At 38.8% G+C, this 72089-nt stretch overlaps 1 long non-coding RNA gene across 1 annotated transcript; it reads right to left on the reverse strand.

Moving 5' to 3' along the window:
* Window positions 1-13864: 13864 nt before the first annotated feature.
* Window positions 13865-49600, reverse strand: LOC114213041 (uncharacterized). The gene is made up of 3 exons (XR_003610108.1): window positions 49549-49600; window positions 42458-42718; window positions 13865-14509 (listed from the first exon to the last, which is right to left on the reverse strand). It is a non-coding gene; the product is annotated as an uncharacterized LOC114213041 (long non-coding RNA).
* Between the last annotated feature and the right edge of the window lie 22489 nt (window positions 49601-72089).

The following is a 72089-nucleotide window of genomic DNA, read 5'->3' on the forward strand; positions in this document are numbered from 1 at the left end:
GGCACAAGGTCTGTAATGGATGAGTGCTGTAGATAAGAAACCATTTTATAGGTTTAGCTCTTAAGCGAAAGACTGATTTGTCTTTATTGGAGGAATAGACCATTACCATCTAATAAATGAACTGTAAGTATTGGAAAAGATCGTGCAAATGTAACTGTGACTTGGGCACATAAACACTGTTCTGATATTGCCACGGAGAAAACAAAAGCTGATGCACGCAGTCCATCAGACGCTACCATGATGTGGAAAATCCAGGGGCCTGTCATAAAGCCTCAGCTTGTTGTCTTGAGTTATGAATTACTCTTAAATTAATATCCCTGCTGCTGCTATTGGAAGCGCCTGATTTCATAACATTTTTGAGCCCAGTAGTCGATCAAGGCACTCAAACTGTTATTTCCATCAGAGATGAGGGCTTAAAATGTCCCCGGTGGCATGTCTCTTGGTTTCCCAGTGAATCTCAAGTTGAATGCACAATCCATTTCACCCTCTCATTGTTAGGTACCACGGTAGCCAGCAGTGCATTTTTCACCATTTGCTTTGCAGTATTCTGTTGATTTTCACTAATAGAGCTTGTTTACCCACTGAAGCGTTTGAATGTTATTTATATCAGGTAATAAAATAGTTCTGCTCAACTGTGCTCTGATTTGTCTTAGTCGAGGCTCTTTAGAATCTAAAGAAAACAAATCCACTTAAGGTAGCCCAAGTAAAGAGGGGGCTCTTACACAGAAACGCAAATCACTTAATGTCTATGTATGGATTCAGGGACTGAAGTGAGGAACCAACGCTTTCCCAATATCTCAGGACCATACAATTTCTCTTCTCTCTGGCTCTCTCTGCTTTCCTCTCATCTGTCCACTCTTGCTCTTTTGGTTAGTTTCTTCTCTTACTCATCTTGTCCGTGACCTATTAAGGCCATGGTTCCAACGCTGTCATCATGGCCTCTGCCTCACTACAGTCTGGTCTCTATCACCAAGTTCAAACTCTTCTCCCGAGAAGCTGATTGGCCTGCATTATCCATGGACAAGTTACCTTTGAAACAGTCCTTCAAAGGCCAGTGGATAGGGCAGGTTCTCTAGAAGGGGCCCTAAGAAGCACAAGCCATAACACCTGACATGTCATGAGCTTTCCATCATGCCTGCCTTTCTTTACTCTACTGTCTTGCAGTTAACTTCTTCAAGCTGCTTTGGCAAAAAGAGCAATTGTATCCCATGCCTGTACTTTTGCATAGACACACAGTTACATTTGAGTTACAGCTTTTCTGTTCTGCGGCATTATAAAATTGAAGCAATTTCTGGAAGTTTTTAAATCAGAGGTTATCAATCTAAACGTTCTCCCTGTCAAAAAACCAGTATCCGAATTCTCCTTCTTGGCTGCATTTGGGGACCAAATATTCTAACCATCAATGACTGTGCCGTGTAGTGTTGGACCTGGCAAATCGACCACAAATGGGACTCTACACGCCCTGATGTAAATTTAGTAAAGCCTCTTACTCAAATATTGGTGGTTAAGATGATTTCTTTTGTCTTCAGCAGATGCATCCTGAGTCAAATTAAACCCATGGCCCCTGGATGGGAGAATATAAGTCAGATACAAAGACTGGAAACTGGTCCCTTAAAGAGCCTAGTGAAGAGATGGGAGAGATCCCTGTGCTGTGGCACACTCAGGAAGGGATTTAGTTGCCAATGGACTTGCTTCTATTGTGCTATAACTAGCACGTGTACAAACCCGTCCTCCTGAAAAGAACTTCAGAGCCTTGAGGGCATAAATGATGCCCTGGTCGTCTGTGGTTCCAGGATCCACCATAGCACCTGAGCACATAGTAAGTACTCAATAATGTTTGCTAATCAAATGAATGGATGGACTGTATAAGGAAACTTCTTTGCTGACATCAGCCCGGGCAACCTCAAGAAGAAGCCTGCTTTTCTTTTTGTACCTTCCTATGTGTGTGTGTGGAATATTGAGCCGATTAATCATCCTAATTAAAATTTAAATGTATTTTCTAATCTTAGGCAATTTCAGGAAGTGTTTTTTTTTCATTGTCAGCCTTCAAAAGAACTGCTTTCATTTTACATCTTCCAGTTCTAGTATTTTATTGAGTTAAAAGAATACATCCCCTAAATTCTTAGACCTATAGCATTTAGAAACCATTCTCTGCCATGTTTGTCTACTTGAACTTTTCCACAGCATTTTCTCCCGTAAGTCGTTTTATCATTTTTTCTGCTCCTTCTGACCAAAGGTGACTGTCTGAACTGTGGAATCTACAGCAAAGCTCTGACCTGAAGTTTCTGTGTAGACCCCACCTGGCCCAGTCCTCAAAATGCTGGATGTCGTTGCCTTAAAGAAACTTATTGCCATTTTTTTTTTACAAAATAAAAAATAGGCTTATTTTATAAATTTCAGGGCAAAAAGATAAGCAAAAATGAAATACCTAATAAATCATAGTCCCCATCTCCCAGAGATAACCAACATTTTTTTCTATGCCTATAGGATTATTTTAAACAAAAACAGGAGGGGCGCCTGGGTGGCTCAGTCAGTTGAGTGGCTGCCTTTGCCTCAGGTCATGATCCTGGAGTCCCAGGATCGAGCCCCGCAAAGGGCTCCCTGCTCAGTGGGGAGTCTTCTTCCTCTGCTCCTCACTCCACTTTTGACCTCTCTCTCTCACTCTCTCTCTCAAATAAATAAAAAATCTTAAAAAAACAAAACAAAACAAAACCAGGATGACATTTTTCTTTTCTTTCCTTTTTTTTTTTAAGATTTTATTTATTTATTTGACACAGAGAGAGTACAAGCAGGGGGAGGGGCAGGCAGAGGGGAAAGCAGGCAGAGGGAGAAGCAGGGTCCCCACTGGGCAGGGCTGGGCTCCATCGCAGGACCCTGGGATGATGACCTGAGCGGAAGACAGACTCCCAACCGACTGAGCCACCTAGGTGTCCCAGGATGGCATTTCTTTACAGCTCTCCCTATTCAGACTCTTCATAGCAGTCCACCTGCTGAGTTTGGTGGGCAGGATGCCCTGCTAGGCACACAACGTTTCTTGATTGCTGGCTACATGATTCACCTTCATTGTACTCATATATTTGTCACATTTTGCCACATTAAATATTATGGTGTTTTTAACCTGTTTGGTTTATTTTTTGGATTCATTTCTGGATTCATTCATGCATGAATTGAAAAGCTAACTGACAGCCCTCTGACTCCTCGGGTTTGGACAAAAATAAAGATGTTTATACGATCTGAAGAGAAACCAGAGTATCAAAAATAAAGATGTTTAAAAAAGGAGTGGCGACTTCTGTTTCCAGCAGTGTAGGCTGAGGAGATGCCCTGAACAGCCCTCTTGATGGACACAAGTTAAATATTACATAATTAAAAGGAATTTTTTTTTTAATACATTGCTGAGCTGGCATGAAAGTATGGCTTTCTCAGAGGTGAGAACGGAAGTAAATGCAAGTGTGGGTGAACAGGAGCGCTGGGCCTGGCTTCCCTCAGGGTCTCCTGCTTCTGCTTTGGCAGAGGCATGGATGTAGGGCATGTGAGCTGTGGCTAGGGAAGTCTTAGAGGTGATCTCCAAATAAGCCGGGACTTTGAAAAGCTACACTTTCAGTGCAGTGGAAATTGAGAAATGAAGCTCACTGTATAGAAGAGAGCAGCAAGGCAATTTGCCTGACTCAAATTTGGTGTTAAGAATGAGAAAAACAATGTCTGGTATCTCCCTTGATAATTCCACACACCAGCCCACGTTTGGGCTTGGTGGCAAGAAAAAAGCGGGAAGGGAGGAGAACAGAGAATAGGGTTACAGTGGAAAAAGGAGTAAGATTGTAAAACTAGATTAAAATCCAAGCCTACATTGCATAATTTTCCTCAGTTAATATCTTTTCAGTAGAATACCTCTTGACTTTTAATAACCAAGCATCATAGAACTTACATATCTGTGAATGCGTTTTTTTTTTTTATCAGTCATTGGTTATATAGGAGCAGTGTCTAATTATATTCCAAATACTCGATGCATTTTTAACAAAATGATGTGCTGAAGAGGTATCAGGTTACATTCTAAATACAATGGATAAATCATCAGAATCACATGAAGATTTTTTGAAAAGCCTGTAGAGTTCTGACAAAGGGGATATTGGCCCTGAGCAAAACATCATAGCATTATGCTCCATGGGAACCATCCTTTGCCACTGCGTGCTTGTCCCCAGCACATTTCCAAAGGGCCTTTCATATTTAGCCCTCTGTTTGAGTAGAATGAAGAAGTCTCTCTCTCCCTACCCCCCTCCCACGCACAATCTAAGAAAGCTTTGAAGGAAAATGTGGAGAATAGAGAAAACCAATATAAATAATGGGAGTTTAAACAAAGCTCCATTTTACAAATGTTTTCATCCATAAATGTTGGTGATCTCCTTTGAAAATGTCTCAAAGCTTTCTTGTTCGGGAGCCTCTTCAGCAGTGCCGGACGATAGAGAATTTCTATCAGCTTCTGAATTGGATAGTTTGCTTGAAATTTCCTGTTACCAACTCGTTCGCGCACACCAGCACTTTCTACAACCAGTGACAATTACTGCTTTGGTTCTGCTTCCTTCTCTGTTTTCTTCAAGTAAGAAGTTTTCACCTCACTTGGTGATTTACAGTTTATTGCAGGTAATTGTCTTGTTTTTATTGGAAATTTTTCACTGCATTTTTTCTCACAAATTTATTTATTGCTTGTATTTGCTCTGCCATGTTGTCAACATCATGTTCATGACATGCATGCAGACTTTCATTTTTGGTAACCATTAAATGTGTTTTAAGCATTTTACATCCTAATATGATAGTTTGCTATTTATATTTAAGTGTTTTACTTATGAAAATCAGTTGGGAGTTGGGTTAAAGTATAACACATTTATACATTCTTCTCATTCAAAATAACAGGAAATAAACTCTCAGTGTTTTCATGCAAAATATCTGATGTTTTAGGAATGTATTATTGATATTAGAAGGTGTGATGGTTAATTTTATGTTTCAACTTGACCAGATTATAGGGTCCTAGGGATTTGGTTAAACATAATTTCTGGGTGTGTCTGTGAGTGCTTCTGTATGGGATTAGCATTTGAATTGGCAGTCTGAGTAAAGCAGATTGCCCTCTCCTATGAAGGTGGCCGTCCCAAAATCAGTGGAAGGTCTGAATAGAACAACAAGCTGGTGGAGGGCAGATTTTGCCTTTTCAGCCTGACTATTGGAGCTGGACATTGTCTTCTGCCATTGGGCTGAGACTCATTCTCATTCCCAGGCCTTTGGATTTGGATTGAATTACACCACCTGCTTTACTGTGTCTCCAGCTTGCAGACAGCAAACTGTGGGATTTCTCAGACTCCATAATTGTGTGAGTCAATTCCTCATAATAAATTTCTTTAGATAGATAGATGATAGATTATATTATCAATCACAATACATGTAAGTGGACTGAACACTATAGGTAAAATATAATATAAAAACTCCAGTCATAAACTATTTAAAATAAACCACATGCATCACAAAAATATCTATATATTAGAACCAAAGGATGGAAAAATGACATACTAGATAAATAATCAAAGGAAACCTGGGGCAGTTATCTTAATATTAGATAAAACAACTATAAGAGAATAAGAGATAAAAAGAACCATAAGGTAACATTAAAAAATTTAGTTCACCCTATAGATATACTAAATCTAAGCCTTATGCATAAAATAAGAGTTCCAAAATATATAAATCAAAAGTTGACAGAACTACAAAGAAAAATCGACAAATGTACTACTACAGTACTCTCTAAAATATGAATAGATCTATTCAGGCAGACAAACATTAGTAAAAATATAGACGATATTAACTGAACAATTAAGCTTAATCTAATGGACATTTAAAAACAGATAATTTAATACACATTTGAAAATACACATCCTACATACTAAAGTATAGCCCATATAAAACATTTATAAAAACTGAATTCTTTTTAGGATAAAAGCCAGCCCAACTCATTTGTAATCATTCTCTGATCGTGATGTAATTGAGTTACTTAGAGAAAAAGGTAACACCACGGGGGGAAAATTGGTAAATATCGGCTATATTAATATTAAGGATGGCTATTCACTGATATATACCAAAAAGTGAAGAAGGAGATCAAAAACTAGAAGATATTTGCAAGATGTATAACTCAAAGGATTATACAAAGAGCTCCTAGAAATCAACAGGAAAAAAGAGTGAGCAGCCTAATACAAAAGTGAGAAGAGTTACTCTCAGGAAAGCCATTACAGCTGACCCCTAAACACATGAAAAAATACACAAACTCAGTAACTGGGAAAGGTAAGTTAAAACCACAATGAGGTGTAATTTCTGGTCACACCCACCAGAAGGATGAAAATCTAAAAGTTGCTCAATACCAGTGCCAGATGTAGGTCAAACAGGATCCCTCACCTGCTGCTGGTACAAACCAGTATCCTGTTTGGGAATGCCTATAGCGGTGGAAACACTATGCAGAAGGGCACAGGAATGAGTAACAGAAAATTCAGGATGGCAGGTATCCCTGAGGGAAAGCAAAGGGAAGATGAGGATTATCACATAATAAACTATACATGTGTGTTTTACACATGTTTTTGTAGGGATGCTACACTTCACGATTTAAAAAAATGTTAATGACGTTCAAGGCTGGTATCAGCCAATACAGAAAATTATTTTGATACTTGGTAGATATTGTGTTGTGGTTAACAGGAAGGCACTATGCTGTTGATTTGTCTTTCATCTTGTTTGTGCTTTTTCTAATGGTTTCCAGTATATCAGTTTCAAGACGTGTTGCGTATTTACCACGAATCCAAAGTACCTTCTTTACTGCAGACCTTTCTAAGAGGGGCCATGAGCAAGGAAAAAAAATAATGTTTAAATTAATATCCCTAATGCTGAATAGTAGGGTCTAATATTTTTTAAATCTCTCAAATGTTTACTTTAGTCAGGTTGTGATTTTTTAAAAGAGATTTTACTTTTATCTGGCTTGATTTTTTCCTATAAAATCATGCTGTTAAGATATTCTGATGTATTTATGAACTCTCCAAATTATTATCAAGTATTGGTTTTAAATTTCTTTTAAGATGATTTCAAGTTTTTTAGGAACCTTCAAGAAAACGAAGATCAAACTATTTCTCCTTTTCTTGTGGTAATTACCAAACTTATTAAATCCGTGTCTGGTCAAGCCTAAGGTTCTGTAAAGATCCTGTAGTAATTCATTAAGTCAACAACCAAAAGCTTCCTTTACTTGGCTCTAATGAATCACCTAAAATACTATCTATGCCTACAAACTTCTAGGATCATCTGTCTCCTATTCAAGTTGAATTTATACTGTCTGACTTAGATATATTTTAGGGGGTTGGCTATGTAGAAGCAAGCTCTGAGAACAGGCATGAATGGCTACAAGGTTTATTCTCGTATCTTTCCTTAGGGTCCCTGGTGGCAAAAAAGACATTTCTTCCTTTTCCCTAATCTGATATCTTGAATTCTCTCTTCGATTTTATTTTTTTCTTCTTTTTGAAGGGATTTTCCTTCTACAATGATTCCCATTTCATGATGGTAGGGGGATGGGTGAAACAGGTGATGGGGATTAAAGAGTACACTTAGCGTGATGGGTGCGTACTAAGTACAGAATTATTGAATTACTATATTATACACCTGAAACTAATACAACACTGTATGCTAACTGTACTGGAATTAAAATAAAAAACTTAATATAATTTAAAAATTTCCTGTTTCACAGCTCCCTCTATGTCTTCCTCTCCTCCTTCCCCCAAATATTTATATGTCATTTAAAAAAAAAAAACAAACAATCCTATGACACCAATGAGACATTCAAGGCTAGTTCCTTTCATCTCTCCCTTCTTTCATTAGCAAACTCTTTGAATTATTGTAAACTTCATATCTTTCCCTTCTTGATCCTCAGTGCCACAGCCAATCTGGCCACTTCTCAGAGGTTATCTCTGTCTTTTCTCAAACTGTGTTTCAAGCACACTGGCCCCCTGACTGCTCCTCAAAGTTAAGTGCACTCCAGTTTCAGGCCTTAGCATTTGCTCTTCCTGCTGCCCCATGCTGTTCCCCCACAAAGTCACAGGACTTCCTTCACGTCTCTGTTCAGATGACTTCTTCGTCATTCTATTTTAAAAAACCAAAATTTCTATTGTTTACTTTCATTCATAGTACTTACCCCTAGCTGGAAAATATTTATTGGTTGTTTGCAAACACAGTGAAAAGAAAAACTTTTGAACAATGCCTGGTGCATAGTTAGAACTTAATAAATACCTGTGGATTGGATCAATTAATGAATGTTGAAAGTGCCTCATCTCAGGTCTATAATGATTCTTCTGTTTCCTTGATGTCCTGTTCATCTGCTTGTAGCATTTGGTTCTTATAACACATCCCTTCTCTCAGTTTCTCTAATGTAAAACCTTTATTTAACCTCTCCCTGCTCTTCTGACTTCTTCAAGAGTTTCTTTCAAATTATTGCTTCCTCCAAGGTTTAGTTCTGGGCCCTGGATATTTCTTTTTCAGTGCTCACATCCTCAGAGATTTCTTCTATTCTTCCTCTTCTTTTTATTGTGATAAAAAACATATTAACATAAATTTATCATTTTAACCATTTTTAAGAGCATGGTTCAGTAGTGTTAACTGTATGTACCTTCTTGGGCAACAAATCTCCAGCACTTTTTCATCTTGCAAAACTGACTCTCTATACTCATTGAACGATGACTTCCCTCTACCCCTTCCCCCAGCTTCTGGTAACCACTGTTGTACTTTCTGTTTCTATGAGTCCGACTACTTTAGATACCTCATAGAAGTGGAATCATGCAGTATTTGGATTTTTGTAACTGGCTTATTTCACTTATATCACTTAGCATAATATCCTGAAGTTTCATCCATGTTGTAGCATCTGAAAGGATTTCCTTCTTTTTTTTAAGGCTAAATAATATTCCATTGTATATATGCACCACATTTTCTTTATCCATTCATCTGTCAATGAGCATGTAAGTAGCTTCCACCTCCTGGCTATTGTGGATATTGTGGATAATTCTGCAATGATCACAGGTGTGTAAATATCTTGTTGAGATCTCGTTTTCAATTCTTTTGGATATATGTCCAGAAGTGAGATTGCTAGATCATATGGTAATTTTTCAAGGAATGTCCGTACTGTTTTCCATACAGCTGCATTATTTTATATTCCCACCAACAAATGCACAAGGGTTCCAATTTCTCCACATCTTCATCAAATACTTGTTATTTTCTAATTTATTTGTTTTTTTAATAGTGGCCATCCTGGGGCGCCTGGGTGGCTCAGTCAGTTAAGCAGCTGACTTTAGCTCAGGTCAGGATCTCAGGGTCCTGGGAAAAAAAAAATCCTGGTGGGCTCCCTGCTCAGCGGGAGTCTGCTTGTCCCTCTCCCTCCCCTTCTGCTCTTCCCCCTGCTGATGCTCTCTCTGTCTCTCTCTCATATAAATAAGTAAAATGTTTAAAAAAATAGTGGCCATCCCAATGAGCATGAGGTACTATCTCATTGTGGTTCTGTTTATATTCTCCTGATGGTTAGTGATGTCAAGCATCTTCTGATATGCTTATTGGTCATTGGTATGTCTTCTTTGGAGACATATCTATTCAAGTCCCTTGTCCATTTTTAAATTGAGTTATTTGTGCTTTTGTTGTTGTTGAGTTGTAAAAGTTCTTTGTGTATTTTGGGTATTAATTTCTTATCAAATATATGGCTTACAAATATTTTCTCCCTTTCTGTAGAATGCCTTTTCATTCTGTTGGTTGTTTCCTTTGCTACCCAGAGATTTCTTCTATCTAAGACTTTTTTATACTTCACTTGGCTGCTGATTTGTATCTATGCTCCTCACTCTTGTTTGCACAGCTCTTTGTACTTAAGCCTCATCATGTCTTTCCTTTCTTCTTTACCTTCTGTACAGTCTAGCATAGTATTATAAAGTGGAAACTCAGTAATTGAGTTGCCAAATTGAATGACTTAAAACTGTCATATTGTCTCTTCCAGCTTTGATTTATCAAGCGCCCAGGCCGAAGTCTCCAAATGCTTTCTGAATATCTCAGAACTGTCTCATTGCCAACACTTGAGGCCTTATAGTTAACTTCCGTCCACTTTCTTCTTATATAAGAAATCATTACGTCCTCTCTATTTCTTTTGGACAATGAGCCTTAAATTGAACACTTCTTTTCCATTCCCAGGGTCACTGTGAACCAATCCTAATGAACATAGCCCCTCTCAATGCCATCTCCCATTTTGCTCTCAGCTTTGTTTTCGAACAACAAAAAGGCCAGCCCATTATTACCTGATTAGGATCCTATGGTGATGTCCAATCACTCCCAGAGTAAAACTAAAAGTTTCCCTTGGCTTTCATTTTGCCCTATGAAGGTAAAAAATACAATTTACACTCACAATGAACAAAATGGTGCCTCCACTTTAGCCAGATGATGTCCTTCCTTTGTCTCCAAAATACCTTCTTCATTCCTGCTTCTGTATGTTCACTGGCTCCTGGAAGACTTTCCCACTTGACTTAAATAATTCAAGTCCTACCCTTCTCCCGAATACTAACGCTCAAGTATGCCCTTCAGCCTCTCCTGATAACTAACTAAAATAATCTTTAGCCTAACTTGGAATGTTCTAAGCATCTCTGTATCTTTTAACACACCAGGTTAATGCTTTCATTAATATTATAGAATTTTCTTTTGGAATATCCCTACTTTGTATTTTTCTTTGAGCAGTGGGGACCAGCAAAATTATAGTAATTTTCTTAACTCTGAATTACAGATTTTGGGAAAGTCAAGACACAATGACATTTTATTCCACTATAACTGTTCCAAAGAAACCCCCAACTCCCCCCCCCAAAAAAATCAAAAAGCCCCAAACAATTAACTTTGTAATAACCTTTGGCCAGTTCTCCATAGACATAAAACTCATAAATCTAAAAGCCATGGACTATTGCTCTTTGAATTTTTTTAAAGTAATTAATACCCCAAATAGTCATGACCCAAGTGCAAGTGGAGTGTAGGACCAATAAACATTGTGCTAGGTGAGGAAGCAAAGGCTTATTATGGACCCTTGTTATTGTCTCAGTCTGTGATCGTGGGTGGTTCATTTAACTTCTTGATATTCACCTCTCTATTTGCAAATGGGGATAAGATTGGGGTACAAGAGTTACTGCTTTTAAAAGCTTTTAGCCCATTATAGGTGAGATATGAATTATGACATTAGGCTAAGCCAAATTTTTTGTTCCTCTTAGTAAATAGGAGCTTGTCTGTTTATTTATAGATAATCCATCTTATTCTGAAAAAAAAAAGAGTTTTAGGTCAGTGTTCAAAATATATGCTATAAGACTTTAGTTTTTTAAGTAAAAAATGTCAGGGTAAATGGACAATAAGTAGTAGGAAAAATAAGAGAAGAATAGAAAAAATGAGATGATGAAAAATAAGACTGGAATCAATAAACAGAAAGTGTGTCTTGAGATGCAATCCACTTGCTACAGATGGACTGCAAATCTGACTCTGAGATTTCTAGCAGCCAGCTCAGATAGAAGAGCATGATCAGTTCAATGATTCATGAAGTCCATACATAAAAACAAACCAACTGCTCAAAGGCATAACTATTCCTGGTACTAAGATCAGAGGGAAATTTCCTGTTCTAAACAATGACACTCAAGTGATGAAGAGAAGCATGCACAACAGTTGAGTACGTGATGCAAAATTCTCCCTTTTGATGTTTTTGAGGTTTGTTTTTTATTTTAAGTATTTCTTTCTCCGTGTTATTTTTCAGTAACAAGAAGTTGATAGTAAGGCTATATTGGTCAAAAATAGGTAGGTGAAAAATAATTTTTAGGGGGCATTTTAAAGGAACAACTAAGGAGTAGCAATTCCACATCTAGAAAGAACAGGCCAAGAGTACAGAAATGACAAGTTGTCAGGTCAAACCAAGGGCAAAATAGGAAATCAGAAACCATCTGGACAGATTGAGTGTAGTGCCAAAGCCCTGAAGTAGCAGAGTCTTAATTTTAAGCAAAAGATAAAGAAAATGAACCTGTAGTTGGGACAAGGTCATAATATAATTATAACGAATAAAATTATTTTAACATTTTATGGCCTCCCTTCTGTGATTTCATTTCATTTATACTATTTCTCGAAAAAAGTGATATATTTAACTATGCTATATTTGTCCTGAAAGAACTTCTACATTTAGGCTATGATTAGCTTTGACCATTAGTCCATTAGGAAGGAAGTAAAGGCAACAGAAAAATGATCGAATGGCATGAACAGGCAATTCCAAAAAGAAGAAATTTGTATTTTTATGGTCATTGGTATAGTCAGTCTGCATTAAATATTTTCAGTTTTACCAATAAATAGAAATTATAAATCACAAATGCACATTAAAACATCAGTGATATACTAGTATTGTCTATCAACTAAAATGACACAGCAGTTTTTAGTTTAATGATAATACATAGCACTGTCTCTCTCCTACACTCTTGGTGGCAGCTGCAAATGGACACAGCTTTATATGGTAGTTTGGTGATATATGTGAAAATCCCTAAAAATCAACACATGCTTAAATTGAGCAATTCCACTTCTAGGAATTTATTCTTAGGAAATAATTTAGAACAAGACTAAAGATGTTCACTGAAGAATTTTCAAGTGATTCTTAAAAATATGAATACTAAAAAGAATCTAACAATAGGTAATTTGTTTAATGAATTAAAATTCATCCATAGACTAGAATACTATGCATTCATAAAAGTTGAAGGTGTCATAGTGGAATTGTTGTCCAGGGAAGATGTTCATAACCTATTGTTTTGTGTTAAAAGCAGGTTACAGTATGAGTTCTATCATGTTACAGTATTCAAGAGAGTGTGGTAGTGCTATAAATTTAGATAAATAGATTGGCGGAATGAAATAGAGAGACCAGAAATAAGGGCAAATATACGCACAGTCAATGGATTTTTCAATAAAGGCACAACACATTTGAAAGGGAAAAGAAAAGCCTTGCAACAAATAATGTTAGAAGAACTAGATGTCCATCTGAAAAAAGAAATGTACCTCACCCTGCTACCTCACACCACACACCAGAAAAACAAAATAAACAAAACAAAAGACAAAAAACAAGATGGGTTTCTAGAAGAAAACATAGGACAATACTTTTGCAATTTCTGGAGAGGCAAAAATTACTTAGTTAACTCACGAAAAGCACTAATCATACAACACAAAATCAATAAATTGGCTTTATCAAAATGTCATCATAAAAATACACCATTAAGACAATGAAAAAATGCACCACAGACTGGGATTAAATATTTACAATTGACATATCTGACAAAATACTTGTATCCAGAGTCATAAATAATGCCAAGTCAATATTTTTTTTAAAACCCAATTTAAAAAAAATGAGCAAAAGGTTTGAGCAGCTAATTCACAAAAGATATATAAATGGCCAATAAATCCATGGAAAGGTGCTCAATAACATTAGACATGCAAATTAAACCACAATGCAAATTGATGCAAATTAAATGCAAATCAAAACCACAATGAGATACCAATCTATACCAACCATATTGCTAAAATTTAAAAACGGAAAGTTAAATGTTGGTGAGTATATGTAGCAACTGGAACTCTCATAAATTGTTAGTGGAAGTGTAAAATGGTACTATCGCTTTGGAAAACTGTTTGGCAATTTTGAAAATAAAATTAAACATATATCTACCTTGTGACCCTGAAACTCCTTAGTTTTTACCCAAGAGAAATGAAAGCATATGTCCACAAAAAGACTTGCATTAGAATATTCATAATAGCTTTATTTATATTAGCTCCAAACTGGACACAACCCAATGTCTGTCAACAGGTAAATGAATGAACTATTTGTGGTCTATTCATACAATAGGACACTAGTCAGCAATAGGAGAGGATGAACTACTGATACATTTAACAACATTGATGAAGCCAGGAGCTACTACTGAGTGAAAGAAGCCAGACAGAAAAGGGTACACACTGTTTGACTCCATTTCTATGAACTATATAAACAAACAAAACAATTCTATGGTAAAAAAAATATCAAAACAGTAGTTGCTTTTGGTGAAATAGGTAGGGCTTGTCTGGAAAGGGGCATGAGAAAATTTGTTGGATGAACAAGAATATTTCTTGATCAGTAATCCTTACATAAGTGTGTACATTTGTCAAAACTCATCCAATGTGCACTTAAAATCTGTGCATTTTATTTGTGGAAGCCAGTTTCCAAGAAGACCCCTGATAATCCCCATGTCTTGGCACTCATACCTTATCACATGGTAACTGGGTTGGTCTGTGTGACTGTTAGAATACAGTGGAAGTGATATATATCACTTCTGAGACTGGGTTATAAAAGACGCTAGAAAAGATGCTTCTATCTTGATCTTCCTTTCATGCTTTTTCTCTTTTGGATCATTTGCTCTGGGGAAGCCAGCTGCCATGTCTTGAGGATACTCAGGTAGCCCTGTGAAGAAGAATGGCAACGCTTAGTTCAATAACCACTTCCTAGCCAGAGCCTGCCAGCGTCCAGAGAGGGAGTTTGGAATGGTGGGTCCTGTCTTCAGATGGCTGTAGCTTGGCTGGCATCTTCACTGCAACCTCATGGGAGACTCAGCCAGAATCACCCACCTAAGCCACTCAGATTCCTGACCCACAGGAACTGTGTGAGAATAATGAATGTTTATTATTTTTTTAAGCTGCTAAAATTTGAGGATACTTTTTAATGCAGCAGCAAACAACTGATGTGCTCTGCATACACATTTTACCTGAATTTTCAAATATTAGAAAAGTATAGTAATTAACATAACAGTATTGGTCTATTTCCTTCTAAAATAGTATTGTACATCAAAATACTGAAAATAGCCATCTGGGTGGTTGAGATTAAGGGTGGTTTTCTTCTTTATGCTTATCAGTATTTTTATTTCCTCCAAGTATTATTATTATTTTTTACGATTTTATTTATTCATTTGAGAGAGAAAGAGAGAGAGAGAAAGAGCACAAGCAGGGGGAAAGGGAGAAGCAGGCTCCCTGGTGAACAGGGAGCCTGATGTGGGACTCGATCCGAGGACCCTGGGATCATGACCTGAGCCAAAGGCAGACACTTAACCGACTGAGCCACCCAGGCGTCCTCCTCCAAGTATTATAAAAATATTATAGCTTGTGAAATAAAAAGTTTTAATACAAGCAGAAGATGGAAGTAACTCTTTTCTTCCCCTGTGTTCACCCATCTGTAGATCAAGGGTTGCTGGGGGTCCTAATGAAATCCACCCTCTTCAAGTGATTACAGGAAAGGGAGCCATGAGTCTGGCACCCTGAGTTTTTGTCTTACTCTTTCATTAGTATGTGAGAATCTACTTACATCTTATTTTTAAAAGGAAAGAAAAGCTATTCACAAAGCCAAAAGGGAGCCAAGAAATATAACAAACAGTGCCCCCTTTCCCTTGCTTACCTACTGAATATTTGAAAGAGTAGTGAAAATCTATGTTATAACCTTTCCCTAGTAATGGAGAAAAGGGGAAAGGTGATAATAACCTTGATTTTTTTTTTTTAACAGTACCACCTGACTTGAATTTAAAGAAGTCAGTAGCCACTGGGCCCTTTGCTTCCTACTCTAAAACGTCTTCCATTTCTGTCCACCCAGGAAGTCTGGCGCTATATGGGGAGCCAGAGCAGAGGCAAGATTTGGGTGGGGGCCAAAAGCCAGTTTCAGGCCCTGATACTGACACAAATTAGGGTCAAAACAGATACCAAGTACAAGACTATGGGAACTTGTCAGGTGTCCTTGTGATGTCCTTGTGACTCTCTGCTTCCAAGGAGTTCTTGTAGCCCTGTTTGGACCTCTTTTTCTGCCTAATCACCCCCAGCAGTATTCTCAGACACACCAGGAAAAACAGCCACACAGCTTAAACTGAGGTCCCATGCTCTTTGCTCACATGGGCTTGGGACACATTCCTCGTGTGGTGCACATACCTTTCACTAGATACAAGCATGATCCACCAACTGCTGACAAGGACAAGTGGAATCATACAGTTTTGGCCTTTGGTGACTGGCTGACTTCACTTAGCATAATATCTGCAAGTTTCATCCATGTTATAATGTGTGTCAGAATTTCCTCACTGTTCAAGGCTGAATAACATTTCATTGTGTATACATATCACATTTTGTTTATCCATTCATTTGTTGTTGGGCACTTGGGTTGCTTCCACCTTTTGGCTACTGTAAATGATGCTGCTATGAACATGGGTGTGTCTTTTCTACCAGTTTATCATGAGCCAAGGACCAACCTGGGTATTTAAGACATTTTCTTTATTTTTTTTAAGGTTTTATTTATTTATTTGAGAGAGCACAGGCAGAGGAGAGGAGCAGAAAGAGAGGGAGAGGGAGAAGCAGACTTCCCGCTGTGCAGGGAGCCCCATGCTGGGCTCATCCCAGGACCCCGAGATCATGACCTGAGCTGAAGGCAGATGCTTAACCAAATGAGCCACCCAGGCAACCAACATTTTCTTTATTTAATTTTCTGTCTTTTAAATTTTTCGAGGGTCTAGAGTATTGTCTGAGTAAGAAAGAATTGGCAATAAGAATGAATCAGAGGTAGGAGAATATAAAGACAATTGACCTACAATATATTGCTAAATTTGGGTTCAAATCTTAGACACTATAGGTAAAAAAAAATCATTTGTCAACGATCTTTTGATAATTCCTAAAATAAATTCCCTTCAATGAAATAAATTTAAGTATTATTTGGCTTGGACTGAGTTCTCTTTAGAAAACAGTTTTTAAAAGGTGACATTGAAGTTGCAAGAATGAGCGAAAATTGCTTTCATGGCAACATTTAGAATTTCTTATAAGAAACAACTTTATTTTCAAACATATAAGTATGTTTGGAAATTTTAATCAAATATTATCAACTTGCAATTTGTCCACAAATCACTGGTGCCCTTGGGAGTGCTCATCCGATTCAAGAGTGTGCAGCAATGCCCAAGAGAACTCTCTAAGGCTTGCGGTCCAGCACAGTAATCACTAGCCATGTGGGCTACTGAGCACTTGATAGGTCACTCATCTGAACATTTGAGATGTAGCACATCTAAAATACACTTAGGACCCAAAAAAGAATGTAATTTATTAATAATTGTTTTATATTGGGTACATGCTGAAATAATAATATTTAGGCTATATTGGGTTAAATAATGGCTAATGATTTGTTAAATAAAATATTATCATTACAATTCATTTTACCTGTTTCTTTTTACCTTTTTAAAAGGTGGCCACTAGAAAATGTAAAATCATGCATGGTTTACATTATATTTCAAGCAGCCTTAAAGATGAGATTATCTGTCATAAATTTTGTAGAGGACTCAGAGGGCCAGAACAATGCCTATGCCCTTCTATGCCGTCAGCATGAGCTCTTCTCACCTGGAGTGGGGAGAACCTGAGACCCACACCGTCTCGGGCTAGGGATCTTACCTTGCTCCCTCACCAGGTCTTCAGAAATACCAGACCAGCATGAAAATATGCTTGCTGTCTTGTGTTCTCCATGAGTCTGTGTCTTAACATAAAGGTACGTTCTTGTAGAGAGAATCTGCTTTTACTCGAGAAATTGAGTTCAAGAGTTTATAAGAGTTAGGTAGCGACCTTGCAAGCGGTAAGTTCTTGACGCCAGGAGTGATGAGGTGAAAATGGCAGTTGAGGAAGGTTTGGTGGTTTGATGGGGGGGAAATCACAGCTGGCGGCTGGAGCACAGAGAGACTGGGCTTGTGAAAACGAGTTCCAGTATAGGAGCAAGAGGTGGGCTTGAGGGGACAGAAAGATGGTCCAGTGTGAAGGTGAGGGAAGAATGAGAACTGAGTCCGACTCTGTCTACTGAGGGCGGTGGAGTTGCTGACGAGACAAGGAAGCCTGCAATGATTGAGTTGTCTTCATTTTCATCCTTTGTTGGAGGTTCATTTGTTTTCCACTTATTTTGGCTTCTTGTGGGTCCTTTAGCCTGTTAGCGCCTTGTTTCACACTAATCACAAGTGGCTGCTATTGCCAAAATGTGACATATCCAATTTAGGATTCTGCCTGTTAGTTCCCTCAAGCTCTGCTGGATCATTTGCTGTAAACCACCCCCCCCTTTCTTCTTATTAGTGTGTCATTTTACAGAGTGTTGCTCAAACTGCAGGGTTCCATGCAGTCTTCAGGCTCTGCAAAGATCTGTGTTTGTGTAAAAAGTTTATCTGGTTAAGGTTAATTAGTGTGTGTGTGTGTGTGTGTGTGTGTGTATGCACACGTGCACATGTGTGTTTAATTTGTTGTCAAACTGTAGTATTATAATGGTCCAGAAATGCATTTTAGGATTGGTGGCATGTCTGCTAGTATGAATAAAAATGGTCTACTCCATCTAAATTCAAGATATTGGCCTATTTCTCTATTAGGCATGAGAAACAAATCAGACAATTTGCAATTAACAGTAATTCAACCAGTCAGTCATAGGGCTTTGTTTTTAAGACCAAGAGCCGTGCTATTAGAAGTATATATATTTGCTTAGATATTGGTGGTGTTTGATATTTATGTTGTTAGGAGTACTCTACAGAGATCTTATCAGAGTAAGGGCATGCACACAGAACTGATGACCAATTCACTTTTTTTAAACAAAAAAAGGTTTTATTTGTTCATGACAGAGAGAGAGAGAATGAAAGAGCAGGATGAGGGGGAGGGGCAGAAGGAGAGGCACAAGCAGACTCCCTGCGAGCCAGAGCCTGATACGGGGCTCCACAGGGGTCTCGATCCCAGGACCCTGGCATCATGACCTGAGCCGAAGTCAGACACTTAACTGACTAAGCCACCCAGGCGCCCCAGACGAATTCACTTTTGAGAGAGATCAAGTGGCCTGTGGGCACACAGTTGACACTGCCTTTGTGCAGTAACTTCACCCACTTCTGTCATCAGATAAAAGGCATGGGAGTCCCAGTTCCCAGAGGTAGAAACCACAGAGAATGTTGTCATAGGGCTGCTTTAAAAGAGATCCTTCACAGAGAGTGACCTGCCAGGGGTCAGTATTCCGAAGTCGTGGGGTGTACCAGTGGGAGCAGAGGCAGAGAGGAGACTGGGCTGGCCAACCAATGAAGAGGCCCTGCCTTTACTCAGGGAGTCATGGTCTGAAGACCCAACAGGGCAGTCTCTGAAGAACTCTTGAAAGTGCTGATGGGCTAGCACCCACTTCCAAATGCAATCAGACTACAGCAGAACACAGAGCTGTTCTAACACCATGAAGAGCACTTGTGTGCTACACCTTTGTAGTCAAACCCAATCCTTAACCCACCCTTGTTTCCTGGAAATCACTAATCCATTCTCCATCTCTGTGGTTTTATCATTTCGAGGATATTACATAAATGAAATCATATAGTATGTTACTTTTCAAAACTGCCTTTTCCCCCTACTAAGCATAATGTCCTTAAGATCCACCCAAGTTGTTGGATATATTAATGGTTTGTTCCTTTTTATTACTGAGTAGTTTTCCATTGTATGATTGTTCCAGAGATTATTTAACCACTCACCTGTTGAAAGATACTTGGGTTATTCCCTGCATTGGGCTATTATAAATAAAGATTCATGTGTGCATTAAACATTGTATATAAGTTATTGTATGAACAGAAGTTTCTATTTCTCTGGGATAAATGCCCAAAAGTTGCTGGCTTTATGATAAGTGAATATTTAGTGTTTTTTTTAAAAAAGATTCTATTTATGAAAGAGAGGGAGAGAGAGCGCACACAAGCCGGGGAAGGGCAGAGGGAGAGGGAGAAGCAGACTCCACGCAGAGCAGGGACTCCAAATTGAGCTGGATCCCAGGACCCTGAAGTCATGATCTGAGCCAAAGTCAGACGCTTAACTGACTGAGCCACCCAGGTGTTCCGTGAATATTTAGTTTTATAAGAAAGTGGCAAACTGTTTTCTAGAGTGGCTGTACCACTTCATATTCCTACCAGCTTTGTATAGGAGATCCAGTTTCTCTGCAACTTTGTCAGCATTTGGTGTTAATGCTTTTCGATTTAGCTATTCTAACTGGTGTGTAGTAGTATCTTGTGCTTTTACTTGCGTTCCCTTAATGGCTAATGATTTGGAACATCTTTTTATGTACTTCTTTGTCATCAATATATCCTTGGTCTGAAATGTCTGTTCATGACTTTTGTCCATATTCTAATTAGATTGTTTTTGTACTGTTGAGTTTTGAGATATCTTTATATATTCCAGATACAAGTTTTGTTAAATAAGTAGTTAGCAAATATTTTCTCCCAGTCTGTAATTTGTCTTTACATCCCTTTAAAAAAGTATTTCATAAAGCAAAAGACCTTAATTTCTGTGAAGTCCAACTTACCTTTTTTTTCTCTTGGATACTATGTTTTTGGATTCATGTCTGATGCTCTTACCCTGGTTCTATGTCCAGAAGATTTTCTCTCAAGTTAGGATACTTAAATATTTATTTAATACAAAAGTCAGCAAAGGAAGGGCAAAGGAACAAAAACAACCCAGACAAATACAAACCAAATAGCAAAATATCCTACTTAATCCAATGATATCAAAAATTACATAAATATGGGCGAACTAAACACCCTACTCAAAAGGCAGAGATTGTCAGGCTACAAAAAAATAAGATCTGACTATATGTTTTACAAGCGACACACCTTGGATTCAAAGGCACAAATAGTTTGGAGGTTAAAAGATGGAAAATGATAGATATGTCATGAAACAGTGAGTATAAGAGGGTTGGAGTGGCCATAATAATATCAAACAAAATAGACTTTAAGATAAGAAATATCACCGAGGAAAAAGGGATGTCTCATAATAATAAAAGGATCAATATATCAAGAAGATATAACAATTACAAATGTATGTAAAACCTCACAACAGAGCCACAGAATACACGATATAAGAATTGACTGGATTGAAAGGAGAAATAGACCATTTAACAGTAATAGTTGGAGATTTCAGTGTACCACTTTCAATAAATGATAGAACAACTAGACAGAAAATCAACAGGGATATATGTCTTCAACAACACTATCAACCAACTTGATCTAACTGACATTTATGGGACACTCCATCCAAAGACTTCAGAATACAAATTCTTTTCAAGTGCACATGCAACAGTCTCTAGCTTAGACCATATGCTGATTCAGAACAGAATTAAATTAGAGATTCACAACATAAAGATATCTGGTAAAATCCAATTTCTTTGGAAATTAAATAACACACTTCTGGATAATCTATGGGTCAAAGAAGAAATCAAAAGGAAAAGTAAAGATATTTTGAACTCAATGAAACAAAAAGACAACCTATAGCTATGTAGGGAAAGAACCTAAAATAGTGCTGAGTGGAAAACTGATAACTTTAAACACCTACCTTAAAAAAAGAAGAGCAATCTAAACTAAAAGCAAGCAAAAGGAAGCAATAACAGAGTGTAGTGGAAATTATTGAAACAGAAAACAAAACAAAAAAGAGTAGAAAAAGAATGAATGAGACCAAAAATTTAGTTCCTTAGAAAGATAAACAAAACTGACAAATCCTTAGCTAGAGTGACAGGGAAAATAGGAGACAAGATAAAGATGGCCAGAATCAGGAATGAGAGAGGGGACATCAGTACTGGTGCTATATAAATTAAAATGATTATGGGAAAATATTGTGAATATTTTGTTCCAATAAACAACTTAGATGAAATGGACAAGTCTCTAGAAAGACACAAATTACCAAAACTGATACAAGAAGTGAAAAATCTGATTGGACTTACGACAAGTAAAGAAACTAGAATTAGTAATTAAAGATCTTCCCATGTGGAAAACTGTAAAATATTGTTAAGATAAATTTATAAAGACAGAAATAAATGGAGAGACATTTCATGTTTTAGTTTGGTAGACTCAACATTTTTAAGATGGACATCCTTTACAAACTGATCTATAGAACAAGCACAATCCCTTTCAAAATCACAGTAGGCTTTTATTGTAGAAATTGACAACCTGATTGTAATTTTTTTTGATGTGTCAATTCCTCTAATCTATAGTCTCCAGCTATTCAAGAAAACACCAACCGAGGTGTTGCTCTGAAGTAAGTTTACAGATGCCATTAATAGCTTACTCATTTGACTTTCAGTGAGAAAGATTATGGTGGATAATCTTGATGGGCTTGATTCAGTTGGTTGGAAGACCTTCAAATCAGGGCTGAGGCTTCCCTGAGGAAAAAAAAAAAGTTCTCTCTACAGATAGTAGCTTGTTCCCATGCCTTTCAGTTCCAGACTGACCTTCCTGCCTGTCTGCCTATGGGTTTCAGATATGCTTAGTCAGCCCCTTCGATATCATAAGTCAATTTCTTATAATAAATTTCATATGTATCTCTTCTACTGGTTCTGCTTCTCTGCTTGAACTTTGGCACACTTAATAATTTCATGGATACATGAAGGTCTAGATTAGACAAAACAATTTTTGCACAGAACACAATTGAAGGACTTAACATTACCCAATTTCAAAACTTAATGTAGAGAGACAGTAATCATGAAAATTTGGTATCGATGTAAGGATAGGTATATATCTATCAATGATAACATAATTGAGAGTCCCCAAACTAACCTTTATATTTATGGTCAGTTGGTGCAAATCCATGTACACACAAAGACTTGTCCATGAATATTCATTACATCATTATTCATGATAGATCCAAACGGAAGCCACCTAAATGTCCATTGGTGGGCAAATGGATAAACCATACTGTGGCATATCCATAGAATAGAATATTATTTAGTAATAAGAAGGCATGAAATATGGATACATGTTACAACATGGATGAAGTTCACAAGCATTGTGGCAAGTGAAACAAGACAGATACAAAAGACAATAGATTGTACAATTCCACTTATGTGAAGTGTCCAAAAAAGGCAAATTTATAGACAGAAAGTAGATCAGTGGTTCCTGGGGCTGGGAGGGAGCAAAGATTCAGTTCAAGTAGGCTTGTAGAAATGTTCTAAAACTGGATTGTCATGGGGCGCCTGGGTGGCTCAGTTGGTTAAGCGACTGCCTTCGGCTCAGGTCATGATCCTGGAGTCCCAGGATCGAGTCCCGCATCGGGCTCCCTGCTCAGCAGGGAGTCTGCTTCTCTCTCTGACTCTCTTCCCTCTCGTGCTCTCTGTCTCTCATTCTCTCTCTCTCAAATAAACAAATAAAATCTTAAAAAAAAATAAAATAAAATAAAACTGGATTGTCATGATGGAAGTACAACTCACTAAAACTTACTAACGATTATCATTGAACTGTATATTCACAATGGGCCTTTTTATAGTGTGTAAATTATACTTCAATAAAGCTGTTAAAAAATAAGTAAACAGAAAAATCACAGGGCCTGTTTCCATGGTCATCAAGGGAAAAGGAAAGGAAAATTCGCTACGAAGCAAATTCGAAGTGACAGTGGAAGACAAAAATAAAGTTGTTTTGCAAATACACTCCAGGAGTCCAGCACTTTTCACACATAAGTTACAGAGGTCAAAATGGTGGGAACTAGATAGTGTGGCCATCTCTGAAAACTCCATCTTTTTCATGACATAAATATATTTTCTCTCAATACCATGAGAATATATGAAGATATGTTAAAAATTTGATTCAGCCATAGTTACCTTACCTTGAAATATAATTTTATAATTTTCAGCTTAATGAGCTTTAAATCACCTTGTATGGGATTCCAAGTATAATGGGAAAAGCGAGGAAAAGAATTACAAGTTGGAAGACAACGGTAGAAATCCATGGACTCAGAGTCTTCATTCAGGTCCCACACCAGCCAGTTGACTTTCCTTGGAGGGAAAACAGCTCCCAAATCAAACTCAACCTCCTGACTCCAGCCAATCACCTAAAAAATGTGAGCCTTTGGTACCGGTGGGCTCAGAAAAATAATGGGGTAGCTCGGAACACTTACCTTCAAGGGAGATGAGGGATAGCACCATTCACAATTTGTATTAACTAGAGAAGGCAAGGGCAGAAAGGATAGGAAAATCCAGGGCACAATGTCACACTATTGACCAATGACAAATTATATATTTAATGAATAAGTGGGGAGAGTTTGTTAAGAAGTGAGAGCATTTGGCAGGAAGCCAGGTTTTGTTTTTAAGCAGCACCAGGTGATCAACAAGGCTGGAAAGGACAGGTTAAATGTTTGGACAGGAAAGTAGGGGTGCTGCAAACACCTGCTCTTCACTTTCTTCCCCAGCGAAGGGGCACTGATATCCAGTCACACATTAATATTTGGAGATGCTTTACAGACTGTAGTTTCGTAATCACCGTCCTTACCATCTGTCTTTGTTAAGTTTCCAAGGGAATTTGGTCATTACCCTGTTTTTGTTTCTGACTTTTAACCCAGGGTTTCCAAGGCGGGTCACATTTTAAGGGACATGGCTTAGATTCTTTTCTACTCTACAGAGCTCTCGGTCATACCAGCAAATAATGCTGAGCTGTCCCTTGAAGAGAAACAAAAGTAGATGCTGGCAGGTTTTTGGATTCAGGGTCCCACTTGCTGTGATCACTATGGAAATGGGACCGAGTGACCTGCATTTGATAGACTTTAAGCTAGCATGGAGATATGAGATATTCCGGAAGCAGAAGCATTTTCGCGTTCCAAATTGTATGGAGGAAATTTGGCTCTGACTGATATTGAGATTATTGCCTTCAGTGGAGTGTAAAAGAGTCCCTCAGCTTCAGATTTCTTAACTCCTCTTTTGAAATGGAGCGGATGAAACTTGCTTATCATTGTACTGAGGGACTTTCATTACAAGACGGTTCTATCTGTCAACGGGTGGCCACACACCACAGCTGACTTCCCCAGTTATCAGAGCTGTCCAGCTGGATGTGCCATCTTTCCTCTCGGCCCTACGAGCATTATCACTGCCTGGCCAGAGCCGGACCCCACAGCCCACTGCAGACCTGCTAGTCAGGTTCATCGGGCACCCACGGCATTAAACTTGCTAGACAGTACTTCCCTTCTCCAGTCCTACCTGCCATCACCCTGGCAATGTCTTCCACGAACATCATTTCTAGAAAGGCAGGCGTCACTCTCAAGTTTCCTAGGTGGCTAAGAGACCCATGTAAGGAGCCGAGGGCGGTGTTATTAGGGACGGTAATTCCAGTCATTGGGTACAAACTCTGTGCAGGGTCATCTCTAGCACCTGCTTTATGGCCCAGCTACAAAAGTGCGGTTGGTTCTTCAGGTCAGTTGCTGGTCCAGAGACTCAGAGAGAATATAGTCTCATTTTTCAGTTTTTATTAGGGACAATTAGATGATTGAATTTAAATCTCATCAACTAAGAGAACCTAGAAAGGAAGATTTAAAAGAAAAGGATAAAGAAAATAGAGAAAAAATTCTTTGATTTTTCAAATACTAGGTATGACTCCTGTTCCCATTTCCAAAATTCTAAAAGGTAATCTTTTCAATTTTACTATTTTAAAAAGAGGCTGTGATTTTAATTTTGATATCCTTATTAACCTAGTACTTATTTAGGACAGAATTAAAAAAAAATATTCAAGTTTGAGATTTTTGGCTTAAGCATTTTTTACTGGCTGTTGACATATTGCCCTGCCGGACTTCCCAAATATGTGGGTCACAGAATGCCTACTTTTAATTCACAAGTTGTATTTATAATCAGTTTTTGCAAATGATCCATAGGCAATTCAAAAGAAGGCATAGTGCCTGTAGGGAACAAATATTGTAAATCTATTAATTAATTAATAGTAATCTAGTAATTAGTAATCTAGAAATTAATCTAGCAATTTCGATACTAACCCTAAACTAATTCGGGTTAGTATCAAAATTATTTAAAGCTTCACGTCCTTATTATCTACTTGAACCTGTCAGAGCCTGAGAGCGCTGATTAAACCTTTCACTACGATTGCCTTTCTGACAATCTCTTTTTTCAAAAAGGTCTTATATATTTCTTCATTCATTTTATGTACTTTTTAGTTGCTGTATATTCATTATGGAGAACTTCATTATAAAATAATTCTTTTTTATCATATTCAGTGTTTTTGGTTTGAAATCTACTTTGTCTGATATTAATATTTTTTTCCCTTACCTTTTCTTTCTTTTTGCCTGATCCAAACCCATTTAAAATTTTTTTTAGGGGTGCTTGTGTGGCTCAGTCGATTGAGCCTCCAACTCTTGATTTCCGCTCAGGTCATGATCTCAGGGTTGTGAGATTGAGCCCCAAGTTGGGCTCCACGCTGGGCATGGAGGCTGCTTGAGATCCTCTCTCTTCCTCTCCCTCTGCCCCCCTCGCCCCCTCACCCCTCCCTCACTCGTGCGCGCTCTCTATCTCTGTCAAATAAACAAATAGATCTTTAAAAAAATTTTTTAAAAAGTTTCAGCATCATTTTGAGTGTTTTTTGTAAGAATCATCCAGTTACAATTTATTTGCTAATCTAGTCTTATAGTTTTTGCATTTTAGTATAAAATTTAAGTCGTTTCCATTGATCTAAATGAGCCACTAGTTCTTATGCCTGTCGTCTTATTTGATGTTTAGTTGTTGTGCATTTTGCATTTGCTTTTCTTCTCTATCTTTTATTCTATAGAGGATATAATAATGGGGACATCTTGTTTCAAGTTTGAAAGTTTAAAAAAAATACCTCAAGCATATCTTTAAATTCCAGAGTTTAAGAAAAAAGAAATAAATTTTGACTTCCTAATATGTCAAATACATGCCAATATTAACTGTATTAATAGCTGTAGACTTGGACTCTAGTATACTTAGAAATATAAGACAAATATAATATTTGTTATATTTATTTATGTTTAACCCCATTAGTTTATTTAGTTTTAATGTTGATGCATTAAAAGTCTTAGTTACTATTTACTGCTTTTTAAATGATTATGTACTGCTTTTTTTGTCTAGAATTGGTTTTTGAGTAATTTGGGGGGATGGTGACTTGAGGGACCCATTTTGGGTATCTTTGAATATTTAAAAGTATCTATTGCTATTTTTCATAAAAGACAAACTAATTGGGACAAGAATTTCTAGGTCATTATTATTTTCACTCAAATAGTCACTCACCAAGTTCTAGGTTTTCGCATGTTACTCTGTCTCTCTAGGACTCAGTTTTTATTCATAAATTGAGGATAATAGCCCTCGTCCCAGTTACCTCACTGAACTTTGTGAGGCTAAAATCAGAAAATGGACAGCAAAGTACTTTGAAACTATAAAGGACCACTGATGTTATCATTTCTCACTGAGTTTAACATGAAGTGCCAAGTTTTATATTTGTCTTGGACTGTTTCATTTTTTGTTTGCTCATCAGTCACTCCTGCTCAGCTCAGCAAGCTCTTTAAGAAGGACCTTCTTTTCCAGATTCATTTGTTAACTACAGCCTTCCTGGTCAAGCCATCTGATGGGTCATGCCTGAAGAGGCTTTCCTATATCTAAAATACTTTTTATTTTTCTTTTAAAATAGAAAAGTGATTCTTCGTCACTGAGAAAAAATCGAAAATGGAGAATAACACACACAAAAAAAGAAAAAATAGTAATATTCAAATAAATTCTAAAGCAGTTAATTCTGAGGTATTTAATTCTTAAGTATTTCTAATACACAAGCATAACCACATTTTGACTTTTTTTCTTATACACACATTACCCTTTTCTCCTTAAAATTGAAGTCATATTGGGGGCGCCTGGGTGGCTCAGTCAGTTAAGCGGCCAACTCTTGATGTCAGCTCAGGTCATGATCTAAGGGTCCTGAGACTGAGCCCTGCAATGGGTTCCATGCTGGGTGTGGAACCTGCCTAAGATTTTCTCTTTCTCCCTCTCAGTCTGCCCCCCCCCGCCCCGCCCACCCCAGCTGTGTTTACTCTCTCTCTAAAAAAAATTTGATATCATATTATAATGTTATTAAGCTGATTTTAAGTAATTTTTAATTGATGTATGTAGCAACATAAACCAATAGTAAGTATACAATTTGATTAATTTTTCATGAGGTGAATCCACCTGGGTAAGCACCCCGCAGAGCAGAAAGATTATCACCAGCCCTCTGGAGACCTCCCAGGTAGCTTCTCCCTGAACTACCAGTTCTCTCCCCTAATTAACCACCATCCTGACTTCTATACTACTCACTAGTTTTGACTTCTGTTGAACTTTATGTGAAACTAAAATTCCTTGGCGTTTGTTCCTCATAGATGGTCTGATTTCCTTTCCCATGCTTCTTTTGTGTCAGCTTCTTTAGTGCAGCATTGTTTGTGAGGATCATCCATCTTTTTGTTAACAGTTTATTCATTTTTTATTGTTGTACACAGTATTCCATTTTATGACTGGACCACCATTTATTTTTCTTTTCTACTATTAATGACCATTTGGCTTATTGCCAGCTGAGGCTATTACAAATTACGTTGCCACGAATATTTTTGTACATGTCTTTGAAGTAAATAATATGTATTTTGGTTGGCTATATACCGGATAGTGGAATTGCTGGGTCATGGGGTATGTATATGTTCAGCTTTAGGAGATAATGCCAAGAAAGTTCTCCTCCCCAGAAACAGTGTGTGAATTTTTCAGTTGCTCCACATAACTTGTCAACTCTTGGTAATTTTAACCATTATATTGGATGTATATTAGTATCTCATTGTGGTTATTTGTATTTCCATGAAAATGAAAAGGCAGAGCACTTAAAATTTTTTTTACATGTTTATGACTATTTAAATATTTTCTTTCATGAGTTCTTGTTCAAGCATTTTGCTCATTTTTCTATTGAGTCATATTTTTTAAAGTTATTGTTAGGAATTTTTATATACTTCGGGTAGGAGTCACTTTCCAGATACATGCACATTAATGTTTTCTTCTATGCCTTGGCTTGCTTTCCACCTTTTATGCTATCTCTGGATTAATAGAAGTCCTTAATTTTAATATATACAATTATCATTTTCTTTATTGTTATGGCTTTTTGTGTCATTAAAAAAAGCTTTGCATATTCCAAGTCGTAAAGTCATACTCCAGTACAATAATCTGGAGGCTTTATTTAAGTTTCACATTTAGACCTAACTTTTACCTGGGGTTAATATTTAATTGATTTTTAAGTATGGTGTAATGTCATGGTTCATTTATTTTTCTCCACATTGAAAGGGGCATTCTTTTATGCAGCATCACTTTTCTCATAAATGAAGTGACCATATAACTGTGGATCTATTTCTGTAGTCTTTATTCTGTTTCTTAGCTTTCATTTGCATATCCTTGTATCATGACTCAGCTTTATAATAAACCTTGATATGTGATATATGTAAGTCTTCCAGACAAGTTCTTTGAGAATGCCTTTACTATTCTTGGATCTCTAAGTGTCCATGTTCTGTTTAGAATTGTGTTGTCAATTAGAAACAGCAACAACAAAAACCTGGTTGGGATTTTTATTTGTATCGAATTGAATATATTGTTTAATTTGGAGAAAAACGATAGCTTTACGATATAGAATCTTCCAACTCGTGGACATTATGTAACTGTCTATTTATTTAGATTTTTTTCATTTTGTCTCTATAAAGTTTTTTAGTTTTCTGATAGAAATCTTGCATAACTTTTTCAAAATATATTATTAGGTACTTAATTTTTTATTTGATGTTATTATAAATGTTATTATTCTCCAAATATCATTATTAAATTTTTATGTTGGTATGTATAAATAAAACTGAGTTTTGTATATTTACTTTGTATTTAGCAATCTTGCTGAATTTACTTTTGATTCACACAATGTATCTGTAGATGACTGGATTTTCTATCTACCAAACTATATTATCTGTAAATATTGTTAGTTTTATATTTTATTTTTGAATTCTTAAAACTTTTGCCTTGTTGCTTTGGCTTGGTTCTATAGTGCAATGTTGACTAGCAATTTTGGTTGTGAGCATCACTGTCTATTATTTCATCTCAGGAGATGGTTTTTAATTTTCACCATTAAATATGATTTCGATTGTTGGATTTTTTTTTAGATACTTTTAATCAGATTAGAGAAGTTCACTTTTTGCCCTAGTTTATTAAAGGTTTTTGTTATGAAATAACATTGAATTTTGTGAAATGTTTCTCAGGAAAGTTTTTATAGTTACAGATTCCATTTCTTTAGTAGAGCTATGACAACTTATTCTATTTCTTCTTTTGACAAATTTGTAAAGTTGTGTTTTTCTAAAAAATTGTCTTTTACATCTGAATATTAGAATGTTTTGTGTAAAGTTGTCCATGATATTCTCTGCATATATGTGTATGTGTGTCCATGTGTATATGCACTTCGCTCTACTTATTGGTGTATAATTTACATGTAATTAAATTCACCAATTTTAAGTACATTATTTGATGAGTTTGACTTTATCCCTCTGTTTCCATTCTCACATCTTGATTTTGGTTGGCATACCTTAAGATTTTTGCCTGCTTCATTATTATTATTATTAACATAGTTAAATTAATATTGTTAAATTAGCATTGTTTATATCTTAAGTGTTTGTTTAAAAAATCATTTGTGATATTTGCACTTGTTTACCATATTTACAATAGTTATTTGGAAATTCTTTGTTTGCTTCACAACTCTTTTAAATTCTATTTCCTTCCCTTTTCTTGAAATTTTTCAATTGCTTTTTATAACTTTTTTGACCCATGCATATTTGGTAAAGTCTCTCTGTTTTCTTTATACAATCCTCATTTCTATTTAGATATAGATTTGTGTATAGAATTCAGGGCCACAACTTTTCTTCCTTTTTTTTTTTTAAGATTTTATTTATTTATTTGAAAGAAAGAGAGAGAGCAAGAGAGAGCACAAGCAGGGTGGCAGAGGGAGAAGCAGGTTTCCTGATGAGCAGGGAATCTGATCCCAGGATCAGACCCCAAGATCATGATCTGAGCTGAAGGCAGACGCTTAACCGACTGAGCCACCCAGGCACTCCTTGGGCCACAGCTTTTTAAAATTTCCTTCATTTTATGTGACAGAAGAGAACTTTGGAAAAAAAAGGACTTATTTTTTGTTGTTCCCTCCTCTGTGTTAGTGATGCTAGTGCACTAGGGATCGGCACATTGTGTCTAGTTTTCAATTTTGTCTCAGTCTCCTTTCCAGATACTCAGGTAGTATACTACTGAATATTGTTGACTTAAATTGTTGAAATGGGTTCCAAAAGAATTGGCATCTAACTATCTCTTGTTTTTCACTTGGTTTTAGCCAAAATCTCATTATACCGTATTTGAGGGGTGAGAAGATTTTCTGATGTCTCTTCTTTCTTTCATTCAATTTGGTATTGCTTTCTCAGGAAGGTACTTTAATATCTTTCAGAATTTCTACATGCAATACGTCTAACTAAAATTCCTTGGAGTTTGTTCCTCAGAGATGGTCTGATTTGCTTTTCCCATGGCTGAGGTGAAGTTTTTCCCAACTTCCTATATCCTACATTTCACTGGTTGTTCCATTTTGACTATGGTGTTGATTTGGGGAGAGATTTAATACCTGGGCTCAAAATTACCTTCTTACCTGGTAACAGCAGGAGGAATTCCTTTCTTTCTAACTCCTTCTTCCTCTCATAGTAGTAACTTTATCTTAATTGTTTTTATCTTACCCTTATTCCCTCTGTAGATTCTTTAAGCAAGTAATTTATTGGCTTGTGGTTCAGTCTTCTTTTCAGGAGTCATATACCTTTGACACTCTCAATAACCTGAGTTAACACTCCAAATAGTTAACTCAGACTAATTATAGAGTCCAACATAAACACTTTTCTTTATATAATCCATAAAAATTATATCAGCAATGCCGAGATTCAGAGAAGGGATAGAGTGATATAAGATGCTCAAGAAAGCCTTTATGCTAAATGGACTTAGAAACACAGAACTATAAAATTCTAAAGCTTAAAGCATCTTTAAAACAATTCAACTCAACTTTCTAATTTTATAGACGAAGACCCTGGGGCCAAGAAAGTCAAAGTGACTTATCCAATATGTGAAAATACTACTTTGAACAGAGGCAGTACTAAACCGAGATATAAGAGGACACTCATTTTTTGGTCTACACTACATTTTTCTTCTTCTGGAAAAAGCTCCATCTTTTTAGGAAATTATTTTAGGGAATTTTTCTCATCTTCTCCAAATACGTAGCCCTAATAAAGGGCTGAAGGCAATATATTTTTTTTAAGATTTTATTTATTTATTTGACAGAGACAGACAGAGCGAGAGAGGGAACACAAGCAGGGGGAGTGGGAGAGGGAGAAGCAGGCTTCCCGCCGAGCAGGGAGCCCGATGCGGGGCTCGATCCCAGGACCCTGGGATCATGACCTGAGCCGAAGGCAGACGCTTAAGGACTGAGCCATCCAGGTGCGCCGGGCTGGAGGCAATATTGATCTGATCTTATGAGCATAAAAATAGGTGTGTGACCTTAGGTGACCTAGTATTCTAATTTAAAAATTTGACCTAAGGGAAAGGGAACAGTTACTCTCTCTTTGCAAAGCTGGGGAGAGTTGAGCTGCAGAAGACCATGTTTCCAACATTATGTAAAAGCTTATTTAAGAGAATGAAGCTGAACTCTTAAAAGTATCAGAGAGGAAAAATGGAGCTAGCAGGTCTTGAGAGCATTTGGGAACCTGGTCCCAGACATCTTGTGACCATCTAGATTCTACTCTGCCTGTAGCTTGTGTATCTAAGTTCAAGAAAAAAAATGCCCTTTTGGCCTAAGCTGGGTTGAGCATTATTTTAGTTACTCATAATCAAACGAGTGCTAGCCAATTTGTGTGCCTTTAAGAAAAGGCGGAAATGAAACAGATGGAGAAAAGTGGGGAGGGAATTCTAGGCAGGGAGGGAGTTGAGCCAAGGTTTGGAGGCCAAAATGCCATGCTCTGATCTGACAGCTTGGTAGAATTAACACCTCAGCAGGTCAAGGATGATAGGGAGTGGAAAGCATGAAAGAATACACAGTATTGGTTCCCTGGGGTGGGAACATCTGGGTATTTCACCAGGAGGAGCTCTGAATAGGATGGTAAGAGGGTACTACACAGGGTTACCTCATAGTTTTGTCAGGAATATTTCCTGACACATATGCGCTCTCTTCAGTAATGGCAAACACTAGAAGTAAACTAGAGCAGACAAATATTGCACATTTTTCTTATCTAGCTCAACCATAATTTTCCTACTGACTTTAAAGGGAAGAAAAGGCATTGACTCATCCACAGAGGGATGTAAGGCAAAAAAGAAAGAGTTCGTTGTAATTAAGATTGCAAAATTGCTTCAGTATCATCTCATCTTTGGCAGCTTGAGTATTTCTGATGTATTGTCCTTTTAGGACTGGGAAAATGAATCAGTGGGCTTTAAACTGTGTTTGTCTTCTAAACACATAGCTCTTTTGTAATTCTCATTTCTTTGTGGTATTTCAATTCCTTATCTTGAGATCCTTCAGCTTATCAGTTACATTTTCAATCTTCTCATTGGAGTTTAGTGCACTTGTGTTTTATTGTTCACTTCACCATATACAATTTAGTAGACTTCAGAATGGGGTCCCTGTCAAGAAGGGAGGAAATTACTGATCCATGTCAGCCAATCAAAATTGGAACCCCGGTGTTAGAAACTGCGAGAGAGTGAAAGCTCATCTTACCCTAGCCGTCAGGGCCCAGTGTTTTCTTTAAAATTATTCGGCGGTGTGGATTTGGCTGTGAGACCATGGGAGGGATTGGCGGGCGAGCCAAGGAATGTACGATGTGTTAGAATCCTATCACTCTCTTTTCAATTCTGTCACTGACCCATTTGTGCTCATGCCTTAGAGCAGGCATTTTATTTTACTTATTTATTTTTATAAAGTTGGTCTCTTTTTTTTTAACATTTTATTTATTTGAAAGAGAGAGAGAGTGTGTGAGCACAAGCAGGGGGAGCGGCAGGCAGAGGGAGAAGCAGGTTCCCTGCTGAGTCAGGAGCCCGATGGGGGACTCGATCCCAGGACCCTGGGATCAGGACCAGAGCTGAAGGCAGTCGCTTAACCGACTGAGCCAAACAGGCGCCCCCAGAGCAGGCGTTTTAGTCAGAGACCTATTTTTCCTCTCTGCCACATCATGGTAATGAAACTGTTCAGCCTGATTTCCATGGATTTTAGGAGAATGACTGAGAAAAGTGTTTTCTGAAATGAGAGTCATTTTAGCATGAGTAACGGAAGGGCACCAAGAAGTTGTTATGAATTTCCCATTGGCCATCATGAGCCTTCTCTCTGGCTATACTTCTAGGGGAAATACCAGTCCTTAGGAAATGATGAACTTTGTGGTAGTTGCCTGATGTCTTCTTCTTTTTTAAGTCCTGCTTATGGGCAAGGACTTTTCTTAGACTAGCTGTTAGTGCAGTTGGCCTATAATCTCCTTTTTAGCCATGTCCCCCGAGTGCCCTGACTATAACATTTATATCAGAATCATAAGAGCAGAGGAACATGGAACTGGTTACATCTTGTTTGATAGTAGGAAGAAGTGCTACTCAAACTTCCAGAGCCACTTACAAAGCTTAACCAAAAGTGCATTAGGTGCTTGTTCTGAAACATAGCTACAATTGGGCCATAAGTAGTGCAGATGGCCTATTCACAGACTGACATTTCAGGATGACAATGGCTGGAACATGGCTGGGAAAGAGTGGAGGAGTCTGTCTGATGGGTAAAAGAGACACCAAGAAGAGGTTGAAGTGACCTGTGGGATGATAAGTTTTGTTCTGTACCCTTAAGGCTTCTTTTTTTTTTTTCTCGCAAAATGGCTAACATGTTTTAGATGCTCAGTAAGTCTTCCTTTTTTAATGAAAGAATAAAGGGAAGAAAAATTAATAAATATGTTTACTGCAACAACAGCAACAATGCAAATACAGTGAACGCTATAGAAAAAGAGATGTTAATATTTGAAAAGTGCTCACTGCTAAGTTCCCAGGGCAGTGAGATAAATCTCACCACATTACATGCAAAAGCTGGTGAGAAGGCCTGACCAAGATTTCTACTTCTCCAGGCATTATGAGTGAGTTAAGGAGACATATCTAGAAGAATGGGATTTAGGTGAGTGTCAGGTCAAGTTCTCTGGGAAGCAGACACCAGGATGGAGTTAGAAGTACAACAGCCTTTTTGGAGTAAGGCCTGTGAAGGATAAAGGGAAAAGTGGCGGGAGTAGACTGGAAAAGCCTTCAGACTGCGATGCAGTTGACACCTGGGAAGGAAAAGAAGAAAGGAAGGACGCTTACGTAAGTAGAGCCTAAGACACGAATACTATTCTGAGAGAGTCTAGGCCAGTAGAAGATTCCTTGTAGAAGAATCCCATGTTGAACAGGAATGGCCAGGAAGATCTCATACTCCGCCATGCTCAGCCACTGGCTAGGACCGTGTGTGTCCTTGATTCAAATATACAGTAGATCCTGAAGACATACTTACATGGCTGCCCCATAGGAAACCTCAGCGTCCTAAAGCAAGTTGCTGTTTTAAAGCTTACTATATTTATTTTGTAAGTTATTTCATAATAAATTTGGGGTTAACGGTGTTGCCAAAAGAGATACATAAAGCTTTATCCTGTACCCCAGATATCTGTAAGTGTTGGGTTTGGCATGGGAAGGTAGGCAGGCTGTTATATAATGAAAATATTTCATGAAACTGAGTACTTTAGCTTCTGGTTATGGTGGTGTGGTTTATAAAAACCTGATGGTTCCATTGACAGCACCTAGAAAAGCCAGGAGAGGAAAAGGGGGCAAAAAACAATTGTTTGAAAGGATTAAAGGCTCCCACAGCAGCCAAGACCTAAGGGACCAAGACCTTAGAGAGAAGACAAGTTGTCCGTAGTGAGAGGGCTATGCCACATGCTGCTTTTCTCCTGGAGCATTTTCCCAATCTTGGACGAGGGACGGAGGCTGAGTTGTTAAGCAGAGCTACAGGCAAGCTCACAGAGCTGGGTAGCGAATTTGAGTTTGTGCCTGCCACAGCGGCCAGGTAGCGAAGGACCAAGACCTCAGGGGAAAAGTAGGTCCGGAGAATTTGGTTCACACTCCACACTAGTCTGCGCCTTGAGGCTTTTCCTGATTCTTAAACTGAGCAGGATTGGAGGCTATGAAAATGAACAGAAAGTAGATAAGAAGCAGAGTGCAGTTTTGTTGTTGTTGTTGTTTGTTGTTAGCCACTTCATGGTGCTAAGTAGATAGGAATCAGAGTCCAAGACCTACTAAAATGTGAGCACTTGTCAATACCTTAAGCCCTCAGCTGACTACCCTGCAAGGACTGAGTGCAGAAAGGATCTGCTCACCCCGTGACAAAGGACAGCATAAATTTGCTATGCAGGAAGATGACATTGAACCTCTGCAATATTTCAGTCACAATTTTTGACATTCAGTAAGAAATTGCCACTCACATAAAGAAACAGAGCAAGGAGAGAAACAGACATTAGATTCATGCTGATGGATGCTCAGCTATTACATTCATCAGTCATATATTTCTTTCTTAATAATTGTGATTGATATCTTTAAGAAAACATTACAAGATGGAAAATTTCACCAGATAATTGGAATCTACCAAAAAAAGGACAAAGTAGAATTTTGAGAGCTAAAAAGTACAATAACTCTAATGAAGCACCTAGTATCAAGTGGATACAGTTGAGAGAATGAGTGAACTAGAAGGGGAGACAGTAAAAAATATGTAGACTAAGGCAGAGGGGGGAAAAGGGATGGAAAATGCGAATAATAATAATAATGCATAATAATGCAATTCTTTTACAACTGGTAGAAAAAAGCAGAAAAAATAAGCATATAAAACATTTGAAATACATAATTACAAACTTGATGTAATTGAAATATACCGAACACAGCCATATGACAGAATCCACTTTCTTTTTAAGTGCCTTTAACCAAAATTAACTATATTCTGGGACATAAAGCAAGATGTAGCAGTTTTAAAAGATTGAGACAGTTAAAAGTATCTTCCTGACTACAATGGAATTAAGTTAGACATAAATAAGCAACAATAAAACAAATAGAAAATACCCCCCAAATTTTGAGATTAAGCAATATACTTCTAGACAATCCAAAGAAGAAGTTATTGAACTGAATGATAACAAAATGTGACATACCAAAATTTCTGGTTTGAAGGGAAAGCTTGTTTGAAGGGAAATTTATGGGCTTATACACAAGTAAGGAAAGGAAAGTCTTTTTTTTTTTTTTCAGCCCATTTTTTTTATTTTTTATTGTTATGTTAATCACCATATATTACATCATTAGTTTTTGGTGCAGTGTTCCATGATTCATTGTTTGTTCATAACACCCAGTGCTCCATGCAGAACGTGCCCTCCTCAATACCCATCACCAGGCTAACCCATCCCCCCACCCCCCTCCCCAGGAAAGGAAAGTCTTAAAATCAATGATCTAAATATCCAGTTCAGAAAGTTAACAAAATGGCAGTAAATTAAATCCAAAGAAAGTCAAAGGAAGTAAATAATAAAGATAAGATTGGAAATTACTGAAGTAGAAAACAAATGTATAATAGTTATCTAAGTCTTGCATCAAGTCATTTTCTTGCATGAATTGACATAAAAACATTACTAAAATTTGGTACTTATGAGATATTCGACATCACTATGAGCAGAAAGCTTAATTTAATGAGATAATACATGTGAATTTCAGATTTTATAATAAGCAAATAACAACCATTGTATAGTAAAGTTACTGAAATGGAAATGTAAAGAAAGCAGCTAATACCTTAGAAGTTTTAGAATCTTCTCTGGAACACACTTCATGGTGTTCCCATAAGCTTGGCTATTTAATTTTTATAGTTTGAAGTTTCTCTTGTTCCACATTTTTCTTTGTGATTGCTGAATTTATAGTTTGATACATACTTCAGTTTATGAAAATAATTTTTTTGAAGAAAGACAAGAATTGGAACCTTGAAAAAAATTGACATAATTGATAACTGCCTGTCTAGAAAGAAAGAGAATAGACAGAAATAACAATATAAGAAATAAAAAAGAGATGTTGTTACAGATCCTACATGTATTAAAAAGATAAAAATATATTATAAACAATAAATTTGAAAATTCAGATGAAATTGTCAAATTTCTAAAATCACACATCTTACAAAAACATTGGAATGATCTTATGCCTATTAAATTAGTTAATCTGAAATTAAAAACCTACTTAACAAAGAAAACTCCAGTTGGTGAAGGTTTCGTTTGTGGATTTGTCCAAATGTTTAAGAAAGAAATAACTTCAATCTTACAAAATCTTTCAGGGAACAGAGAAAGAGGAAGCATTTCCCAACTTATTTGATAAGGCTCATAGAACCTTGATACCAAGACCTGATACCCACTTACTCAATTTCTCTCATAAACTTAGATACAAAAATCTAAAGCAAAATATTAGGAATTCTTATCTGTCCATTAAAAAAAAGGCCAAAAATTTTAACTAATATGGATTTACTTCAGGAATATAAGATTAGTTTAACATTTGAAAATCAATCAATGTCACTAACTACAGCAACCAAATAAAGGAGAAAAGGAGGTGACCATAAGAGGAGTTGTGACTGGCAGTGAGCCTGAGAGTGGAGACTTCAGGGATGTGGGTAATACCTTTTCTTGACCTGGTGGTGAGTATACGGATGTGTTTATTCTGAAAATGCATTGAGTTGCATACTTATAAGAGATTTGTTTACATTTCCATATGTATGATATGCTTCAATAAATGTTTACTTTAAAACACTCCATGAAACTGATTTCTTATGGAATTTGTGGACCCTGCAATTGGCAATCGATCCAGCAACCTATTGAATTGTGTTTCGGAGTTTGAAGGAATCTTACAGTTCACTCCAAAATCCATCCACATATACAAAGCAGTTACATTGGAAACCTGCCATTACTCTATGAATATTTGAACCTCTTCCTTCAAAATTTTATTCATGATTAGTATAAGGGGTGTACAAGAAAATAAGTTTTTTAAAAATTCAAAATGATATATTCTATCTTTATTGTTGTCCTACTTCATTAGATTTCAAGTGGCTTCACTTTTTTCCTCAAAGAATGAATATTTACCATCATAAGGATATGTAATAACATTATCTTTGGAATACACATGAATTCTCCAAGGATTGTCTTTGAAGGAGCAACTTTATTGGGACCCACATATCCATCCAATTGCCTTTCATACTCTGTGTGCTTGCTATACATCAGGGACATTAAGTTTTGGTAACACCTCATTGCCAAACACTTTTCCATCTTTAATATAAACCCGTATTTTACTTATGTCTCTAGACGACATTGGAGAAAGCAGTGCCAGGTAGTGATTAACACTTTTGTTTTCTGTATACAAGGGTGGCCAACGTTCAAAGAACTAAAGGATGACAAGTATAGACATGAATAAGGGTCAGTAGTTCTCAAAGTGCAGTGCCATCTCTGGATCAGAAACTTCAGCATCACTGGGCCCTTAAAGATGCAAAATGTGGGTCCCGATCCAAACCTACTGGGAAAGAAGCTCTGGGGTGGGGCTCAGAAAGCTGTGTTTTAACACGTCCTGTAGATAATTCTGATATATATATGCTCAAGTTTGAGAACCCCTGGGACGGGGAAGTATTGTAGCAGAAAAAATGCAGTCTTTGGAGTTAGACTTGGTACTTGCTTTGCCCCTTCCTATTTGGGTAATCTTGGGCGAGTCCCTTGATTTTGAATATATTGAGTTTTCTCAACAATGAATGGAATGAATAATCTCTACAGTTAATCAAGTACCAAAAGAAGGTTTTCAATATGTACTGCTACTGAGAATACTACTGTCAGTAGTACTGAGAATACTACTGATAATTTTTTATTAATTATTTTATAAGTAAGATTTGGAAATCTAGTTTCCACTGGAATAAAAAGAGGTACAGAAATTTTCCTTGGTTCATGTGATACCACAGAACAGTATTGATTCCATTTGTTTAGTTATAAAGCACATTTGGAAATATTCCTGGCTTTGTCAATTCATAGGAGGCTCTCCTTGTTGATGAAAGCATCACCATGTGGCAGCTTATGCTGAATACGATTCTGCTCAGCGCAGGACAAACTGCACATCCTGGGGCTTTGAAGATGACACCGCTGAATAGAGAGCAAGTGCATTTCTTTGAAGAAAATTGCTGAGCATGCATCAAAAACATTTTTTTTTTTTTGCCCCTACATTTTTTTTTTTTTGCTTTCTTTCATGCTTTAGTAGATGTAAGACTCAAGAGTTGCCAAATCTCTCCACTGCTCAATTAGAAGCCATTCTCTTTTCTGGTAAATGGTTCTGCACTTGAAGTGCTCCCCACCTGGAAACAAAGAAGCGAAGGAAATGCCCTGGCTCTTTCTTTCTTCCTTTTTATTCCCTGAAGTAAGCATATTCGGCTCCAGTCTGTCCATCACACCATAGAACTCACACTACCAAATATGGCAGAGAGAAGACATTTTTTGGTTCATTCTGTTTCCATTTATTGTCTCTGTTTCCATGTTAATGATTTAGGAAGGAAAGTCTAAACTGGCCACTTACAGAGATGACTCAATTTGGTAATTAAGTGGACTCCATGAAATGTCGGCCAGATGTTAGGTCGTTAACAAGCATATTGATTGGATCAGGACATTTTTCTTCATGTTCTTCTTTGTTTTGCACAGGCTCTGGGCCTGAAAACTGTCCTTTAGCTTGTGTAGACATGGCACTGACAGACAATGACACTTCCTCCACGCTTAGTCCAGAGCTGTGGTCTATACTGGCAGTATTCTATCATTCTGTTACTTTTCCTTGAGACTTATTTCAGGAGCAAGAGTATGACGTAGCATGCATTCATTGCATTTTATTTAATTCATCAGATGGCTATGCTTACATACAAGCTAATTCATGGTACTGTGAAAATTAAAGAGCTTGTCAAAAAAAATGAAGGCTTTCAAATTAGTCTGTGAGATACCTATTATTCACTGAGTATGAGAACCAATCAGAGCATACCTCAGTTACATCTGTCATATATTTACCATCATCTGAGGTGTATACAAACCCCATATTGCATGTCACTCCCAACATATGGGTACCTCACTACTCACACATGGAAACCTCATTTGCAGATAAATGTGACCTTCACATTTCTAGAATCTCACTTTTGAAACACACTGCCATATTGGTTAGTTCTGAGTGATAGTAAACATTTCCCCAAACAGAAATGGCACCAGGTATTCCATGTATGGATGCCCACCCAGAAAGCACATCCCATTTCTCTTACCTAGAAAATACCTGTGCATTACTGTCAAAATTCACAGTCATGAAGTCAGATGCATGTCCTAACACAGAGCTCATGCACCTTCATACGTATGGCCATTTTGGCGTTTGAAAAATAGTACATTTTAGGTGGTACATGGGACGAGAGTGGCCCCTGGAGAGAGAACTTTTGAGTGGTCTGAGCAGATTGAGATCCTGAGAAGAGCAGGATGACCACAGTGAGGAAGTGTTCCGTCTTCTTCAAAGTTACATTCATTGTGTGGCTTTTCAATTGTACTTACAGGTAAGACATTTCATCTATATATTGTGTGAATGCTAAAGTGGTAGAAGGCTACCCACCTGCTAATATACAGATCCACATACTAGTCGTAGTGCTTCACATGGGATATGAGGATGACTGCCTTCCCAGGGGGATATTTGGAACGATATGGGGGCATTTCCAATTGTCCCATTGACTGAAGGATGGGAGGTGTTCCAATGTTTAGTGTCTAGCATTGGCAGTTGTTGAAAATTCAGCAACATCCTGAACAGTCCTGCACAAATAAGACTTGTCATGCCAAAAATGTAAATTGTTCCTTCTTTGAGAAGGAGCTTTTTTTTTCCTTTGGCTCATATCCATTGATTATTCCCATCTTGGGATTTTTGGGTTTCTAATAGTTGCCATGAGTTGTAGGAATCTGTAAACCATGTTGATATTTCAGGTCTCAAGCTCATCCAGACTTCTCTTCTGACTTCTAGAACATTATTCAACTGCTTATTGTACACCTCCATCTGGGTATCCCAGAAGACCTAATTCATCACATCCAAAATCAAACTCATTCTCTTCTCCCTTAAACCCTCTCCATCTCATCTCAAATATCCCCTGTGTTGGTGAATGCTATTGCCATGGCAGTCAAGCTAAAAAGCTGATGATCATCCTAGGTGACTTCTTCTCCTCATCCTCACATTTAATCAATCACTAAATCCTGGGTTTCCACCTCCCTGGTTTCTTTCACTTTTTTCACTATTTTCTTCATTCCTGCTGCTACTGCCTTAGTTTAGCCTCTTTTCATCTCTGCCCTGGACTATGTCATTCACCTTCTAACTGATCTCTTTGCCTCACTGCATTAATTAGGAATCTTTCGGTTGAAAGTGACAGAAAACTTGGCTAAATGGGCTTTTATAACTTAGAAAGCAGAAGATTCAGGGACAGCTCGATCTGGGGTCTAAAATGACATAATTAGATCTATGACTCACTTCAGTGGTATACTCTACTATCCTCTGTGTGGCTCCATCTCAGGCAGGTGCTCGAGATGTGGATCATGCAACAGCTCAGTTCCAAACCTGTTCTTCCAGCCATCCCACTGGAAAGAGACAGCCTCTTCCTTAGTTGCTTCAGCCTCATCCCAGGCTCAGCTCTCCTTGGCTCACATCTCTTTGTATGCTCAACTAAGCCAGAGGAGGAGTCAAGTCATCCCACACAGACCCCATTGAATGGGCATGGGGGGCAGGTGGTTTCTAAAGAAAAAAAAAAACACAGTTGTGTTAGTAGAAGAAAAAGGAGAATGTGTACTTGGGAGGAAATATCCATTAAAACTCTCTCTGACCTAAACTCTATCCAGCGACCAGAGTGATCTTTTTCTGCATATTGAATCCCATCTTTTCCCTGATAAAATCCTTCCATACTTTCCCATTGCATTCATGGTAAAGTCTAGAAAAGTATGAGCAGCACTCTAATATCTGACCTCTGCTAACCTCTCATGTTCTTCTCTTCGTACGTGGCTCCTCACTCTGGCTTGGCTACCAACCACTGAGATTCTGTAAATACCTCATGCTGTGCTGTGTTTTGCATTTGCTCAGAAAGCACATCCCATTTCTCTTACCTAGAAAATACCTGTGCATTACTGTCAGAGGTGGTTAGTTAGGTTCTAACAGGATGCTTGGAGGCCAGCAAAGAGGAAGTCATAACCAGTTTAGGGGAAGGTCAGAGGCCTGTGCTGGTAGCACTCCAAAACAAAGCCACATGAAGCCGAATCTAACCAGACAAGTCCAACATGGCTGACAAATGAGACCAGAAAGCTTGCTCCCCCAAAATCCCCACCCCAAATAATGAATATTTTACTCCCTAGTCAAAAAAAAAAAAGAAAAAAAGAAAAGAAACCCAAGCCCCAGGGCACACAACTCTCTCTCTCTCTCTCTCTCTCTCTCTCTCTGGTCCACTTTCACATCTCAAGGGTGTGCTTTCACTTTAATAAACTTCCCCCCTTGTGTTGCTCCTGCACTGTGTTGTGTCTGTCCTTGAATTCTTTCTCTTGATGAGACCAAGCGGCTTCAGCAATATCTTTGGGACAGGCTGGGTGAAGGCCTCAGGGCCTGGGGTCTCCCCAGTTCACCTGGCAACATTACCTCCTCTCCTAACTCTTTCCCCAACCTGTCCTGCCTTTGCATCCCCACTGGACCTGCACAGATTTCCATCAGAGCACCTGTGACCCAGTCTATCCTGGTTGGTCGGTCTTCCCCTCTAGCTGTCCGTTCCTTAAGGTCAGGGATAGGCGTTTCTCTTTGTATTCCGAATATCTAACAAGGTACGTGATCCACAGTTGGCACTGATAAAATATTTACTGAATGATTGAATCAATAAAATATAATAAAAGTAAAATATTTATCCTTGATAAAGCCAAACAGGATACAAATACAGATTTTTTTTTTGACAGTTGAAAAATTTAAATTCATGGGACTCAAAGACGTTTTTGGTGCTGAAGGGAGAATGAAGACTTTGAGAGGAACAGTGAATTACAGTAGTATTTAGTGGGGCACTGTGCAAATTCGTTAAGTGATGGTTATTTTGAGGGGAAAATTTGGTAACTAATTTGGTTATAGCCATACTTGAGATCTATTTTTATGTAATCATTGTGGCCTGAGAAAGTAAACCTTAGCAGGTGAGTCAATTGCAGTGGATGTAAGGTCAGCGAGAAACTATTGGCATTGTTTTGTCTCCCAAATCTAAAATCTTCCTAGTGTGCTATTCAGATGGAAACAACCACCAAGCACTCAAGCTAATGGCCAAGGTCATATTTCCAGCTAGGCGGCGATGCAGCTGTGTCCAGTGCCCTAGGCAGGACTTGAAAGAACCCTGTTTGTCTCCCCATTGCCAGTGTGGGGGAGTGCCCCTCCCCCCACCCCAGGTCTGCTTTGAACAGTGCTCCAAAGGAAGCTCCCCCTTGCACAGTGAATGCTAAACAACTCCTTCCTTTCCCCCTTGAGGCTTAACTCAAAGAACATTTTTCATTATGACTTTTCTAAGAATTTAGGGAGAACAAAATTTGGATTTTATCAGAACATTGAAAGCTCCGGATAATGGGGATCATGGCTGTATTTATATATAATTGCGTCCTGAATTACTGTCTCTAGAGTTCAAAATCGTCTGGAAAGTGCCAACCCTTGGTTTCACAGTGCTGAGCTATCATCTGAGCTAAGAATGGAACTCAGGTCTCTTAACTTCCCAGCCACCTATTAGAACACTGTGCCTCTCAATTGTGTCTTAAATTAGGCACATAAATTAATTCACTCACACTCTTCCTGCCTACCAAGTTTCTGCAGAGGAACTTATCAGCGCTACAACGCTACAGTTGGGAGAATTTCCTCAGCTCTAGAGTTAGACTCCCACAGACTGCGGGAGTGGGAGAAGCTCAGCTTGAAAAGCTCAAGTCTCCTTGAATCTCCTCAGAGCTGCACCATCCCCTCCGCCCTCCTCCCTCATCAGTCAGCGTGAAACAAAGGAAATCCTTCTCGTCCCAGGCCAAACTTCATCAGGGGAATTACGCGTTTAGTGTGAGAAACCCTTAGTCCAGCAAGATTCTACAAGTGTGGAGAGGAAACTGCGTGGGCACTACTGTGCACTGCTCTTCGCCCTCCATGGAATTCTAAATGGGGGCTCTGCTTCCTTCACCAGGCCTGTCCCCCCACTGCCTCCATCTGCAGGAGTGAAGAGCAGGGCCTAATGAATTAGCAAACTGCTTGGCACAGGGCTCTGACCTGAGAGCTGAGAGGGGCTGCGCGGTGTAGGGGGGCGGGCAAAGTGCCTTTTATTTTTAATGGGTTCTTGCCTCTCTTTTAAATGTTTTCTTCTTTTTGGGCACTTGAAGCTCTAGTGCCTGTGGAGTGGGGGAGGGGAGGGGGAAAAACACACACACACAGAAACCCAAAAGGAGAATATAAATAAATATCATTTGGAATCTTGCATAATATCAGCCAATGGCAACAGCAGGTTTTTGACAGGCCTGCGAACTTCCCCAAAACAACATCCTGCCAGCCTGGCTGTGATTCAGGCATGAGTCAACGCTGTGCGATGGGCGCTGCTAGCCTGCTTCCCCAGCCCAGAACGACTCCCCCCAGACCTGGCGCTCTATTAACATTTCGAATCCAGCCTGGACTGTGTTATGAGTGGCGCTGGTCCCCCTCAAGGTAACCACGTGAGGACATCTTTTCTTCTGGCACTGGGAGTAAAGCTAGGATGCAGAAAGAAAGAGGCCTCTTCATCACAAAATGATCTTTGATAAAAAGGGGGTTGGTACACCGTTTTTTTTTTTTACAGCTGACGGGATACTTAGAGACTGGAGAAAAGCCCTATTCACCCCCCCCCCCCCCCCCGAGTCTTGTTACAATGAGGCCCCGGCCCTGCGATCTCCTTTTTTGTAATCCAAAGGAGGGATGGAGTTCGAACTGGGAGGAAGATGCCCCAGGAACCATCAGAGCCCCAAAGGCTGTGCAAATAATTTCCTACTGATATTAGGAGACTACCTACCACAGACACTTTTCTCAAAGCCTGCCTTTCACTTGGAAATTAGGACTGTGCTTCAAAGAGCAGTTCTCACTCTGTGCACAGGAAGTAGCAATCACAGGCTCCCCCCCCCCCGCCCCCCAAAACCCGCCACCTTGCTAATTAGGGATGCTGGCCTCCTTCTAAATGCCCGTGGTGCCTTCTGAGCTGAGAAAGCACAGCACAGTCGTGATTCTGCAGACGTTGACTCAGAGTAGAGCTATAAAACATGAAATTTTCTCTAAGTAAATATGGAGCCAGGAGTGAGAAATAATGGAAAGAAAACAATATTCTTTGTCAGTTCCTTCCCCCTTCCTTCTCTTTTGCTGGAGCTAAGGTGCAATTTGTAAAACCCGAATCAGGGAGACTTCTTTTTCCTTATGGGCAAGTTCCTCACTCCTTTTCTTTAACCTTTTGACCAGTTAATGAACTGTGTTACCCACGGTGCTTTTTAAAATTATTCTTCCACTGCCGAAAATACCAAGTAACTTTTGATAGTCTCACATCCATTTGAGAATCTAGAGGGGATGGTTTATGTTGTACAAGTCCTGGCTTAGCACCATAGTCTTTGCTTCTTAGGTGATGATTTATACCTGTTTTTCTGTCCATCGATAGTAGGGGGGAATATCTCCAAAAGTGATTAGCTGGCAAATTTCTTTAAATGGAGCATTCAAACCGAACCTTTAGAAATTGCAAGCATGGAAATGGAGCATCTCAATAAAGAGGATCTTTTGGAAATAGGGTTCTTGCAAATTCCGATTTTTTTTTTTTTAACAGCTTCCCTTGGCTTACACCTTGCATGTCACTTGTCTTGTGGGAACACTTGTCCCTTGCGGTAAAGCAATGACCCAGGTGTTAAAAAAGTTCTTGTAACATGGCGCTCCTGCGCGCCCAGCGACGGAGCGGAGCTGCAGGAGTGCGCTGGGAGGATTATGAGGGCTGTCAGTGGGCTCTCACTTCGGAAGCAACTTCCCTGCAAGTTATGCCCACATCTCCTGTGCCAGCCAGAGTGTGGGTGTGAATGGGCTTGCTCACAAATGCTGGCCCGAGTTTTTTGTTTTTGAAAATTTAGCCTTTGCTGTTTACTCTAGCTTCAGACATGGTATTTTTTAAAAACCACACTTGGAGTCTGCAGCATCTTTTCTCTCCTTACCAAAACTCTGCCATAACTTTGGCCGTGCAAGTTGACCCGGTTTCTCAGCAATTCATAAGCTGTGGCGATGGCAGGGATGCCCGGCTAGCAAATTCTGGCCCTCGCAGGGTCATTACTATTGGTGCGTTTCTTTACAAACTGGCTCCATCGGTTCCGGCCTCCTGTGTTAGCAGCTGCCTCCTCTTCTTGGCCTCTCGATGGCCGCAGATCTCTGCTTATCATCCATTTCCATGCTGGCTTTGTGTGCCTCTTTGTAAGCTGGGCTCGGAGGAGTTTCCACAGCATGCGCGGCATTGTCAGCGACTGGTGGATAAGCTGCCTCGCCGGCTCCAGTCGTTCTGGACCTCCTTTGTCTTGTTTCCTTTTCGATGGCCTCATTTCAGACACATTTGGACGCAGGACTCTTTTCACAAAATAAACTGCCGATATGGGTGTGCTATTGTTGCATGCCGCGGCTGCCCAATTATTATTTTTTTTAAATGTATTCGCTGCATGGGCTTATCTTGTAAACTCCTATTGGAAACCATTGCCCCCAGGGAAGGATTTGAGCATTTGGGTAATTTCCTGAAATTCTCAAGTGTATGTATTTGGAGTTTCTTTTTCCTCCCCTCCAAATGGATGCGGCCATGTCAGAGCGATCCATAAACCATATTGATTGTACAAAAGCACCGAACCGCCAATCTCGAAGCTCATTGCTCGTCCCCTGCTGCAGACCCTAATCTCTGAGAAACCCTCCCTTTTTCACAGGATGCAAAAGAAACACACCAATTGGATTCCCATTTACAGGATCAAAGCTTCAGTGATAGTCTCCCAATATTCTTGGTGTCAGCATCTGTCAGTTCTGGACTAACAGCTGGAAAATTAATTATTCTACCTATAAAACATGACTTCTCTTCCTAAGCCGGCAGAGACACGCATGAATGTAATAATGTATGTATACTCTGGACCCCAAACATGCAGTGTGCTGTTTTCCACTTGATTTGATAATCTAATACAATTAAGGTCATTAATAACTGAAGTTGTTTGGGAACTTGGTTCATTGCCCAAAATCTGTGCAAGGAAATGTCATTTAGAGATCTTTTTTCCTTTCCTTTTAGACTTTATCCTTTGAATAAATAATTCAACTTAATAACCTCTGTGATCTGTGAGGTTAATTGTCACCCAAAGAAACTTTTCTACTGGTTTAATGGAACTGATCTTTGAATACTTTTCACTGAGTTATCTGCTACTTCTTGATTTTCCTTCTTGGTCTCCTATTTCCCAATAGATGGATTATGTTCCAAAAGCCACAATCACACATCAGTGTGGCTCACATCTTGCTCATGTCTTGCAAACACAGGGGTCAAGGTTATTATCCAAAGTTCATTTTAAAAAATGACATTTGCCATGGTCCTACCCAATCATTCTTTCACATAAATTCACATTCTCACACAGCAGCTAACCTCTAACAAAAGTCCTGCATTTGAAGTAATTGAACATTAATGTGGACAGCAATAGAAATTCTATAGTTTAACCCCAAGACTGGTTGGATTCCAGGAATGGTATTTTAATGAAGGACCCACTGAATTTAGGACAGCTGCCAGGTGTTATGCTAGGCTGGTAGCTGAATCTTGGATCAAACACAACTTTGCAATGACTCATACATTTTACTAATTTGTAAGTGCAGCCTTCCTTGAAATCCCAATGTAAAGACCAGCATCCTGATCTGTAAAAGTGAATATAACCTTGAAGTCAGTGAAAATGAGGGTATTGTTCACTGAATAGAGAGTCTGTAAACTTATCACCTTTCCCCTCCCACATCTTCTAGCTTTTTATTTTCTTTGAGTTTTCCATGAGGGACTATGTGATGCCAGAAGCATAAATCTGACTTTGGAGGTTTGTATAGCAATAAACAATAAAACCTTATCTGAACAGCCAACAGAAAAAGGTTGGATGGCAAATTCATTTAGAAACAGCATCAGGCTACCCAAGTGGGCATGTGGGACTGTGCTCCGAGCCTGGCTAGGAAAGAACCATGTGTGATGGACAGTCGGGGAAGTATTCTCTCATCCTCCCTGCTCGCTTTAGAAGCTTCTAGTCTTTGAATGTTTCTTGTGGCCCATGTTTTTTTTTTTTTTAAGATTTTGTTTATTTATTTGACAGAGAGACACAGCAAGAGAGGGAACAGAAGCAGGGGGAGCAGCAGGCAGAGGGAGAAACAGGCCTCCCGCGGAGCAGGGAGCCTGATGCGGGACTCGATCCCAGGACCCTGGGATCATGACCTGAGCCGAAGGCCGACGCTAAACACTGAGCCACCCAGGCGCCCCTCTTGTGGCCCATCTTTATCCACCTCCTCACTACCCTCCACCACACCCCCCTTCCATATGGTGGCCATACCTGTTAGGACTTGTCTGGCCACTGCCGGAGGCGCCGAGTCCAGCAAACTTCCCCTTTCGTGTACCTTTCCTACCACTAACTTCTCATTTTCAACTCTTGCATATGAAAATGATCTTAGTATAAAGTTATACAGAAAAACAGGATGCAAAACTGTACTTTTGAAAAAAATCCCAAATATACAAAAAATTACTTTATTGGAAGAAAATACATCAACATATTAACACTCATATTATGAGTATTTTGATCTTTATACTTTTCTCTAGTTGCCTTTTTTTTTTTAACCTTAAACATACTTTTGTAACTGGACTGTGTCCCCCCCCCACCCCATGTATAGTATATAAGATACAGCCTGAAATACCTCCAAATCAAATTAGGGAAATAGACTTACTTAGAACACAAAGGTATAACCACAAATTACAATCTTTTGCCTGCACTTGAAAGGGCAATGAGATAACACAAATGAAGAAGTGAAACTTTTAAGGTACTGTTAGCAGTTTAACATTCTCAGTTGGTGTCAATTATGGATTTCACTCAGTAAGGTGAAAATGAGATGCCCCAGAGAGCTGGCCAGCGTCACTGGTTTTCTCCGACAAAGCAAGTGTAGGTATGTAGGTCTTGGGCAGAATCCTCCATGCGTGTTGTTGTAAAGAAACATCTCAGTGGTCACCTTGGGATTCTCTGATGAGCACATTGACTAATTAGGAACTGAAAGGGGACCTGCTGGGCAGGAGGAAAGAGAACAGAGTGGGAAGAACTGGTGCCCCAGATTCCAACTCTGCTGCTCTCCAGGAAACAGGGAAGCTGGCGGCGCTGGCGGCGGAGGACCCAAGATGCCTGCCCAACCTCGCCGAGGATCCTCACCCTGCCTGAGCTCTGCTCCGCACTGGGACGGGGAGCGACAGAAGCACCGCACACAGAGAGTCACAGTTTATGGAATTCTAGGTGTTAGCATTATATGTATGTGTGTGTCAGATTGTCTATGTATATGCACGTAAATGCCATCTAATTTAATATTTATACCTGGTGCAGTAACTAGTGATCTCCACTTGCTGATAAAGAATCCGATACTTGGAGGTGTCACAAGCTGCTAACGAGGCATGTGCTGTGCTAGAAACAAAATCTCTTGACCAAGTCCAGGGCACTGTTCTCTAAATCACAGCCAAATTTATTAAAGAATAATCACATTCCAGTTATAAAAATTAGTGTATGTTTATGGTAAAAAAATTTATAAACTGAAGAAAAGTGTAGAAAATACTCAAAAGCGATAGCTTAATAATGTACCCTGGGTTGGATCTCTCTCCTCTGTTTTCTCTTCCAAGTTATCCAGCTGGACTCTAGTTCAAATATCTTCTTTGGGACAGACCGAAGACCTTCGTATTGATGCTGATGCTTTTGGGGATGATTATATGGAGAAATTTCCTTCAAAATGCGGTATAAAAGTAATTCTTAATCTGTTTATTGGAATTCATAGGTTTCATATTTCTTTCCATATGCATTGTCTCATTTGGGTCTTTTCATCAGCTTTTCACCACCTCTTCTCCCCATTTCCGCTCCTAACACCTCGACTAAGCCACCCATTTATCTCGGCCTGGATTGTTGCCTCATAACTGGCCGCCTTGCTTTTGCCTTTACTCCCGTTTGAACCCTCCTCCCTACATCATTCCATTCGCAAAACAGCAGCCAGAGTGGTTCTGTTTAAATAAAAATTGGATCAAGTCACTTCTCTACTCAAAAACACTCTATAGCTCTCCATCTCACTCAGAATAAAAGCGCTTCTGAGGGCCTAGAAGGCCTTACTTAGTCAGGCACCCTGTTACATCTCTAACTTTATCTCCTCCAACTTTTATACTTGCTTAGTCCTCTCCAGCTTCATTGGCCTCTTTTTTGTTCTTCAGACGAGCTAGGAATTCTCCTGCCTTGGGGCCTTGGCACTCATGGCTCCATTGCATGGAACGAATGCTCTTCTCCATATATCCACATAGCTCCCTCTTTCCCTTCTTCAGATCTCTCTTGAGTTTCACCTTCTCAATAAGGCCTTTCCTGAGCACTCTGTTCAAAATTGCAATCCTTCTGCACTTTCCCAGCACGCACTGTCTCTCTCCCTGATTTATTTTTTACCCATAGTAACATCATCTAAACTACATTCACTTAGGTATTGTTTATGATTGATTTCTCCTGCCTGATAAAAACTCCATGAGGCCAGGGACATTTGTTTTGTTTGCTTCTATTTCCAGTTTTCCGAACAGAGCTGCATATTGTATACTCAGTAAATATTTAAACAAATGTCAGAATGAATGAATGAGGTTTGTCAGCTTGGCCCTATCCCTATTTTACAAATGACAGAATAGAGATTCAGAAAGATGAAGGGACTCTGCCAAGTTCATACAAACGGTACCTAGAGAAGTCTTGAACTAGTTTCCCTATCTCCAGTAATGCTCATGTAAGAAAAATGGAAATCATCCTTGTATTTAGCAATTCACATTTAAACTAGGTTTAGTAGGGTACAAAACTTGTCTAGGGAAGAGCTGATCGGTAACTTAAGCACACGAAAAGCCCAGTACATTTGAACCATACATGCTTTCACGGGTGCAGTGACTGCAAGACGGCTCAGAACAAGATCTGTGACCCTGTGACCCTGTCTCCAGGATGTGACAACATGCATACCAGCTTTCATAACTGTTTCTCCTGTGCTTATTTTTTCTTTTAACCTGATTTCCTTAAGTACTTGTTTTTTATTTTGTTGCATTCTATGAACTTTTGTAAGGCATCTCCAGTCCTCTTTTGGAGTGTGACAAGGTAAAAATAAAGAAAGAAACAAAAACCATTTTGTGGTGTTAACCTGCTGTAAAGGACTAGCACGATCTGACTTCAAGAAAAGATTGAGGTGGGCTCTAGCCTGAATATAAGTGGGGCTCACTGGGCAGTGCTGAGATAGCCTGGTCTCTTTATGATGACAATTTAAGGAAATAATCTTTTGAAAAATATCACTTAAAAAATTCAAAAATTTGTGCTTTAGTCTTTTAAGAGGCTGACAAGTGAGTGGGGCAGCTGGGTGGCTCAGTCGTTTAAGCGACTGACTTGATTTGGGTTCAGGTCGTGATCTCGGGGTCGGGAGATCAAACCCACATGGGGCTCTGCGCTGAGCATGGGGCCTGCTTGGGACTCCCCGTCTCCCTCCCCCTCTGCACTCCCGTCCCCGCCCCTGCTCGTGCTCTCTCTCTTTAAAGAAAAAAACGAGAAAAAGGCTGACAAGTGCACGGACAGATGTTACTGTCCAGCACTATGACAGACCTGAGATTTAAGATCTGTCTTTCAGGCTAACTAGTTAGCGTGCCAGAGTTCGATGGGTGCGGGTAGGCAACGTGAGATCTCTGGGTCGGAGGCGAGGAGCAGCTGACAGCTCACAGCAACAGCAGCACCCAGTGTATCGGCATTTTCGCTCCAGTGCTCCAGGTTTCAGTTCCCACACGGTGACACAAAGAGCGCCAGATGACACCTACACACACGGCGGGGGTGCATTACAGGAGGGGACTCCTGAGCTTAGGGAGCCTGAGTGTTTTATCCTGGGGCAAGCATGCCTCCTCATTGCTCTGGGGGGAGACACCACCTCTAGCTTCTAAGGCTATTCACTAGACAGACATCTTTGAAAAGATAGCCTGGAACATCTGCCAGGAATGCAGAAAAGAAAGAGCCATCTAAAATAGCCTCTCAACGTATATATTTTCTAAGTGCAGAAGGAAGCATCTTCAAAGCCATCCCTACCCCTACCCACCCCCTTTCATTCTTAACAGCTTCCACCAGCAGGTGGCTGCTGCCTTAATGTTCTTTCTTAGTCTCAAGTCCCCAGACCAAGCTCTCTGTCAGAGCCAGCAATGGACTTTGGTCTTCCTTCCTTTCCTTTCTGCCTTTATTCTTGGCGAAGAATAAACCTCAACACTAAGTACAACACAGCTTCCCCTTCATTTCCCCACTTCTGTCTTTTTCTACCGGGTGCTGCCGTAACAAACACCAAAAATTTGTAAGTGGCTTTAGAACTGAATAGCAGGCATAGGCTGAAAGAATTTTGAGGTGCATGACAGCAAAAAAATGTAAATTGCCTTGAACAAAAACACTGGTGGAAATATAAACATTAAAGGCACTTCTGGTGAAGGCTCATCATATCACTGGAAACCGATGGAAAAGTGATCTTGTTACGTACTGATAGAAACTTAGCTAACTCGTGTCCTACAGTTGTGTGGAAAGCAGATCCTGTAAATGATGAACTTGGATATTTAGCTAAGGAGATTTCCAAGCAAGTTGGGTCCTAAATACCATCATAAGTGTTCTTACCAGAGAGTTAGAGAGGGAGATTCGTCTCAGCCACAGAAGATTGGGAGGTAATGTGACAGAGGCAGAAATGGGAGTGATGTGGATACAAGCCAAAAAATGCCAGCAGGCACCAAAAACTGAAAGAGGCAAGGGATAGATATTCTTCTAGAAACTCCAGAGGGAGCGTGGCTCTGCTAGAATCTTGACTTCAGACTTCTAGCCTCCAGAATTGTGAGACGATCAATTTGTGTTGTTTTAAGCCACCCAATTGTTGGTCATTTGTTACAGTAGCCACAGTAAGTGAATGGCACAGCCCAGATCCCCTGCCGTCCCAGAGGCCAGCAAACCTGAGATACCGTGAGAACTTACCACCAAAATCATGTGTGCCATTGAAGAAAACAAAAATCAAACAAACGAAAGCCAACAAAATAAAGCAGAACCATTTTCTTCTCTCCCTTGTATATCTTTTGTGCCTGACAGAAGCGGTGCTTACCAAGATGAGCAGTAACTATGGCTGGCCATCTTTATCCTTACGTCACTTTCCCCTCGGCAGTATTCAATGCTGCCAGATGCTCCCTGCTTCTTTGACACTCTCTTTCTTTGATTTCTTTGCTTTCCATGGCCTTGCACCCTCTGGCTTCCCCTCTGCTTCTCTGACCACTCCTTTCTTCTCAGTTTCTTCTGTATTTCTTCCTTTGCTAGCCCTCCCATCAATGTGGGGGTCCCTTGAGGGTCTGTCCCAGGTCTTCTGTATTTTTCTTTGCTTTCCATTCGATAGACTTTTCCTGGAATTTTCATTTGCTTCCATGGGCTCAGTAAGGATCCATGGGCTCCCAAATTTATACTGTCAACCCAGAGTTCTTTTTTGAGCTCCAGATCTGTATTTAGAACTGCTTACTTTATATTTTCACCTGGATGTCTCATGTTCCTCACACTTAGCATGTCCCTTCCTTACCCTCATTCCCAATGGCCCTTCATCCAGTATTTCTTACCTTGGTAAACAGTACTTTTGTTCACTCAGTTGTTCATGCTAGCACCATGGGAGTCATGTCCAACCCATCCCTCTCCTCACAGTCAACTTCAGTCTGTTTCCAAGACTTAACCCTTCTACCTCTGAAATAGATCTCACCTGTCGTCCACTGCCATCATTCTAACCCAAGCCGTGACCACCTCTCATCTGGGCTTCTGCAGCAACTTCCCAACTGTTTCCCTGCTTCTACCCTTGCTCTGTCTCATTTTTTTTTTTTTTTACCACACTAGCAGGAATGAGCTGTTAAAAATACAAAGCCAATCATGTCACTCCCCTAATTTAAACTCTTCAACGGTTTTCATTTGCATTTAAGATAAAATCCTAATCAAAGCCTATAAAGTCCCCTGAAGGAGCTGTGTTGTGGATACCCAGAATACTCATCAGGAATGAAAGATTTATTCTCCCAGCTGTTGGGAGTACAGTCCCCTTTGGGGATGGCTTCAGCTGAAGAGAGCTGCCTTTCCCAAGGAGATGGCCCCCTTTCTGGGGTGGCCTTCATCCAATAACTGAATGATGATGGAGAGGATGGTATAAAAGCCAACCTTCTCACCCCAACTTGGTCAGCAACAACTTGGCCAGCTCAAGTGAACCACCCCATGGGGTCAACTGATACCTCTGCTGATACTGCAGCTCAGCTTCTGCTCTATAATGCTTCATTCCTCTTCCTTCCATGAGTGGTGATCCCAAGACCACTCCCAACAAAACTCCCCCACACGAATCCCCACCTTAGAGTCTGCTTCCTGGAAACCCAGCCTATAGTGATCTGTAAAGTCAATGCTGAGATCAAGGGAGGTAATAATCCCACTGTCCTCCTTGGTGCTCAGATTATGTCTAAAACACTGTCATACCCACTGTGTATGTTGAGTCTTTGAAGCTACATTTTAAGAAGGACATTGATAAAGTAGAACATGACCAAGGAGGACAACTAAGATGTTGAAGAACTGAAAATCTTATCATAGGACAAAGGGTCAGGAGATGAAACCAGTTTATCTGGAATAGCATGAACTCAGTAGGAACAATGATCGTCATCCTTAGATTTCTGAAGGGCTGCCAAACAGAAAAATATTTCACCGTGAGTTGCTCCAGGGACTAGGTTTGGTAGCAGTGGGTGAAATTTCCTGGGGCACAAGTTTAGGATTAATATAAACAAGTTTCTAGAAGCAGTGTAATGGCATCCTTGTGAAACAGAGTTTACTTTTACTGGACTTGTGTGACTACATCTTGAGAGGGAAGTAGCAGATACCTGAGCACAGAGAAAGCGTTGATAATTCTCCAATACCACATGTAGTATTAACTCCATGTCAGTGTTCTATGACTTTCTGTTTTAGGGCACAGTTTTAAAAGTACCTGAAGAGGTTGATAGCTATAATCTGAAAAATGGATTCCATAGCCAAGTAAATTTGAGAAAAAAGCTAAATAATGTCAGGCAAGTCATTTTTACTGCAGGATTTCTTTGAGTTATAATATGTCAAAAACACACGGTGAAAGTCCACAGAGGCCACCAGGACTCAGCATTGCTCAGAACTCTTCTTGACCAATGGCTAGTCAAAACAATGGGGTTAGTGCTCTGTGGAAGCTACTTCAAGAAATCCTGCTTTAGAACATATGTTGCTCTGAGCTGTTAGTGAGGAGAAATTCTTAACCCAGAATCATGAAAGTGCAAATTGCTGAATATTAGTAAGTAAGGTTCCTACAAGTGTGGATCCTGGCTAAAAAGTTATAAATTCTCCCAGCTTTGCAGAGAAGGTATATTTGTTCACGGTCATACCTTTAGCACACGAACATGCCTGCTAACCCCATCCTTGGTAGTATTAAAAGGGATAATGGATAAAAGCTAGAGGATTATAATTTTTGTTTATATTCTTTATTCGGTGCCACATTGACCCTTTTTCAAATTTACCAACCATTTATATTTTGAAGCATAAGGTCCCTGGATAAAGAATCCCTCCAAATACATTTATATATAGAACACACAATCGGGGGACATACTTAACTATTGAAGTCAAAGTTCAGATCTTCAGAGACAGAGAGACAGAAAAACCCAGAAAATTGTACCAGTTTTACATGAACTAGGCTCATTTCTATCTTGTGCTATACAGACACGATAGTGAGTCCCAATTATCCAGCTGCCTAATCAACACCCATAATTAAATTCTCCACATTTGCTCCCTTTTATTCAGCATTCCCAATGACAATGTACCCACTCTAGAAGAAAGGAAGTAACAGTGCCACCAGGCTGTTGCTTATGCTTGTCTTAATTCTGTGAACCCTTTTATCAAATGCCCATTCTAAAGGTCTGGTAATTGGCTTGATGCTTTGCAGTAGAGTGTGACATGCTCAAAAAGCTCAGCCACAAAGTGTCAGGTTGGTCCTGTGACAATGAAAGATGCGTAGCAGTTCTTACTATTTCCAGACCACGATGCTTTTTGATTAATAGGTGAACAGCTGCCCTAACTTGTAGCTTTAACTTAAATTGAGGAGGCAGAAGAAGAAGATGGTGGGAATTGTAGTATTAACTCATGTTTTTCAGAAATCTTTTCCGTTTCTATTACCAACAGAAATTTATGGAGTAATGAACACTTTAAAAGACACTCTGGGTAACCGAATTATTTTTAATAATAATAAAATAATTTAAAATAACTATGTTTGCCATGGAGACATTTTCTGAGGGCAAAAAAAGTTACCAGTTCAAAGTGGGTGGGTAGCATATTAAAGCGAACTGGGCTATTCAAATGAATACCTCAAAGTCCTTTAAGATTCTAAGGAGGTAAATCAAATAATGGCAAACTAAATATTTAATTAATTAATGTTAGAGATGATAAATTATCTCTAAGATGAACAGTGCAAGGCTAGTCTGTAAGCACATTAGTTTTACCCACTTTAGGTGCTACCCATATACTGAGCTCCTTTTTGGTCAAGAATACCACACACCTTCCCTCCGTGACGCACCCATAGACTTACAAGGCTGCTACCAAACACCAGAGATCATGTTCCTATGGCAACTATAGTCCATTTTATTGCAGTCATCTTTACACAAAATCAGTTTTAGAAATCCACTATGAAGAAAAGAGATATTTGTTCACACTTGTCCAAGTTAAGCTTTCTATACTACATGTGACAGCATGTCCTTGCTATTGGCTAGGACTATATTATGTGTCAGCAATCATACAGATTTCTAGTTTGATTAATCAACACTGCATTTTACACTGAATCAAAGTCCTCAAACACAAGGGGTCACAAAGACAATTACCTTAAATCACTCTATGGCCAACTGTGCCATCTACAGGCTGAAGAAACTCTCTTGAGTGTGGTCAAAAGCGTCTCTGATGCCATAGGGAGCTTTAGGTGACTCCTAGAGGGGATCTAGTTCTTCTATGTACCTGAGTACATTTCTTGCCTCCCTGTGTTCCATAAGAGAAATTCCACTTCCTCTCCAAGGCAGTAGAAGATCTGAGGGACACAAGGAGCCTGTTGGAAATGTTTCTGAATATATTACTGTATTTAGCAGAATAACTATGGGGTTGCAGTTAGGTGGCCTCTGACTCTGCTATTGATTGGTTTTGTGACCAGAGAGAGTTAACTTAACCTCCTTGGCTCTCAGTTTCTTCATCTGTAAAATGAAGGTTTAGGCGAGGTGACCTGCAAAGTCTGATTTGGCTTAAAGCATTTGTGACATTATGTTTAATGGAATCAAGGAACTTGAATGAGTGAGACTCACCCCTCTGGACGTGATTGGAAAGGAGAGTGGAGAATGAAATTACCTCCGTTCCTGCCAAACCAAAGTGAGCTCCAAAAAATACAAATTAATGAGTCTATAATTCGTTACTTTTGTTTACTAAAAGGAAATGGAAACTTCCATCAAATGAGACAAAGCTATGAGATTCTGTTTTATGTTTTTGAGCTCATGGTGGGGTGGATGTTTATCGTCGTTCTGCCTCCATGACCTTGTCCCCTGGTGGAGAATATGCACGGTGAGTTCATAATGGGAAAACAGCAGGACAGAAAGAGATAGATGGGCCCAGAAATTCCAGTACGGAGTCCCAATAAGAAGGTCAGTGTTCTCTCTCACCCAAACTGGGAAGCAATGGGAAATGGGAAGAAAAGGTTACTCTTTAAGTAGGCTACACTGTCTCTAATGGATCTCAAAATGGCTTTAGATATTTCGAAATTCCTCCTCTTCAAAAGCACAAAGTCATTCCTTCTCCCCAGATTCTACCACGCTTCCTGACATATTAAGACTTATGGATATTTCCCTCATGATCTCAGGCTATTACTGCCTCTGTTAATCAGTCTGTCTCTCCTCCTTGTTGCCCTTGCTACATGGCGTTGGCAGAGCAGAGTTAACAATATCTCAGCTGCTGCTCCAGCATTTGCTTTATGGTGACAGAGGCCATATTTTCCCAACCAAAATCTAGGAAAACATGGTGTGACAAGTATGAATGTTCTCATGAGGAGAGTAAGTAGGACAGAGTATTAGAAATTAAGGCTATCCTGGGATACCCTTGATACACCAGATCAGTTGGCAGCTTGCCATTCCTTGGTGGAAGGAGAGGACCAATGAGTCTTCCAGTTAAATGGTATGATTTTTTCATAGTCACCTGGTTCTTTAGACCAGCCTTCAATCTTTTTCTTGCCTTCCACATACACTCAGAAGTGTAAGTTTTGGGATCAGGTCTGAAGCCAAATTATTCCTGAGGCTTTCAGCTCCCTCAAACACCAAGAGAAAGATCATACTTTAAGACATATAGCATTATTTCCTCTCATGTTTTATAATGCTGCCACCAACACTTTCCCTGCCAGACTCAATCCTCAAGTGCCTGTTCTATGAGGGCTGGAAATGTTGTCTATTTTATTTACTGCTGCATATACAGCATCTAGAATTAAACTTAGTACATAGAAGGTGCTCAATAAACATTTGTAGGATGAATGGCTGATATTATTTTATTAAAGACTGGACTATACCAATTCTTTTTGTAAATTTGTGGTAATATTAGAAATAAGGACATTTTGACAAGGGAAATCTGTGATAGGAGGAAAAAAGACAACTCCTATCCTTATTTAGTTTCAGTCTTGGATGAATCCTTCTTTATATATGTAGCAACATTCAGCTGTATTTCTTTGTGAATGACAGACCTCTCAGATGCTTCTCGTTTATTTTTTTGACCTAAATAGCAGCACATATAAAGGGCAAGAGCCCTTGCGGTACAATGTCAAATATAGCTGGCATATTAAACCTGTTTCAATCCGATCTTTAGTCATTGTTTCTTTGTTTGGGGCTTTTTATGAGAAATGTCTATACAATTCTATCAAAAAAAATAAAATAAGATTGCCACTTCTCCCTTAAAGTCATTTCTGTCCTATTTTATCTTCCATTTTAAAAAAATCTAATTCAGTTTCAAGTAATAATGACAAGGTTCCATTTATTTCAAATCACCAAAATGCCAGCGTTATTTCAGTAATGTTATTCTCAGAAAAGTCTTACAATTCCAGAACAACAATTTTATGTTTTTAAAAATGAAAAAAAGTGAAATGGCAACAAAACTTACCTATTTGGAATTTCCAATAATTTGGACAAGAAACTGGGCTAAGGTTTGTTTTTACAATACCTTGGAGGAAAAGATTTGTTAGGCTATTTACTATGGCAAAAATTTAAATGATGTAGAAAAGCAACCAGGAAGGGAAGGACATTAACATAAATAAATATGCAAATAACGCACTCTTCTGTACGATAAAACAGCTTCCTAAAAAACTCCACTAGGCCGCATTATTTATCAAGTTTAAATTACTATAAGAAAGCCTTACATGTGTATACTACTTTTTTGTACGATTTACTAAACAACTGTCTACAATGCTTTTAATTATCACAGCAATCCTGTGAGTTAGGCATTATTCCCATCTTATAGACAGGAAAACAGTAGCTTGGAGGGGTTAACAGACTAGCTCAAGGACAGATGACTCATAAGTGGCAAAGCTGGGACTTAATTAAATATAGGTCTTCAGATGCATGATCCAAATTTCACTTCACTGCAACACAGATGCCTGTAACAGTTTTAATATGTTCTGTAATTTAGACTTTTCATTAATCCTGACAGACCAATTAGCCAAAATTAATGTGTTTTCCCCAAGTCAGTGGATAGAATCAAGAAGAGCTTTGGAAAAAGATAGGAAGGAACACTTTTCATGATCATTAACCAGTGATGATAATAAATACATCTCATATCCAGAGGAAGTTCAGAATGTTCCCATCTATATCTTTATAATTGAACTCTAAGTTTAGAAGAAACCTCACAGATCATCAGTTGCTTCCATCTCAAGGGAGAGAACATGAGTGTCTTGCCTTGTGACCTGGAGTAGGAGAATAGTGACCATGGATGTGAATGCATGTTTGTTTGTTTGTTCTTGCCCTTAACAGATAGAGGATTGCAAAGGAGAAGGAATTAGCATAGCTTCATATTTTTCCACAACAACTCTAGAAAACATTAGAGCAATGCTTTCAAAGTCAGAAAAAAAATTATTTTCAACTTAGAATTCTATACTCAGCCAAACTATCAATCAAAGGAAAGGATGAAATGAAGAGATTTTTAGACATGCAAAAATTTTACTCTCATAATTTTTCATGAGGCTAGTGGGGGATGTGCTGTACCAAAAGGAAAAAGCATATCCAGATGGGAGACTAATGCAATGTAGCAAACAAAGGCAGAGAGGGCAACTAGACTGGAGACTTTCAAACATTTGTCGCCAAGGACAGCATAGGTCTCCATAATCATGACCACTCTTCCCAGGTATACATAATGAAAGTAGGTGGGTGGATGAGATCTACAATGATTAGACAATAAAGTATATTTCTAATACGAAAGTTTACACTGAACCTTTGTGCCTCTCTTGTTTCTCCCTGTTGACTGTGACACAGAAGAAAATACATATCACCTGAATAACAAGTGTGTGTGTGTGTGTGTGTGTGTGTGTGTGTGTGTGTGTGTGTGTGTTTGCATAGAACATTTCCGGAAGGACTTATAAGGCAGTTAACTTATTGCTTCTGGGGAGAGGAAGTAGGCAACTATGGGGCGGGGAGGAGACTTTTCACTACACATTGTGTATATTCTTGATCTTTTTGAGTTGCTTATTATACACAAAAAATAACATGAAATATCTCTTCCCTCTCTTAAAAGTCCCCAATTCAACAAACATGCAAATAAGTGCTCAATCTTATTGGTCATGGATAGTTTGGGGACCACTGAAAGAGATGATTCTCACTTCCCTGTGTGTTTTCTTTTCCTCTAGTTAGCTCAGAGGCCATCTGGAATGCTAGCTCAAAGATATGATTTCAATATGTATTTCAAATTATTTCCTGAAGGGTGGTTCTAACTTATGGGTGAATAAGTTGAATTGTTTGAATCTGTTTCCTCATCTCTAAAACCACGAGCAAAGAATTGAGAGAATCCATTTCCCTGTACTGCCTAGACTTATTTTTTTATTTTTTACATTGTCACATTATTTGGAGATGAAATTACTGAGCGATACTCAGCAATGTGCTGGTTTGGTTCGGAGTTTTGGTGTTAATTTAACTCGACACAGACTAGGTTTTTTTACAAACTGGTGGCACGCTGGCATCTCTGCACAAAATCCCTGCTCATGGCCAGGCTCCACACACTCTTTCAGTACACCTTAGGGTTTTGTTGTTCCAGGAGCAGTGAAATACTAATTGTCCCCATGTAGTATTTGTAATGAAGAGCTGAATTACTCTGTGTGACAGACAAAATCAGCTTGGCCACTGAAGGCAACCTCATAGGTGTAGCATGAATTTGTCATCCACTGCTGGATTGCTTAAAACATTCAATACTGCACAAAAATTTCTGCTGGTGCCTTTTGCCACAGCAAAACCCAACAGTGTCTGCACAATGATTCAGTCCTAGCAGCAGTCAAGATGCGATTGTAAAAGCTCTCAGGGAGTCAGTTCTTTGCTGGCCTATGTTACCAGGCAGTGTAGATCCTACTGCAGTGTGGGGTAGTGGAGACAATGTGGGTTTTAGAATCAGACCCATGTGCTTCCTACTTCAGTTCCACATCTAACTGGCCATCTAACTGTGGGGACGTGCTTTCCCTGAATCTGTTTCCTCATCTCTAAAATGGTCATTGTAATAGATATTTTACAGGGTTACAGGGTCATGGTAGGGATTAAATGAGATATGAGACAGATATGCAAAGCACCTGGCATATGGTAAGAACTCAGTTCCCATTTAAATAAAATGCTTTAACCATATTAGCCATATTAATGTTTTTAAAGCACTGAGAACAGTGCCTGGATCATTATAAACCTTCAGTAAATGCCTATAATAATTCTTAATTTTTTTATACTGCAGTGGATAGTTTCACTGAATTGAAGATAGTCTTTAATGAGTCAATCAAGTAACATCTATATTGACATTCTTCTTTTTTTTAAGATTTTATTTATTTATTTGAGAGAGAGAGAGAATGAGAGAGAGAGAAAGCACATGGGGGGGGAGGGTCAGAGGGAGAAGCAAACTCCCCACTGAGCAGGGAGCCCGACGTGGGACTCGATCCCGGGACTCCAGGATCATGACCTGAGCCGAAGGCAGTCGCTTAACCAACTGAGCCACCCAGGCGCCCTATATTGACATTCTTCTACCTGCCCAGATTGGGAGGATACCAAAAACTGCCATTCCTTCCTCAGGCATATGTAATCTAGTGAAGGAGATAAGAGTAGACATGATCTAACTCTAAAGAACACGTTATCTGAAACAGGAAGGGAATAGAACAGATCACACAAGCTATAGTATGGATACTCAAAAGAGAGGAGGAGAGGAGAGAAAGAGAAAGAGAATGGGGGGGAATGATTCTGTGGGTTGAATTATGTCTTCCCCCCACCCCAACCAAAATTCACTATTTTGAAGTCCTAATCCCCAGTGTGGCTGTATTTGGAGATGGGACCTATGAGAAAGTAATAAGGCTTACATGAGGGCATAAGGGTGAGACCCTGATCTCATAGGTTTGATGCCTTTATAAGCAGAGACAGAGACACCATAGCGCTCTCTCCCTCTCTGCCATGTGAGGACACAGCAAGAAAGGCAGTTGTCCACACAACCAGGAAGACAGCCCCCCTTAGAGATCAGTGATCTTGGACTTCTAGCTTCCAGAACCGTGAAAAATAAGTCTCTGCGGTTGTAGCCACCCAATCTGTGCTATTTTTGTGATGGCAGCCTGAGGAGACTAAGACAGAGGGAGAGAGAGAGAGGGAGAACATATTTTGGTAAGGCCAGAACAGGGCATTTGCAGTGTCATTTGAAATGCCTTGAAGGGAAGAGGGATGGAGAAGAGGACGGTGCCTCATGGAAAGACAAGCAAGAAAGCATATTCTGGAGCCTGGAGTGAACAGTTCGGGAAGTGAACATGGCTGCTTCATCTAGGACCAGCCCAAGAAGGACTTTGAACTCCTTCAATAGCAAGAAGACACCAAGAGTGGCAATATTTCAGGCAAAATAAAATTTAGCGTAGGATATTTTTCCTCATCCAGCTGGCTGTCCTTTCAGAGTTTTGGGGGAAAGTTTGATAAATCAATCCACGTGAATCTTCACAGATAATGAGAATCAGGCCAGCTGGGAACAAATGAGATAAGGAATTGTAGGCCTGACCCTGACCAGTGAACTCTGAATTACACTGAAATTATGAAGCACATAATCATCATTTGCTCACACAGCATTCATTCTATACAGACTGTCAAAGGGGCAAAAGTTCCTGTATTCAACTGTATTTCAAAGCATCTTGGACTGAAACAAGAAAACGTGGACACCATTTAGTCAAATCCCACCCAATGGAAGGCTTTCCTTTTCAATTTCCAAGAGAAAGTGTCATTAATTCAGGCCCTAGCTAGACACTTCTTTAATGCAATTTTTAGAACAGCATTGTCTCTTTTCAGATTTGAGATGTTCTGAATCCTTTGGAGAGCAATAACTATAGTGTTATTTACTGAGTGCTCGTTACTATATGCCAGTCACTGTACTGAGTGTTTTTCCTTGCTTTATCTCTTTTTAACCACCCATTCTCACTTAAAAGCACTTTTATTTTTATCCCCATTTTACAAGTGTGCCAAGTGAGGCTTAGAGAGGTCATGTAACTTGCCTCAGATCACATAGCTAGGAAGCAGTTGAGTCACAATTTGGACCCGCGTGGTCCATCCTCACAGCTTGGGCTCTTAACAGATGTCCTCTTGCATTGACCTACATCAGTGGTGCTAAATCATTTCTCCATCCTCCATTTCTCCATCCAGAAAGACCCTCAATGGGGCTAGAGTAAATGTGGGGATGTCGCTTAAAAAGGCCATCCTTATTCTCAGGGTGTTCTTTGAGGTCCCTTCTTTTCTGGGACCCCCAAATGATTACCACCAATCCAGACATATGAGGCAACATCTGGGAGGAAAGGTCTAATTTTTTTAAAACATTAACCAATACAGTTAAAATATATAATTCTGTTTCCAATGGAAAATACTCTGTGAAAACAAAACTCTGCATATGACTAATATGGCTTCCACAAAATAACTTGGCATCTTGATATTTTAGGGTATGAAATCAACAGTAACATTGCTTCTTATTTCATCTTGCCCTTACAAGCAGCGGTCTGCATTTTTAGAAATCATAGAGTCACATGAGATCCATTCCTTCATTTTCAAGAAGGTAACCTCCAAAATCCAACCATGACCAAAAAAAAAAAAAAAAAGGCACCATCCTGTCTCTTTTTCTTAACTGCAGTAATTACTCATGATGCATCAGAGGTTTCTCCAGCTACAGTTTTAAAGACCATCCCCTCTGTGTAAGTCATGACTTTATGTAGAATTAAAAACAGTTAGACAACATTTATTTAGCAGCTGCAGATATACTGTTAAGATTGTCATCAGGACAGTCCATGGCTTTCTATTGTCCAGCCTCCATAAACCGAATTCCTTCAGAGTTTCCATGAGTCAAATAATTCAGTTCAAGCTCTGTGAGACATGCATGCATGTGACCTTGGTAGAACCAGTTAGCCTCCATCTGTTCTCCACTGCTGACCTTCACCTTTACTTCATTAGTCAACTAATAAAAACATGACATAGGCCAAAAGAAAGATCCCAAATAGCCCAACGAGGTGCAAAGTTCAAAACCTTCTCATAGAAGGGCAATAGAATCATCTTCATTAGATAAAAGGCAGTGTGGGGTCATTTTAGTTACTCCTTGGAACTTTGCTCCAGGTACTATGTACATCTTAATTTATAGAGTTAAGGTTAGAACACTCTTTTGTATGTTTAATCTTTGAGGTTAGCTACGTATTTTAGTTTTTATTAAGTATGGCACACAATAGAGTATTACATTCACAGCACTGTTCTGCAAACAATAATTATAAGGGTTTGACTAAGACATAAAATATAACTGAAGGCTATGTCACATGTTCTACATTCTTAATTTTGCATCTTTCCACCATTTTCTTCTTAAAAACAATAAATCATGGTAACCTTAGGTCAACTATTCATCTTATATTTTTTCCTTGATAAATCTCATGTGCATTATATCTGATATTTCTGTGTCTAATTATTTTTCCCAAAGAGGCTTGCATTATCCTTATTGACAATATGTGCATTGGCTTCTAATTCTTTCCATATTGGTGGATTTAATCCTATGCTTTGAATAATAAGTCACCTATTTTGTAAGCTTAATGAGTGTAATTTCGATGACATAGAAGCCACTTAGGAATATGTTAAACATCTGTGGGCACCGGCGTAAATTCTGCACGATTACACTCATTACTAAAAGATACTTAACATGGAGATATCTCACCAACCTATTGAATTAATGCATGGTTTCTTACCTTTGTATTCTCCAAAGTCCAGGAATCAAAAGCAGATGCTCTTGCTTCTAGAAGTTATTTTGATATCTTCTAGGTTATTTAATAATTTCTGACACTATCTACTCATTATTCCATCATATCTCAGTTACATGCGTTAAATTGCTTCTTAATCCAGAGACAGTAATCAGGCTTGGTTTTTATCATTGGAATTTATCATTTTCACAGTTGTTCAGCATCAGGAGGGTTTTTGTTTGTCCTGCATTAACGTAGTCTGGCTTTTGTGGTGCATAGCCATGAATCCCAGACCTCACTTTTTTCCTCCAACCCAACATGGACAAATACTCTTTCTGTGGAAGTGGGAAGACTTTCCATTACGTTATTTCTGTGGAGGTATTTGAAAAGGAATCTGTTTCTCACTGAATTACTTCCTAAGATGAAATTCAAAGCCTCTCTTATGGAGTACACTGACAGTGTCATTGCAAAATAAGCCTGCCAGTTCATACACTGGTATGAAAGAATCAAAGACTTTGAGACCTGAAGCCTTTCTTTCAAGATCCCAGAACACTCTTCTGGTGTTTCAACTCTCGGTTGAAGCCCCAATAAAAGAAAAGAATCTAAATTTGACCAATAGTCACAGAAAGCATTAAAAGGCATTCTTAAATTACAGCTAGGACATGCCACATTATGTTGTTCTTTCAAAAATAAATAATTGAAAATCAGTACATATTTTAAACAATAATACTTTTGTCTCCCCCCAAAAAGAAGGGCATTATCCTAAAGATCTGCAAAAGTGTGGTACTGATCACATGAGAAATATTTTCACAAATGAAGGGTCCTCTTTTCTCAGTCTTTAGACTCTATTCATCTTTCTTTTCTTTTTCCTTCTCTTCAGTATAAATATTAAAAGCAAAACTACAAATAAAACAAATTTCAAACAATGAAACATTTTATAGACAACAATTTTTGGAGCTAATATTAATTTTTTAAAGATTATTTATTTATTTATTTGACAGAGAGAGAGACAGCAAGAGAGGGAACACAAGCAGGGGGAGAGGGAGAGGGAGAAGCAGGTGTCCCGTGGAGCAGGGAGCCCGATGCGGGGCTCGATCCCAGGACCCCAGGATCATGACCTGAGCCAAAGGCAGCCACTAAACCAACTGAGCCACCCAGGTGCCCCAGAACTAATATTAATTTAAAAGATATTTTAAATTGCTAATGTTTAAACAACTTAAAAGTACTCCCAATCCTTTTCATTTTAACATTATTGTTTATGTCACTGATATATTCTAGTCCATATCATATGGGTATAGAGATTTTAGACAGAGAAGTCTTTTTGCATTTGCAGAATTGTGTTTCTGAAAAATTTTCTAGTTGGTAGAACTTCTGCTGGCAAAATCATCACCTCATAGGAGACCATCAGGAACTGGGAGAAGTCAATAAAATTCTACTAAACATAAATTCTTAAGAACCATGTTCAATTAAATTTCTATAAGGTTTTTAGATGTTTTTTTATTATCTATTGCAGCATAACAAATTACTCCAAAACTTACTAGTGTAAAGCAACGAACATTTATTATTTCACAATTTCTGTAGGTCACAAATTCAGGAGCATCTTAGCCAGGTGATTCCAGCTCAGGGTTTCTCATGGGGCTGCAATCAAGATGTCATCTGGGACTGCAGTCATCTGAAGGCTCTACTGAGTCTGGAGATTTGCTTTTAAGCTTCCTGGCTGTGGGCGAGAGGTCTCAGCTCCTCCTCAGTGAGCCTCTCCTTAAGGCTGCTTGAATGCCCTCAAAAAAATGGTAGTTGTGTTCCCTAGAACAGAAGACTTAAGGGGGAGCAAGGAGGAAGTCACATGCCTTTTATGTCCTTTGAAAATAACTCACCTTTACTTCCACCTCTTCCTATGCATTAGAAGTGAGTTACTACGTACAGCCCACACTTAAAGGAAGGGGAATTAGACTCCACCTTTTGAAAGGAAGAATATCAAAGAATTTGTGGAGGTCTTTAAACCATGGCAATTTCCAACACAAACTAGATTTGTTGATTTTAAGAAAATGATCTGGTGGGGTGTGCCTGGGTGGCTCAGTTGGTTAAGCGATCGACTCTTGATTTCAGCTCAGGTCATGATCACAGGGTTGTGAGATCGAGTCCCACATCCAACTCAGTGCTGGGGGCAGCCTGCTTATGATTCTCTCTCTCCCTCTCCCTTTGCCCCTCCCCCGCAACCTGCATGCTCTCTCTCTTTCTATCTCTCTCTAAAGAACATGATCTGGTGGGTAACCCTTTTCCTGATTCACCACGTTTAATCAGGAAATATTTGTGAGCATTATAATCCTCTAAGGTAGATTTTTTCCCTCAAGTTATAAGTCAAGTGAACTATATCTTTTCAGCAATTTTTTAAAAAAATGAGCTCTTCACTGGAAATGAAAACTAAAACCACAATGAGATATTACCTTACACCTGTCAGAATGGCTAGAATCAAAAACATGAGAAATAACAAGCGTTGGTGAGAATGTGGAGAAAAAGGAACACGTGTGCACTGTGGTAGGAATGCAAACTGGTGAAGCCACTGTGGAAAACAGTATGGAGTTTCCTCAAAAAGCTAACAAGAGATTGCCGTATGATCCAGCAATTGCACTACCGGTTATTTACCCAAAGAAAATAAAAGCACTAATTCAAAAAGATATATGCATCCCTATGTTTATTGCAGTATTATTGACCACAGCTAAGACATAGGAGCAACCCAAGTGTCCATCGATAGGTGAGTGGATAAAGAAGATGTGGTATATATATATACTATGAAATATTACTCAGCCCTAAAAAAGAATGAAATTTTGCCATCTGTAATAACATGGATGCACGTAGAGGGTATTATGCTAAGTGAAATAAGTCAGTGAGAGAAAGACAAATACTGTATGATTTCACTCATATGTGGAAGTAAGAAACAAAACAAATGTAAAACAAAGAAAAAAGAGACAAACAACAAAAAAAAACCCAGACTCTTAAATATGGAGAACAAGCTAGTGGTTGCCGGGGGAGAGGTTGGTGGGGGGATGGGTGAAAAAGGTAAAGGGGTGAAGAGTGTACTTATCTTGATGAGCACTGGGAAAGGTATAGAATTGTTGAATCATTACATTGTACACCTGAACCTAATAATAACACTGCATGTTAACTACACTTACATATGGAAAAATAAATAAATAAGTCCTTTACTGATTTAAAATTTAATGTCCTGTGCACTTGCATTCTCCTTTGCTTAATTGTTATAAACTTTAGTAAAATGCTTGGGTAACTGTCAGGAATTTTAACACATTATCAGGATGTTTAAGGGTGTGTCTATTTGGGGAGTGGGGTGTGTGTCCTGCTGCCATGTACCTCACACAGAGGGGTGGAGTAAAGGAGACCCCTTTGCCTAGCTTACTTCTGGATCTGCCAGTGTGGTCTAGAAGAAGCTGAATCATGTTGCCATATTCTTTTATTTATGGCAACTGAAATGATCATTAAATTGTTTAATGGTAATGAACTAAATTTTGCTATAGAAATATAAAATCACAGTATTCCAAGACTATGGCTGGTTAAATCATAGTTGAAGGATTGTTTTGTTTTTTCTGTCTAACATCATTTTGTAAAAAACTTTTTGTATATCTTCAGCCTCATGTTTATCATTTTAATGGCTCCATAATGGTCCCCTGAGATGATATACCATAGATTATATAACCATTCCCTAATCGCTAGCTATTTGTATTCCTTGATTTTTCCTTCTTTCACAAATAATGTCATTATAAACATCTCTGTACAAATAGCTTTCTTTTTCCAACATTTCAAGTTCTTCCTTAGGGCAAAGTTCCCCAAGCTGGATTATTTAGTCAAAAGGTATGCACTGTTTTTTTAAAAAATCTTTTTATTATGGAAAATTTCAAACATATGCAAAAGTGGAAAAAATAATATAATGATCTTATGTACCTAACCTCCTTGCTTCAATAATTATCAACTCATGGCCATTCTTATTTTTCTATACTCCCACCCCCTTTTCTCCTACCTTATCCTCCAAACTGGATTATTTTGAAGCAATTCCCAGACATCTATCATTTCAGGTATGACCAGTTTTTTTTTTTTCAGTACTGATTGTCTCATTGTCCTCCAGAAATGCAAATGAATTTCAACCCTAAAATCCGAATATGACATGACAGCAAAAGAATGAAACATAAAAGAAAACAAAGAAAACCAAACTTCATCAAAATTAAAAATCTTGCTCTGTGAAAGGTCCTGTTAAGAGGATGAAAAGACAAAAAATACATACTAGGAGAAAATATTTGCATGCTACATGTGTGACAGAACATAAACATAAATATCTTATTTTATATAAACATTATATATGATAAATATATGTAATGGTATATAATATATAATAAAGAACTCTCAAAACTCAACAGGTAAAAAAATACCTCTATTAATTCAATTAAAAAATGAGCAAAAGACATAAAGTGACATTTCATTGAAGAGGACATACAGATGACAAATAAGCACATGAAAAGATGTTCACCATCATGGACCATCAGGGCAATGCAAATTAAAATTGCGATGATCTATCACTACACATCTACTAGGACAACTATCATAAAAGAATAGTGACAATAACAAATGCCTTTGAGGATATGGAGAAACTGGACCTCTCACACACTACTGTTGGGAATGTAAAATGCTCTACAGCCATTCTGAAAAATAGTTTCCCGGTTTCTTAAGAAAATTAAATATATGCTTACCACACAACTCACCAGTCACACTCCTGGGCATTTATTTATCTTAGAGAAATGAAAACTTAAGTCCACACAAAAATCTGTGCATCTTGTTCACAACAGCTTTATTCATAAAAGCTAACAGACTGGAAACACCCCAAATATCCTTCACTGGATGGATAGTTAAAGATACTGAGATAGATCCACTCCATGAAATGCTATGCAGCAATAAGAAAAAATAAACTATTGATATTTTCAACAACTTGGATGAATCTCAAGGCCCTTATGCTGAGTGAAAAAAGCCAATCTCAAAAGATCACAAGTGTCCGTCGACTGATGAGTGGATAAAGAAGATGTGGTACACACACACACACACACACACACACACACACACACTAGAATATTACTCAGCCATAAAAAAGAATGCAATCTTGCCATTTGCAACGATATGAATGGAGCTAGAGAGTATTAAGCTAAGTAAAAAAAAGTCAGTTGGAGAAAGACGAATACCATATGATCTCATTCATATGTGGAATTTAAGAAACAAAACAAATGAGCAAAGGAGGAAGTTAAGAGAGATAGAGGCAAACCAAGAAACAGACTTTTAAATATAGAGGACAAACGGATGATTC

The sequence above is a fragment of the Eumetopias jubatus genome, unplaced genomic scaffold, assembly GCF_037043125.1.
Source record: "Eumetopias jubatus isolate StellerSeaLion01/CBP00866 unplaced genomic scaffold, mEumJub1_p1.0 scaffold_6, whole genome shotgun sequence".
In the NCBI taxonomy this organism is placed as follows: Eukaryota; Metazoa; Chordata; class Mammalia; order Carnivora; family Otariidae; genus Eumetopias; species Eumetopias jubatus.